At 36.1% G+C, this 72,089-nt stretch overlaps 1 protein-coding gene and 1 long non-coding RNA gene across 3 annotated transcripts; one reads left to right on the top strand and one right to left on the bottom strand.

Moving 5' to 3' along the window:
• Positions 1-32,050: 32,050 nt before the first annotated feature.
• LOC128290648 (uncharacterized) lies at positions 32,051-33,479 on the bottom strand. Its single transcript, XR_008280432.1, has 2 exons — positions 32,697-33,479; positions 32,051-32,372 (listed from the first exon to the last, which is right to left on the bottom strand). It is a non-coding gene; the product is annotated as an uncharacterized LOC128290648 (long non-coding RNA).
• Positions 33,480-34,023: 544 nt separating this feature from the next.
• LOC108465018 (uncharacterized) lies at positions 34,024-39,746 on the top strand. 2 transcript variants are annotated; one of them, XM_017765319.2, is made up of 7 exons: positions 34,024-34,514; positions 35,463-35,597; positions 35,745-35,832; positions 36,794-36,888; positions 38,753-38,920; positions 39,272-39,451; positions 39,621-39,746. In XM_017765319.2, the coding sequence occupies exons 1-6, from the start codon at positions 34,175-34,177 to the stop codon at positions 39,430-39,432; spliced, it is 987 nt and encodes a 328-aa protein (XP_017620808.1). In that variant the 5' UTR covers positions 34,024-34,174; the 3' UTR covers positions 39,433-39,451; positions 39,621-39,746. The 2 variants fall into 2 exon arrangements, with proteins under 2 accessions (XP_017620808.1, XP_017620807.1); XM_017765318.2 differs by having other exon boundaries at positions 34,025-34,514; positions 39,272-39,746.
• The last annotated feature ends 32,343 nt before the right edge of the window (positions 39,747-72,089 follow it).

Consider the following 72,089-nt stretch of genomic DNA (forward strand, 5'->3'; position numbering starts at 1 on the left):
TTAGCTCTTGAGCTAATTCAAACAAATTCAATTTATCAAAACCTCATTGTGCTAGCTTATGGCGAATATGACAAGGAATTTAAATGGTCATATGGCCACCCTTTAGCTTGAATACACAATGGTCATGCACATTTTATACTACATCAAGCAATTCAATACAATTTATTCGAGCATCAAGGAAAAGCTAAGGCCTTCAATAGGCTACCCAAGGCCGAATATACTTGTCCATGTTGAGGCCAATTATGCACTTAATACCACACAAAAACAGCATGTATTTTACTAGTTAATGCTTTGCATATTGTAGCTCAAAACTTACAATATAGCATCAAGCACTCATATGTGTGCTAGGCGAATGTGCTTACAATTTCACAATTATTCTTCAACATCTTCTTCTTTAAACAAACTTATTCATCACTTCCTTCATAACCAAAACATCATGTGCAAACATATATATACATATATGAGCATGGCGAATTTCAAGGTGTCCATAGCCATCCAAAACACAAATTTTAACTAACATGCAAGAAGCATGAACCATGCTCATGAATGCATCATGGCGAATATGACAATCATGCTCCTTTTCAACTTCAATCATGATAAAACAAAAGAAAGCTCAAAATCTTACTCAAGAGTAGACAATCCATCATTGCATGCATCATCATCAAGCTTCACACTTAGCATGCAATGGCTTTATCACCATAACAACTTTGGCCAAATACCATTTCCATGGCTTAACAAAGATTTGAGCCATGGCTAACATGCACATCAAGTTAGCAACCAAAACATGCATGAAACTCCTAACACAACCTCATACATACCTTAATCTTGATGCAAACTTAGCCAAATCTCCTTCTAGATCTCTTCCAAACCAAGCATGAAGCAAAAATCCTCCTTCTTCCTTAGTTTTGGCTCAAAGAAAGGATGAACAAAATTTTTTCTTTCCTTCTCTACAACTCACGGCAATGGGGGATTACCACACTCACACACATTTTTTTTCATTTTTTATCACCCATACACCTTTGTTTATTATTTCACCCTAATGCACCAACAAAACATGTTTCATGACATGTTTAGCCCATCCTCCCTTGTCATGGCGGCCACCACCTATAAAGGGGAATTTGACATGCAAGTCCATTATTTTGCATGCATGCTTTAATTAGTCATCACACATTTCCTATCATACTTTCAAAGTTCATTACTAAGTCCTTTCTTGTGGAATTCACCCTTATAACACTAAATCAATCATCATAAAATGTCATACATGAGCACACACATATTATAGGCATCAAAATAAATTTTTAATTATTTTTATGCCTCGGTTTTGTGGTCCCGAGACCACCTTCCGACTAGGGTCAATTTTGGGCTGTCACATCCATCATAACCGAAAAATAGCTATAACTACAATGTTAGAGACTTACTGTAACACCCCGAACCCGAGACCGTCGCTGGAGTCAAACACGAGGTGTTAACAGACTTCAAACCACTTATTAGAAATTTCCCAGACAAGCTGCCAATCTGCATACGAGTCGCATTAAAAATCATATCTTGAGTTCTGAAACTCGAAATCCATTTCCATAATTTTTTCCCAAAACTAGACTCATATAAGCATCTAAAAATTTTTTTCTAGAATTTTTGGTCGGGCCAATTAGTACAGTTTATTAGTTAAAGTCCCCCATGTTACAGGGATCGACTACACTGACCTTTGCGTATTACGACTTAGATATCTCCCTGTACAGGGCTTCAATACTGATGCTGTTTGTTTCTACAGAAACTAGACTCGAAAAGGAATCTTTACATATATGGCATGGCTTCTAATTATCTCTGGTCCATTCACGATGAATTTCCAAAGTCAGGACAGGGACTCCAGTAACTGTTCTGGCCCTGTCTCACGAAAACTTAAATATCTCTTAACATACGGCTCACATGGTCTCTTCGTTTCTTCTATATGAAAATAGACTCATCGAGCTTCGATTACATAATTTATTCATTATTTAATTCCATTCCCACTATTTTTAGTGATTTTTCAATCTCACATCACTGCTGCTGCCAGCATCTGTTACTAAAGCAACTATGCCTATTTCGTGATTTCCCCTTGATCTAACTAGTAATTCATCATACATATCGCAAATTATGATCATGACTAGCCATACCAAAGGCTAATCATTGTCAAATATCTCCCTACTACACTATTGCCATAACATGAATTTTAACACCAAAAATAATCAACCATAACATATGGCATAAAAATCGAATTACCAAGACTTGCGACCTAACAGTATAGAACCAAATCCAACCGAACATTTATGCCATTTTCGCATGGCTAAAAGTTTACATACCAAATTTCAACAAAACATATTAGCCTATACATGCCGAAATGTTCTCCTAGACCGACTAAAAAGAAGATACCAAAAGTTGCTAGCCGGTGTGATGACTTCGATGACAATCCCGAGCACGCAAAAAGACGAGTCCAAGAAACCTAAAGTAGGTGACAAGTAAACACCGAGTGAGTATATAACTCAGTAAGTCATAAGCATTACATTGCCGTTCAGTAATAATATATCATAAGAGAAAATAAATAATGCGGGATTAAAATCCTCCATCCACACCCAAACTGTGCTATAATTCCTTAGGCATTTCGGTTTAATCTCATACCAAGCCCTACTTTGATATTTCATACATTACACCATATGACATTGGATGCATTTATCTTCAAGTATAATCACCACATAGGTTCAAGACTTACCAAGCTCAATCCCAAATATAAATAAAATGTCTATTCCTCATGAGCTCAAGGTGTTTACTCGTACCGCTGTCCATGATTGACTCGATGAGGCCGCACACTTAGAGCATGTATATTTATTAGAGAATGTATAATAAGCCCGCACACTTAGTGCTTAATAGTCGAACTCGCACACTTAGTGCTATATAATCAAACTCGCACACTTAGTGCTATACAATTTGAACCCGTACACTTAGTGCCAATTCATGATCATAAATGTTTACACCCGCACACTTAGTGCCGAAACCAATAACTCAATACATCTCACCTCTTTTCTTTTTCATTCAATACTTTCATCACCCCATGCATACATGTATATATATATATATATTTATCATTCCATTCAGCATCATTACATAGATGTTATGACCATTTAAATTAATACAAAATATATGCTTAATGACTTACCTTATATTGGATGAAATGATTCCCAATCGACTACTTGATTATCTTTGCTTTGCCTTTGTTTGATTCTCTCTCTTTGATGTCTTGATCTAAAATAAATACATTTAGTAGTTTAATTTTCTTGCTGGATACTTATGTGTATAATTTAATGGTTTTCACCCCATTTCACAACTATCCTTGTTCAAAATATCAAAACCTCAACCATTATTCGATTAATGCTTCAAGGTCGAATGTATTATCACTATTAAGTTAACCTAGTCTCAAGTATTTTTAATCCTAATATACAACATCATGAATCAACTCAACCTTATAAGCCAATATTACTCCTTCAATCGATTGTAAAGGGTTAACAAAGAAAATATATTTTCACAAACATATACACCTATATGGCCGATTATACCAAATTAAATTTAACCTTACTTATTCAAAATCTTCATTCCATACTATCATTCCCTTCTAACCCAAACAACATGCAAGTGACCTCCAATGTTAGCACTTAGATTCACGGCATGATGCCCAAACCACCATAAAAGCTCCAACTTTCTTAACATTACTAAGAGTGCCTCCAATTACTAACTTAACCTATCATAAAACTAAATCAACAATTCAAAACTTACCTCTTACTAGCTAAAGAAGAATGCCGAATTTCTTTTGGTAAGTTCCCCTTATTTCTTCCTCTTCATTCAGCCAAGAAGATGAGAGAAAGATGGACACTTTTTTTTTTTGTTTTCCTTCTTACATTCACGGCAATGGGGAGGGAAACAACTACTCACACTTTTTTTTTTTCATTTCTTTATTACCCATTCTCATTAATTTATTTTTCCACCCATGATGCACCAACAAAACATGTCTATGACATGTTTTGCCCATAATTCATTGTCATGGCCGGCCATTAGCAAATTAAAGGGGAAATTGACATGCAAACCCCTCATTTTTGCATGCATGATCAACTAGTCTTCACACATTTCCCCATCATACTTTCAAAGTTTTCTACTAGGTCCTTTCTAGTGAAATTCACATTTATAACTCTAAATCAAAACATCAAAAATGTCACACATGAGTTAACACATATTATAGGCATCAAAATAAATATTAAATTATTTTTATGCCTCGGTTTTGTGGTCCCGAAACCACATTTCGACTAGGGTCGTTTTAAGGCTGTCACAACTCTCCCCCACTTAAGAAATTTTTGTCCCCGAAAATCTTACCGGTAAATAGGTTTGGGTATCGCTCTTTCATAGAGTTCTCGGGTTCCCAAGTAGCTTCTTCGATTCCGTGTCTGAGCCATAACACTTTTACTAACGGAACCCTTTTGTTTCGCAGCTCTTTCTCTTCACGAGCTAGGATGCGAATCGGTTCTTCTTCGTAACTTATATCAGGTTGAATTTCAACCTCTGATGGATTAATCACGTGTGATGGATCAGATCTATAACGTCGAAGCATCGAAACGTGAAAGACGTCGTGAATCTTTTCAAGTTCAGGGGGCAAAATCAATCTATACGCGACTGGACCAACTCGTTCGGAGATTTCGTACGGCCCAATGAACCTCGGGCTCAACTTGCCCTTACGGCCAAATCTAAGTATCTTTCTCCAAGGCGATACCTTAAGAAACACTTTGTCTCCCACCTGATACTCAACATCTCTTCGTTTTAAATCCGCGTACGACTTTTGACGATCTGATGTCGCCTTCGACTCTCACGAATTATTCTTACTTTCATTCAAACATCTTTAATCAAATCCACTCGAAAATTTTACTTTCACCGAGCTCGGTCCAAAACAATGGTGTACGGCATTTACGCCCGTACAAGGCTTCGTAAGGTGCCATCTTAATACTTGATTGAAAACTATTATTGTAGGCGAATTCAATCAAAGGTAAATACCGTTCCCATGAACCACTGAACTCGAGGATGCAACATCTCAACATATCCTCAAGTATCTGAATTATCTGTTCGGATTGACCATCGGTTTGCGGATGAAAAGCGATGCTAAAATGCAGCTTGGTACCCAAGGCTTCTTGCAATTTCTTCCAAAATCGCGAGGTGAATCTCGGATCTCTGTCCGACACGATAGAAATAGGTACCCCGTGTAATCTCACAATCTGAGAAACATACAATTCAGCTAGCTTATCCAATGAAAAATCCGTACGTATGGGGATAAAGTGAGCCGACTTAGTCAGTCTATCGACAACAACCCAAATCGCATCTTTCTTACTTGTCGACTTTGGTAACCCAGATACAAAGTCCATCGTGACTCGTTCCCATTTCCATTCAGGTATCATGATCGGCTGAAGCAAACCCGTAGGCACTTGATGTTCCGCCTTCACTTGCTGACATACTAAGCACTTCGAAACAAAGTCGGAAATGTCTCGTTTCATACCATGCCACCAAAACTGGCGTCTCAAGTCGTTGTACATTTTCATACTCTCCAGGTGAATTGACATTCGGCTACAATGAGCTTCGTTCAGAATCATCGAAATGAGTTCTAAATTTCTTGGGACACACAAATGATTTCTGAACCTCAAACAATCGTCATCATCAACTTGAAACTCTGATTCCACAATCGGAACACATTCAGCCCGTTTTGCAACCAATTCATCATCGACTTTCTGAGCTTCACGAATTTGAGGAATCAATAATGGTTTGGCCTTTAATTCCGCCACTAACACATTGTCGGATAGAACAGACAAGTGTACATTCATCGCTCGTAAGGCAAACAGTGATTTACGACTTAAGGCATCCGCAACCACATTAGTCTTTCCCGGGTGATAGTCAATGACAAGCTCATAATCTTTCAACAACTCGAGCCAACGTCTTTGTCGCAGATTCAAGTCTCTTTGAGTCATCAAATATTTGAGACTTTTGTGATCCGAATACACATGGCACTTCTCACCAAATAAGTAATGTCGCCATATTTTCAAGGCGAATACGATGGCAGCTAATTCGAGATCATGGGTCGGATAATTTTTCTCATGTGGCTTTAATTGTCTCGACGCATAGGCCACAACTCGACCTCCTTGCATCAATACGCAACCCAACCCAAGTAGGGATGCGTCACTATAAATGACAAACTCTTTGCCTGATTCGGGTTGCACTAAAACTGGAGCTTCAGTCAAATAAGTTTTCAGTTGATCGAAACTTTTCTGACATTTTTCCGTCCATTCGAACTTAACATCTTTTTGAAGTAGCTTCGTCATGGGTGTGGCTATCATCGAGAAACCTTTTACAAACCGTCGGTAATGTAAGCAAGTCCCAAAAAGCTTGAACCTCGTTAATATTTCTGAGGCTTCCGGTCAAGTATGGCGAAATTTTGCTTGGGTCAACTCGAATACCGATGCAGATACCACATGACCCAAGAAGCTAACCTCTCTTAACTAGAACTCACACTTACTGAACTTAGCATAAAGCTGCTTATCTCGTAAAATTTGCAACACTAACCTCAGGTGCTTAGCATGTTCGGTCTCATCTCTTGAATAGACCAAGATGTCATCAATGAACACAACTACGAATCGGTCCAAATACTGTCTGAAGATCCGATTCATCAAATCCATAAATACCGCAGGGGCATTAGTGAGCTCGAACGGCATCACTAAGAACTCGTAGTGACTGTACCTTGTTCTGAAAGCAGTTTTGGGTACATCCGAATCTCGAATCCGCAACTGATAATAACCCGACCTCAAATCTACCTTTGAAAACACTGAGGCTCCCTTTAGTTGATCAAACAAATCATCAATACGCGGTAACGGATATTTATTCTTTATCGTCACTTTATTCGGTGACGATAGTCAATGCACAACCTCATGGTTCCGTCCTTCTTTTCACAAACAATCTGGTGCACCCCAAGGTGAGAAACTTGGTCGAGCGAAACCTCTATCCGTCAACTCTTGCAACCGAGCTTTCAACTCCTTCAACTCGGTTGGTGCCATACGACACGGAGCTATCGAAATTGGCGTAGTCCTGTACAAGCTCAATACCAAACTCTACTTCCCAAACAGTGGTAAACCCGGTAATTCTTCAGAAAAACATCCGGTATTCACAAACCACCAAGCATGATTCGGTTTCTTTTCCAATTCCTTGTCATCAAGTACATACGCAAGGTATGCTTCGCACCCCTTTCTTACATATTTCGGGCCAACATTGCCGATATTACGGTGGCAACCCTTTAAGTCCGTAGACTCAACTCGGATTATCTCGTTATTTATGCACCTCAAATCAATAGTCTTGCTTTTGCAATTCACAACCGCATCATACACGGTCAACCAATCCAAACCAAGAATAACATCAAATTCATCAAACGGCAAAAGCATCAGGTCCGCCGGAAAGCAGGACCCTCGGATTATTAGGGGACATTTCTTGCACACATTGTCGACAAGCATGTAACGACCCAAGGGATTTGACACCCGAATTACGAACTCAGTAGACTCAATAGGTAGAGTCTTACTGGATGCTAAAGTCTCACATACATAAGAATGAGTAGAGCCAGGGTCGATTAATGCAATTACATTAGTATCAAAAAGAGTGAAAGTACCAGTGATAACATCAGGGGAGGATGCTTCCTCTCGTGCACGGATGGCATATGCCCTAGCAGGAGTACGAGTCTCCGATCGAATGTACCGTATTAGTGGCCCTCTCGACTACCACCCCTACCTCCTGAAATTCTTGGTGGTCTACCTCTAGCTGTCATTCCACTAGGTCTTGCACCTTGCATCCTATTCTTCTCATCAAGCTCCATGCAATCTCTAATGAAGTGGTCCTTCGAACCGCATCCGTAACAGGCCCTGCTAGTAGACTTACCCCTACATTCACCTATGTGTCGTCTTCCACATTGTGGGCATTCAGGTTTCTCTTGGCGATTATTGCCCACACTAGCTACCAAGTAGCTTTCGGAGTCCGTCGATGACCGTGTCTCAATGGAAACTCCACAATGTCTTCGATTTATTAGTGTCCTCCCCGAACTTCTTTACTACCGAGAACGGAGCTTTACCCGTCGATCTTTTACGATAGTCTCTAGCTTCAAATTCAGCCTTCTTCTTCTCCTTTCCAAGTTCTTCCGCCTTGCAGGCTCGTTCATCGGGTGTGCATGACAGTTCATCAAACACCCGAATGGTGTTATCAAGCCAGAACTCGGCCCTTTCGGCATCATCAGTAACTATGGCCTTGAACTCCTTAGCCCCGCGCTTCCTAATCAAGCCTACAGGTGGCTTACTCAGCCTCACAGGATCAGTAACTGATGGCATTACGGGCTCTTGGGGTGGATTATTCAAATTCGGGAAGTGTTGGACAGCCGGATTGGTTCGGGCATATTGCGCGACCCACTCATTCACCATGGTAAAGAAGGCTTGTTTAGCCCCCTCACCTTGATTATTCGCAGATGACCGAGGTTCAACAGGTGGCGTCCCTTGTGCAGGAGCAGCCGCTACACTTTCAACGTCATCCGCCAAGGTTCTCTCTACACTGGGATCCATTTACTAATCAAAGCAAAAGTTTTAACCGTCAGAAGTCATCACACATTTAAACATTAACATTAAGGCATGTATAGCTAGACTCATACGTGCTATGGTAGTCCTAGAACCGACTAAACCATAGCTCTAATACCAATTTAAATTGTAACACCCCGAACCCGAGACCGTCGCCGGAGTCGAACACGAGGTGTTAACAGACTTCAAACCACTTATTAGAAATTTCCGGACAAAGCGCCAATCTGCATATGAGTAGCATTAAAATCATATCTTGAGTTCGAAACTCAAAATCCATTTCCGTAATTTTTCCCGAAACTAGACTCATATAAGCATCTACAAATTTTTTCTAGAATTTTTGTCGGGCCAATTAGTACAGTTTATTAGTTAAAGTCCCCATGTTACGTGGATCGACTACACCGACCTTTGCGTATTACGACTTGGATATCTCCCTGCATGGGCTTCAATACTAATGTTGTTTGTTTCTACAAAACTAGACTAAAAGGAATCTGTACATATATAGCATGGCTTCTAATTATCTCTGGTCCATTCACGATGAATTTCCAAAGTCGGGCGGGGACTCCAAGAACTGTTCTGGCCCTGTCTCACTAAAACTTAAATATCTCTTAACATACGGCTCACATGGTCGCCGTTTCTTCTATATGAAAATAGACTCATCGAGCTTCGATTACATAATTTATTCATTATCCAATTCCATTCCCACTATTTTTAGTGATTTTCAATCTCACGTCACTTCGCTGCTACCAGATCATCATTACTAAAGCAACTATGCCTATTTCGTGATTTCCCTTGATCTAACTAGTAATTCATCATACATATCAAAACTATGATCATGACTAGCCATACCAAAGGCTAATCATTGTCAAATATCTCCCTACTACACTATTGCCATAACATGAATTTTAACACCAAAATAATCAACCATAACATATGGCATAAAAATCGAATTACCAAGACTTGCGACCTAACATTATAGAACCAAATCCAACCGAACATTTATGCCATTTTCGCATGGCTAAAAGTTTACATACCAAATTTCAACAAAACATATTAGCCTATACATGCCGAAATGTTCTCCTAGACCGACTAAAAAGAAGATACCAAAAGTTGCTAGCCGGTGTGATGACTTCGATGACAATCCCGAGCACGCAAAAAGACGAGTCCAAGAAACCTAAAGTAGGTGACAAGTAAACACCGAGTGAGTATATAACTCAAGAAGTCATAAGCATTACATTGCCATTCAGTAATAATATATCATAAGAGAAAATAAATAATGCGGATTAAAATCCTCCATCCACACCCAAAGCGTGCTATAATTCCTTGACATTTCGGTTTAATCTCATACCAAGCCCTACTTTGATATTTCATACATTACACCATATGACATTGGATGCATTTATCTTCAAGTATAATCACCACATAGGTTCAAGACTTACCAAGCTCAATCCCAAATATAAATAAAATGTCTATTCCTCATGAGCTCAAGGTGTTTACTCGCATCTGCTGTCCATGATTGACTCGATGAGGCCGCACACTTAGAGCATGTATATTTATTAGAGAATGTATAATAAGCCCGCACACTTAGTGCTTAATAGTCGAACTCGCACACTTAGTGCTATATAATCAAACTCGCACACTTAGTGCTATACAATTTGAACCCGCACACTTAGTGCCAATTCATGATCATAAATGTTTACACCCGCACACTTAGTGCCGAAACCAATAACTCAATACATCTCACCTCTTTTCTTTTCATTCAATACTTTCATCACCCCATGCATACATGTATATATATATATATATATTTATGATTCCATTCAACATCATTACATAGACGTTATGACCATTTAAATTAATACAAAATATATGCTTAATGACTTACCTTATATTGGATGAAATGATTCCCAATCGACTACTCGATTATCTTTGCTTTGCCTTTGTTTGATTCTCCTCTTTGATGTCTTGATCTAAAATAAATACATTTAGTAGTTTAATTTTCTTGCTGGATACTTATGTGTATAATTTAATGGTTTTCACCCCATTTCACAACTATCCTTGTTCAAAATATCAAAACCTCAACCATTATTCGATTAATGCTTCAAGGTCGAATGTATTATCACTATTAAGTTAACCTAGTCTCAAGTATTTTTAATCCTAATATACAACATCATGAATCAACTCAACCTTATAAGCCAATATTACTCCTTCAATCGATTGTAAAGAGTTAACAAAGAAAAATATATTTTCACAAACATATACACCTATATGGCCGATTATACCAAATTAAATTTAACCTTACTTATTCAAAAATCTTCATTCCATACTATCATTCCCCTTCTAACCCAAACAACATGCAAGTGACCTCCAATGTTAGCACTTAGATTCATGGCATGATGCCCAAACCACCATAAAAGCTCCAACTTTCTTAACATTACTAAGAGTGCCTCCAATTACTAACTTAACCTATCATAAAACTAAATCAACAATTCAAAACTTACCTCTTACTAGCTAAAGAAGAATGCCGAATTTCTTTTGGTAAGTTCCCCTTATTTCTTCCTCTTCATTCAGCCAAGAAGATGAGAGAAAGATGGACACTTTTTTTTTTGTTTTCCTTCTTACATTCACGGCAATGGGGAGGGAAACAACTACTCACACTTTTTTTTTCATTTCTTTATTACCCATTCTCATTAATTTATTTTTCCACCCATGATGCACCAACAAAACATGTCTATGACATGTTTTGCCCATAATTCATTGTCATGGCCGGCCATTAGCAAATTAAAGGGGAAATTGACATGCAAACCCCTTATTTTTGCATGCATGATCAACTAGTCATCACACATTTCCCCATCATACTTTCAAAGTTTTCTACTAGGTCCTTTCTAGTGAAATTCACATTTATAACCTAAATCAAAACATCAAAAATGTCACACATGAGTTAACACATATTATAGGCATCAAAATAAATATTAAATTATTTTTATGCCTCAGTTTTGTGGTCCCAAAACCACATTCCGACTAGGGTCGTTTTAAGGCTGTCACACTTACCACCACGTAGAAACTGAGAATAGTTGAGAGGAGTAATCATCCTACCCACACAAGAGCTGAACATATATAATAACTGAGGCAAAACGAAAGGGTCACACCTTTATCAAGAAACCGTAAAAGAGGGAGGTGACAGATTATACTATGAATGTAACTGAGAGAGGAGAAGAATCAACACTTACCTACACTGGTCAAAACCAGTAGTCCAGAACCGCCAAAAAGAAGAAGTATTTGACTGAGCCACTAGATTCGAAGAAAGAGAAGTCATGAGGGAAAAAAGAAGGCAAGATATTCAGCCTAGGGAACAAAAGCCAATCGGAAGAGAAAAAGAGAAGAGAATCGACCCAACACAAGAGCCAACAATTGAAAGAAAAGAAGAGAACAGAGTAAAGATTAGCCAAAAATGAAAGAGCCAAATGAAGGGGAAAAGAAAGGGAGTTTGGCTAGGCAACCCAATTGAAGGAAAAGAGAAGGTATTCGGCCAATGTCTTGAGGGAAATAAGAGAAGAATAAAAAATGACAGCACAAGAGGCTAAAAAGAAAAAAATAAAATCGAGAACTCAAAATGAACCTGAACTGCACGCCAAAAACAACTAAATGAACAATGTTATACCCTTTCTAATGCAAACGGCTTCAAAGGAGAAAATGAGCAAAGACCACAGTCAAAACCGATCACTAGAAGGTCCTCTACCCCAATCAAAATTCCTTAGCAATTCACATGCCAATTCGACAATGACTCTCCCTTCCAACTTCAAATCCCACATTTTTCTCCCCCAATCTCTCCTAAAATCTCTCCTCCACTATCTCCTCATCCAAACAATTTGAACTCTACTCAAGTAAGCAAAGTTTCAGTCAACAACAACTTCCTACATGACAACGGTAACAAAAAGAAACATCTCTGAGCACAACAAACCTCAAACCCAAGACCTACAAGAAGCAACATCACACCTCTATCCCCTGCCCCTTCCAACTATTTTTAACACATCCTTCCCACAATTATTTAAGAACCCCATTAACAGAAGACAGGGTTAACACAAGCAAAAATCAAAATTTCGCATAAGTCCAAGCTTGAACTTAGGACCTCTCCAACACTCTTCAGGACAGTCAACCACTGAGGCAAGCATACATTTATGCGACATAACACACACAAAAAAATAAATACCCAAATTTTTAGGGCGTTACAACTCTAACCCCTAAAAGAAAATTTCGGCCTCAAAATTTACCTGATCAAAATAGATGAGGGTATTGTCGTTGCATTGCTTCCTCGGGTTCCCACATAGCTTCCTTAGAATTGTGATTACGCCATAGCACCTTAACTAGTGGAACTGACTTCCTACTCAAAACCTTCACATCACGATCTAAAATTTGAATTGACTCTTCCTAAAAAGTCAGATCTGGTCTAACCTCAATCTCCTCAATCGAAATGATGTGTGAAGGATCAAAGCAATATCGCCTCAACATGGAGAATTGAAACACATCATGAATTCAGTCCAACTCTGGAGGTAACTCAAGTTGATAGGCGACCGTTCCCACGCGCTTTAATACACTGTAAGGCCCAATAAACCTAGGGCTTAGCTTGCCCTTCCGACCAAACCTCAGTAGCTTTTTCCATGGCGAGACCTTAAGAAACACCAAGTCCCCCACCGAAAACTCAATCCCCTTACGCTTCAGATCTTCATAAGAGTTCTATCTGTCTGATGCTGCCTTTAATCGATCCTGAATCAATCTGACCTTATCCTCGGTATCAGATACTAGCTCAAGGCCCAAAACACGCCGCTCACCTGACTTTGTCCAACACGAAGGAGTACGACACCTACGACCATACAATGCCTCGTAAGGTGCCATATGTATGCTAGTCTGATAACTTTTATTGTATGCAAACTCTGCCGATGGTCAATAGTCCTCCCAACTGCCTCGGTAGTCAATTACACAACTCCTTAAAATGTCCTCCAGTATCTGTATTATGCTCTTTGACTGATCATCTGTTTGAGGATGGAACGCAGTACTGAAGTCCAACCTTGTACCCAACGCTTCATGCAACTTCTTCCAAAACCGAGACGTAAAGCGAGGATCTCTATCAAATATAATAGAAACCGGGGCAGTCTCACAATTTTGGATACATACAACTTAGCTAGCTTTTGTAACGAGTAACCAATACGAACAGGTATAAAGTGGGCAGACGTGGTCAATCGATCCACTATAACACCCTTCACCAGTACCCGACGCCAGGATAAGGTTCGAGGCATTACTAGGACTTTACATTTTGAAACGTACCAAATTGGGTCACCAAGTTTTACTCAAATTTTAAGCTTTTCATCCATGAACAACTCGTCCATTATATAGGCCTTCGAGGCCTATAACATACCTAGAGGCAGTGCAGGACAAATTCGAGTACATTCGATAAACCTTGGGCTCCTTAGGAAATTTTTCCTTATCATAAAGTGTCACAAGCCCGTGCCGGTGGGCCGTGTGGACTCACACGCTCGTGTGACTTGGGGTACGCCCATGCCCTTCAGCTGTGGGCAACACTAATTTATCAACACGGCCATGGCACACACCCGTGCTACCTGTCTATGGACGACACTGTCTTTTTAACACGGCCATGGTGCACGTCCGTGTGGCCTACCCATGTACAACTTTGAGCTAAAATTTTAAGTGTAGGGGACACACGGCCATAGCACATGCCCATGGGAGGGAACCGTGTGTCACACACGGACTAGACACATGCACGTGTGTCTAACCATGTGGACTCTAATAGGCTATTCTCCAAGCCTTTAATCACCCCTTTCTACTACTTGTGCTTAGTGGTAACCAAATTCAAAGTAAAACACAATTATACACTTGTAAATAATCTTGATTAAACTAAATGTATGGGAACCTCATATCATTGGTTTCATACATGATAGGTCATTTCCCATTTAGTGTTTACGGGTTCCCATGTCACTTTAATTCATCCGAAATTGGCTCGTTCATATGACTCATTGCCAATTGGTAACGACCCATCACTTGTAAATAAAACCATGCATAAATTCGTAGGTCATAACCTACTTTAATTAAGCCAATTTTCGTGGCCATATACAAAGAGATAAATATATTTTTATATGCCTTCATTGGGCAAATCAAATGATATATATAACAAAATACTAAAAAATACTATACATGCCATTGAACAAAACAAACAAAGTCTTTATACCAAAGCTTGTCTAGTTAATAGTGTGTTGACTCTCCAATCGTCTTCCAATCCTTTCGAGTCCTCGAGCTCTGTGAGATAGGGAAAAAGAGAGGGGTAAGCATTTACATGCTTAGTAAGCTCGAATAACCAAAAAGTAGACTTACCGAGTAATTAGCATACATCCATATTTAAATCCTGAAATCATCAATTATGAAATGATTCCCTATCACATGCACTCAATCAATGAGTTAGTTACATAACAAAGCATCATGTAATTTATGTAGATGAGCTCATCATTCATCATCTTATTGACATACATCATATTAATCCCGTTGAGTTTCTAAGAAATCTCGATGGAATACCCATTATCCATCAATTCTTACGAATGATCATTTCACATATATGCACTCCCGCGAACCTCCCATCTCATGGCAAGATTACCAGTCTAGGCTAAATCCCCCATATCATGAACTCATAAAGTGATATCGGGATTACCAGTCCAGGCTAAATCCCTTATAACGACAAACACCCTTAATGAGCTCGGATCTAAATTACCAGTCCAGGTTAAATTCAGACCCTAATCGGATTACCCATCCAGGCTAAATCCATAATGCACACATATTCTTCAGAAGGCTTGATCATTCAAGGAACACCCGTCTGGGCTAGATCCTTTTCATACTTGAGATCACGGATTACTCGTCCGAGCTAAATCCTTACTGCAACACATACAGGATCTCTTTACACATATCAATGAGGGTTTATCCATCGAATTCCCTTTGTCAACTTCAACCGAGATATTTTTCACATGTCATCATCAATATGTATTTCTATGATATTTCATACCAATAACAAATGCAATCATCTAGCATTCATAAATCATACAATTATGCATATTAGGGGTTTACTTTAAGTTATCCGAACCTGGTATTCGTTTTGGAGTTATGTTTTGGTTATTCCGAAACCTTGCGTTTACCACAATCGACCTCCGAAATTTGTTCCTCGGGGTCTATATCAACAAAATTAACTCATTAATAAACTACATTATGCATTTCAAGTTTAATATCTACCCCTGGTCCAAATGACCGTTTTGCCCCTAACCTTTCACATTTTTACAATTTAGTCCCTAGGCTCGTATAATGAAACACATGCACTTTCTATCTTACCCAAGCCTAGCCGAACACTTTTTCTTCTTATGGTAGCCCACATTTTCCATTATTTTCTCATTTCTACCATACATTTACATATTTTGCAAAATAGTCCCTATAAGGGTTTTTCATGAAAATCACCTAGAAAAAGATGTTAAACACACATAAAACTTTCATATTCCTCCATAAAACATCAAATAATAAACATGTCACACATGGGTCACTTTACAAACATGAACCCTAACTCAAAATATGGGTAGAAATGGAGAGAGTAAGCTACCGGGATTTCAAAAATACAAAGAGCATAAAAACGGGGCTTAGGAGTACTTACTATTGAGCTTAGAAAGCTTTAAAACCCTAGCTATGTAAACCCTTGAAGTTTCAACTGGACAAGGAAGAGAATGGGATGATTTTGGTTCATTTTTCCCATTTTATTTCATTAAAATACCAAATGACCAAAATGCCCTTAATCCCTTTCCTTAAAATTCCGTCCGTAAGCCCATTTTTGTCCAAAAACTAAGAATTTGGGCAAATTGCTCTCCAAGACCTTATAATTCATAACCCAAAGCAATTTCATACAAATTACTTCTAGAATTCAAGTTTTGCAATTTATTCAATTTAGTCCCTAATTTCCAATTGAACACCTTACTCAAAGAATTTCTTCATGAAACTTAAACACATGCATATACTCATATTCTAGGCCTCATAATAATCATAAAGTAAAAATTTTGATGTCAGATTTGTGGTCCCAAAACCACCATTCTGACTACTCCCTATTTCAGGATGTTACATCCACGATGACCCACACCGAATCTTTCTTAGAAGGCGTTAGGGGTAGCCCACTAACAAAGTCCATAGTTACTCTCTCCCATTTCCAAAGTGGAATCTTAACTGGCTGAAGCAACCTTGAAGGCAACTAGTGCTCTACCTTAACCTGTTGGCAAGTTAGACACTTACTCTCAAAATCAATAACTTCCCGCTTAAGTCCTGGCTACCAATATAACTCTCTAAGGTCCCAGTACATTTTATTCCCACCAGGATGCATAGTGTAAGGACTACTATGCACCTATTACAGTATAGACTACCTCAAATCAGCATCTTTCGGTACACAGACTCTCCCACGGAAACACAGTACCCCTTCGCTATTCAGCCCAAAATTTGAGGTCTCCCCATTCTCTATCTGTCAGAATCGAGAACGCAGTGACTTATCCTCCAACTGCTTAATTTTAATCTGCTCAATCCATCTTGGTTTAACTTAGAGTTCGGCCAGTAAACTACCATCATCGAATAAACTGAGACGAGAAAACATCACCTCAAATTGGTAACAGCCCTACGGCTCAGTGCATCGGCTACCACATTAGCCTTTCCAGGATGGTATTCAATCGAGCAATCGTAATCTTTTAGCAGCTCAACCCATCTACGTCGCCTAAGGTTTAACTCCCTCTGAGTGAGGAGATACTTGAAGCTCTTGTGATCCGTGTAAATAATACACTTCTCACTATACAGGTAATGCCTCCAAATTTTTAATGCGATTACCACTGTAGCCACCTCCAAGTCATGAGTCGGATAGTTCGCTTCATGCGTTTTAGGCTGACGAGATGCATACGCTACTACCTTACCCTATTGCATCAACACGTACCCCAAACTAACATGTGATGTATTGCTGTAAACCGTGAATTCCTTCCCAAGTTCTGGCTGTATCAAGACAAAGGCCTCAGTCAAAACTTTTTTAAGCTTCCTAAAACTTTTTTGCTGCTTATCAATCTAGTTAAACGGTACCCCTTTACGGAACAACTTAGTCAGAGGTGCAAAAATCAACGAAAACCCCTCAACAAACCGTCTGTAATACCCTACAAAACCCAAGAAACTTCGAATTTCTAACACCGACTTAGGTTGCTTCCAATCTAGAACCACTTCAATTTTTCAAGGATCAACCCTAATCCCCTCTACAGATACCACATGACCCAAGAAAGTTACTTTACGTAACCAACATTCACACTTGCTGAATTTAGCATATCTCCCTCAAAATCTACAAAACAACCCGAAGATGTGCATCATGCTCCTCCTCAGTCTTCGAATACAACAGAATGTCATCTATAAACACCACTACGAACCGATCTAGATAGGGCTGGAACACTTGGTTCATCAGATCCATAAAAGCCGTTGGTGCATTCGTTAGTCCAAACGGCATCACTAGAAACTTGTAATGACCGTAACGAGTCCTAAACGTCGTCTTGTATACATCAGTCTCCTTGACCCTTAATTGATGGTACCCCGATCGGAGATCAATCTTAAAGAAAACTAAAGCTCCACGAAATTGGTCGAACAGATCATCAATCCTCGGTAGGTGGTACTTATTTTTTATAGTCAATTTGTTCAGTTGTCGATAGTCAATGCACGTCTGCATGGTTCCATCCTTCTTCTTTATGAATAAAACTGGTACTCTCCACGGAGACACACTAGGGCGGATGAACCCTCGATCCAATAACTCTTGAATCTGAGCCTTAAGCTCTGCCAACTCCTTCAATGCCATTCTATAAGGGGCGATAGACACCAGAGCTATACCAGGCAAGAGCTCTATCCCAAAGTCAACTTCACTGTTAGGAGGTAACCATGGTAACTCTTCGGGAAAGACATCTAGAAACTCCTTAATCGTTCTAATATCTTTAACAGACAAAACCTCAGAACCAGAAGCACTGATGTAGGCTACATACACCTCACAACCCTTACGCACCAACTTCTCATCCCTATGTATAGAAATCACATTTGACAGATAATTTTGCTGCTCTTCAACCATAATTACCTCATTTCCCTTTTCAGTTCTCAGAATCGTCCACTTTGTAGCTCAGTCTGGGTTTGCCTGATGCTTAACCAACCAGTCTATGCCCAATATTACGTCAAATTCCCTAAAAGAAAGTTCTATCAAATCAGCTAAAAAGGTCTTTCCTTGAACCTCCAAAGATACATCCTTAAACAATTTGTTCACTTTCACTGATTGCCCTAATGGACTTAACACAGTAACCTCGCTCGTAGTGTTTTCACGCATTACATCCAAAGTTTCAGACATAGTGCACGATATATAAGAGTGCGTAAACCTAATAACAATCAATACAGTGTAAGGTACATGATGAATAAAGAACATACCTGTAATAACATCTGAGGCGACTCCGTCCTCTCGGCGACGTGCAGCATAAACCAGTGTCGGTTGCCTTGCCTCAGTATGACTAGCACCTCTACCCGGTGCTTCACGATCACAGCCCACACCATTTTCACCTCTGGCCTGACCACGACCTCTTGGTGGCTACTGAAAACCTCTCTGCGACTGAACAGTACCCCTACCAGTAGCTTGCATCTGATTGGGCTTCTATGAGTAATCCCTGATACGGTACTCCATAGATTCGCACCTGAAACATGCCCCCATCTATACCCAACACTCGCCCTGATGGTGTTTCCCATAAACAATACAAGGCTGTAACCCAAAAGTAGCAACAGGGGCCCCAACTCTAGCTAGCCCATTAACTCTGACCTTTTTTATAACCTCCATAGCTGAACTTGAGGGTTCCCAAACCCTCTTGTTCCTTCCCTTATCCTTCTCACGATTCTGGAGCTCAATGCGCTTCATATCCTCAACGATCTTTGCCTTTTTCTACTAACACTGTAAAATCTCGCTCCCTCTGTGGAGCTATCAAAACTCGCAGATTATCTCTGAGACCATCCTCAAAACAAACACAGCGTTCATACTCAGTGTCCACTATGCCTCGCGCATAACGACTCAATCATAAAAATTTCACCGCATATTCAGCTACGGACTTATCCCCCTGGGTCAGATTCAAAAATTCCCTTCTACGGGCATCCACAAAGCTAGCACCTACATATTTCCCTTGGAACGCATTCTTGAAAAACTCTCAAGTTAATTGATCGGGCTGAGTACCCTCTTTTACACTAAGCCACAACTGATAGGCTTCATCTCTCAATAATGAAACTGCACCTTTTAGTTTCTGCACTAGGGTGCAATCGAGGTTATCCATGATCCTCTCTGTAGCCTCCATCTAATATTCAGCTACATTACGGGCAACTCCAGCAATACCTCTAAAGATTTTGGCCTCATTAAACCTAAGTCATTTTGTTACCGACCCACGGCCCACAGTTCTAGAATTGGGCCCAACGACTCTTTCCAAAATTTACAGCATAGCTTAAGACAGTGCGTCGTCCTCAGCTGCACGATCATGTGACCCAGTCTCAGTCACCAATGAAACCGATGTCTCCCTTGCCTTAATGTTAGGTATATGACCCGATGCCGAAGATCCAGCCCAAGCACCTCCACGGCCTCCGTCGCAGCCTCTAGTAACCCTTCCACGAGTACCCCTAGTGCTTGTAGTCGATTTGCGTATTATCCATATTAACAGTTTTATGCATCAATTTTATATTTTCAGTTTTTTTTAACAAATGTTTTATGAAAAATAGCATCAACAATTCCGAGTTGTTTGATCTCGCAGATCGAAGTCTTACTACAGTTTTAGGTTACCCTAATAAAGGTTTCAATATAGTTTATTATCTATGACAATCTCAGTGTTTCAGTTAAATCAAACAGTAGTTTTAGAGGACTTACAGAATCAGCGCCGGAGACTCGGTAGACCACACCTTCTAAAACAACACCTCAAGAAATTTTCCACTAGTTGAAACAATTCTTTTAAAATTTACATTTTTAGAAAACCCAAATCCATAGTCGAGTTTTGTAACTTGACTCTGATATCAGAAAATGTAACACCCCAAACCTGGCCTAGACGTTAGGGTCGCATCTGTGGTGTCACATTGGAGTGAGTTTTAAAAATTGCAGACTTAATAGAAAAGCTCGTTTGTGTTAAGGCTTTGTTTGAAACTCTTTTGAAAAACTAACTTGTTTGTTCCGTTTGCCAAATTATAAGCTCATTTAGTAAAACAAGTTTAGTACTAGGTTGTTAGTATACTTTAAACATTACCGTTGAGGAAGCTTTTATATCAGGTTACAATGCGTGATAGTTGGAAACCCAGATAAAGCTACTTTTACCAAAATCAAAACAAACTTATAAATAGTAGTGTGGCCGCCTCCGAGTCCCTCACAACACCGACTCGCCTAAAGGTTACCTACACAGTTAAGCAAAAAAAGTGAGTTATGAAACTCAGTGTGTAATTCTTATTTAATAAACAGACAAACATACAATATTTGAACAGTCTGGGCTTAAGCCCATGTCCACATATCAGTATGGGCCTTAGCCCATTACAGTAGCAGTAACAGTGTAGGCCTTAGCCCAATTCAGTACAGTATCAATAATGCATAAAGAGATCCTACCCAACCATTCTTTACACTCTACTTCGTTTAGCCCTACACTTCATATGGGGAAATAAATCAACCCACCCATCCCTACACTCTAGAATAAAGTAACGGTTTCGGCACTAATAGTATTTGCAGCTGAGCTGCCAGTAATAGGCTTATAGCCTCTCAGTACACTTCCTCCAATAATATATATCCCACCCATGCAATGCAATATAATATAAATTTACATACGATAAGAATGGCATGCTGAAACAATCATACATCACATAGGGGTATTTTCATTATTTACCTCATAGGGGTAAAACAATCATTTCACAAATTAGGGTTTAGGTACTCTTACTATCCCAACAGTAGGTCCACAGTTGTCTCGAACGACCCGTGCAACCTTTAACAGTTAAACAACACAAATGGGCCAAAGCCCACCATACAACCCATGTGGGCCCATACGCTCGCGTAGCCCATTAAGCCCAAATAATGGCCTTGGCCTTGTTCACAACACAGCCGGCCCAACAGATCCCATACATTCGAGTGGTTTGCCAGTGCAGGGCCCACAAGCCCGTAGGCCCACACAGTCCATTTCGACACAATGTGCCCCAAGCTACCTATACTCACGAGATTGCTCGTGGTGGTCTCTATAGTCATATGCTCGCATTTATGCATCTAAATGACCACACGGGTGAGCGTACCTCATGTGGTAACGGTGGTATCCGTTTTCTGGCTTTTTCCGTTTAACGATAGATGCAGTGTGTTTACACACCTATTTACGAGTACAGCGTAATCCCTATGAACACCAAACTAGATTCAAACATGCTCAAAAGTTAGTCCTGAATCATTAGGGTTAAACACCCTCTCATAAGCACTTTATCTCCAATAGGATACACATTACCAACCTTGCTTGATCAAGTACGATTTACTACTCCCTTTAACTGGTGATCGCGATGGACTTTCAAATCCTTGGCAAAACTGCATCACATTCCAATACTCTTACTTTCCATCATAACCAAAAAATAGCTAAAACTACAATGTTAGAGACTTACCACTATGTAGAAACTGAGAATAGTTAAAAGGAGTAATTGGCCTACCCACACAAGAGCCGAACACACATAATATCTGAGGCAAAATGAAAGGGTCACACCTTTATCAGGAAATCGCAAAAGAGGGAGGTGATAGATTAAACTATAAATGTAACTGAGAGAGAAGAAAAATCAACACTTACCTACACTAGTAAAAATTAGTAGTCCAAAATCGCCAAGAAGAAGAAGTATTTGACTAAGCCATTAGATTCAAAGAAGGAGAAGTCGTGAGGGATAAAAAAGGCAAGATATTCGGCCTAGGGAACAAAAGCCAATTGGAAGAGAAAAGGAGAAGAGAATCGATCCAACATAAGAGCTAGCAACCGAAAGAAACGAAGAGAACAGAGTGAAGATTAGCCAAAAACGAAAGAGCCAAATGAGGGCGAAAAGAAAGGGAGTTCGGCTAGGCAACCCGATTGAAGGGAAAGAGAAGGTATTCGACCAAGGTCTTGAGGGAAAGAAGAGAAGAATTAAAAACGACAACACAAGAGGCTAAAAGGAAAAAATAAAATCAAGAACCCAAAATGAACCTCAACTGTACGCCAAAAACAACCAAACGGACAATGTTATACCCTTCTTAATACAAACGGCTTCAAAGGAGAAAATGAGCAAAAACCACAGTCAAAATCGATCACTAGAGGGTCCTCTACCCCAATTGAAATTCCTTAGCAATTCACTTGCCAATTCGGCAATGATTCTCCCTCTCAACTTCAAATCCCACCTTTCTCTCCCCTAATCTCTCCTAAAACCGTTCCTCCACTAGCTCCTGATCCAACCAATTTAAACTCTACTCAAGTAAGCAGAGTTTCGGTCAACAACAACTTCCTACACGGCAAGGGTAACAAAAAGAAACATCTCTGAGCACAACAACCCTCGAACCCAAGACCCACAAGCAGCAACATCACACCTCTATCCCCTGCACCTCTCAGCTATTTTTAACAGATCCTTCCCACAATTATTTAAGAACCCCATTAACAGAAGACAGGGTTATCATAAGAAAAAATCAAAATTTGGCATAAGCCCAAGCTTGAACTCAAGACCTCTCCAACACTCTTCAGGACACTTAACCACTGAGGCAAGCATACATTTATGCGATTTAACACACACAAAAAATAAATACCCAAATTTTTGGGGCGTTATAGTTTTTCTTTCTTTTAGGGAAATATTTTTTTACACTGCCTTTGCTAAATAATCTTATGAAACTTCATCAAATTTTTAGACATAGAAGATTGTTGAGAATTGAAGTACAAAATGCTTTCTTAATGGTCTCACAATGCAAAGGTGATTATGTTGCTATGACAACTCTTACATTCATAAGTTTATGCATATATTGCTTGAAGACAAGCAATAACTCAAGTTTGAGGGTGTGATAACTCTTGAAAAGAGTTATAATTCATGCCTTTAGATTGGGTCAATTATATGTACTTAAGTGAACTTAGTTGCATTTTAGGAAATTATTTTAACATTTTTAGTACATTGCATAAAAAGCTTGGATGGTGCTTAAATATTATTATTTGTTACTTTTAATTGCTTTTGGTAGGGTTGTGTTTGGTGGTTTGATAGATGTAGGTTGAGGCACAAGAAATAAAGAAGTGAAGGTTTGTCAGGGCAAAAGGTTGGACATTTTGTCAGCACGAATGTCGTGGCAATATCGGGAAGACCGAATCAACACTCAACAAATACCAATTTTAGCCCAACTGTACTTGTACTAGAAAATCTGCCTAAAAAAAGGAGAAAATAATATTGGGTTTTTTGTTTTATCTTAAAAAAAATTTTAAAAAGGAGAAGATAATCTTGGGTTGTTGAAAAAAGAATTTAAAAAGAGGAAAAGATAAACATGGGTTGTTGGATTTACCCTAGGAAAAAAGCTATAAAAAGTCAAAGGAGGAAACCCTAAATGCCGAACAAGGGGAAGAGATCATTAGGCAAAGATAGAGGGTAGCGACTGAGTAAAGACAGAAAGAAGAAGACGAAAGCAGTCCTTCTCAGCCATCACAGGACACTGTATTTGTAACAGCCCGATTTAGGGCCTAGTTGGAACAGTGGTCTCGGGACTACAAATCTGAAGTTGGGAAAATTGTTTTTATTATTATGAGGTTATAGTACGATTATAATAATGCACAACAAATATGGGGAGCTAATTTTAATGTTTTTGAGCCCAATTGCGAGAAAGAACTAACTCGCATAAAAGACAAAAGTTGCATTTTAGTACCCAAATATGTCAATTAGTTAGAGAACTAAAATTTGGGGCTTTAAAAGAGTAATTAGACCCTTTTTAAAGGAGCATAGCAGGCCATAGGGTCAAGAGGAGACAAAAATTTTAAAATTAGGTGGGTTAGGTGACTTATTTTGACTAAAATAGAGATAGATGAAAGGAGGATGATATCATCCCTTTCCATCTTCTTCCTCCACCAAAATTTTTAGCAAAGAATGGGGTTTTGAAAGTTTCAAAAATTTCAGTAACATTAATCCTCTCAAGTAAGTGATTTTGAAAGTTTCTATTAATAATTTTTACATTTTTGGACTCCTTGAAGCATAGGCTTCCTAATGAGAGGTTTATTTTGCAAAAGGGTTGAAAGTGTAGGGTTTTACCATGGAAATATTTGTGATGTTTTCTGAGTTTTATGGAAGAAAATGAGTCTTAGTTGTGTAATAGACAACTTTTGTGAAAGAACTTCTCATGAAAACCCTTATAGGACCATTTTGTAAAGTTTGTGAAATTAGGTGATAAGGGTGTGAAACAGTGAGAATTTGGTGATCCTATAAGAGTAAAAAGGGGCCAGCTAGGCCTAAGATACAAAGAAATTCAATAAAAATTAAATTTTGAGCATAACGGTAAAATGGTCATTTTGCCAAGATCTATGTGCAAAATAGTCATTTTACTTGAGATGTGAATTTTAAATTGCCTAATTGTGTTTAGTGACTAAATGATGCATTTTTTTTTTATCATAGATCAAGAATTGCCAAATTCGAACCTAGACTAGGGGAAAGCCAAGCAAATCGACTAAACCAACTAGTCGAGTACATTTTGTAACTTGAGGTAAGTTGTATGTAAATAATACAACTACATTGTTAATGTATGTATTTGAATTGTCTTTGAATTGATATAGTATGAATTGCTAGATTGGGAACTGAGAATGCATATTAATGATTGAGATAGTAGAAAGATCTAGTTGGGACCCTAGGAAACAAACCGGATATTCATGCCATAACATTCGGATTTCTTGTGTGCCAGTGTAAGACATGTCTGGGACATACATCGGGCACATTATGAGTGCCAGTGTAAGACCATGTCTGGGACATGGCATCAGCGTAGAGATGAGTGCCAGTGTAAGACATGTCTGGGACATGCATCGGCTAAGAGTCGTGCTAGTGTAAGGCATGTCCGGGACATGCATCAGCACGTATATACTAGAGTTAGTATAAGACCATGCCTGGGACATGGCATCGGCCTTGATGATGATAGCCTATGTGAGACCATGTCTGGGACATGGCATCGGCAACTTATCCCATGTTTGAGGCTTATAGAATATCCGATAGTATTCCGAAAGGTTCGACTTTAAGATTACGAAAGTGATTTAATAAGGAAAGTATAATAATGTTGTGAGTGGTACAGGTACCTATTTGGTATGCATGAGTAATGAGCTCAAATTAGAAAATGTGATTTGAGTAGACGGTAATGAGTAAGTCAAGTTTATGCTTACCTTTGAGCTATGAGTATGATGACTAATGGTGAAATTGTTGTTGTATATTTATTTATATGCAACTTAATTACTAAGCTTTACGCTTACTCTCTTTCCTTTCCCTTTTCTTTCAGTGCCGTTTAATTAGCTCAAAGATCCCTTGAAGTCGAAGATATCGATCACACTATCAATCGAAGCACTTGGTATAGTATAAATTTCTTTTGAGTATGGCATGTATAGGGCTAGACTAGGATGTTTGTTTTAATGAGAAATTGATTATGTACTTTGGCTTAAGTCAAAAGCCCTTCATTTTGTATCAAGCCTAGAATAATATTATTCATTTTGGCAAATGTAGATAATGTTCTTTCTATGGATAAATTGGTGTCTATTGTGGTGAAATTAGTATATTGAAATGATCTTGTGTAGGTTGTGTAAAATGGGTGACAAAATGGCTTGGAAGAATGGCCTCCTTTTGTCCACATGGACAAGGCACACGGGCGTGTGTCTAGACCGTGTGTGACACACGACTCACTCCCATGGGTGTGTGTTATGGCCGTGCGTCCCCTGCACTTAAAATTTTAAGTCAGTTTAGTACACGGGTAGGCCACACGGGCGTGTGTCATGGCCGTGTTTTAAAGTCAGTGTTGTACACGGGCGTGTGTCATGGTCGTGTTTTAAAGTCAGTGTTGCACACGGGCTAAAGGCACGGGCGTGTCCCAAGCCACACGGACGTATGGAGCTTTAAAACATGAATTTTTCAAGTTTTTCTCAAGTTCTCGGTTTAGTCCCAAACCGTCTCTAATGTATGTTTTAGGCCTCGTGAGCCTGTTTAAAGGACATAATGCATGTGAACGGGAAGTTTTAAGTTAAAAGAAATTTTATGGCCCAGTTTTATATGCGTGTGCTTGAGTTAAGTCCGGTAGCACCTCGAATCCTATCCCGGCGTCGGATACGGGCGAGGGGTGTTACAGTATTGCTGGAGTGTAAACTAGACACGCAAAAGTTGTCTTCCCGAAGTCTTCCATATTTCTTACTTTTTTCTTCTGTGAATTGAATGATGAAAATGGTGTTGGATGTTATTTTGGTTTTGAATTTTATGTGCCAACCCATGAGCTGTAATATCCCGAAATTTTTTACAGTAAAATATTATCCATGATATAATAAAATATGGAAATAAAGTGACAAAAAGGGAAATTTTGAGTTATGTCAATATTGGGAAGTATATTATGATATATTAATTCAAGAAAGGATTAAATTGTAAAAGTGAAAAAAGTTTGTTGCAAAGAGTAAATACTCAAAATTTGAAGGGTTAAAGTGTAAATATGAAAAATTTGAAGGACCAATAGTGTAAATATTTTAAGGGTGGAATGATCTAGAAACTAAGGAAAATGGATGAATTAGGACCAAATTGAATAGATAAAGAACTCTGAGGGACTAAATTGCAATTTTACCAAATTAAATGATGACTCAAGGATGGAATTTTAAAAGATAATGAAGGGCAAAATGGTTAATTGGAAGAGAGAGAAATCTAGAAAGTAATAACGATGCTAGAGATATTTTGATATTTTATAATTATTTAATTAGATAAATATTATTTTATTAATATTTTAATAAGATATTTTATTATTATTTTATTAGTATATAAAGAAAGAAAGATGAGAAATTCTCATCCATATTTCCCATACAACGTGAGAGAAAGAGAGAAAGAAAGAAAATTTTACTTTCTTTACAATTTGGTCCTTTTACCAAAAATTTACCATTTTCACCCAAAAATAAAAAGAATTTCCATAGCTACCAAGAGAGAAAAATGTTAAGGAGACTATGAGAAGTTAGAATATCAAGTTGGATTCAAGAAATGGAAGCTGAAGGAGAGAGAAAATCAAGATGAAGATTGAAATCAATAGAACAAGGTAAGAACATCATGATTTCAATATATTTTTTTAAGTTTGATATTATTGAAAAAGCATGGGATTAATGTTAATGTAGAGTTTCCTTACATATGGTCCTATGTTCTTGATATGTTAGTGAAGAGAAAATAAGAGAAAGTGATGAGAAATAGTGTAGAGAAAGAAAATAAGGGTGTTATAAATATGGTAAATAATATCTTGCATTAAAACAGTTCTGGACAGCTGCAGTAGTCTAATTTTGAAAAATCATAAAAAAATTTATCAATCAAATTATAGGATGAATAAAATATGAAATTAAAAATTATTGAGTCTAGTTTCTTATAGAAGAAATTATGTAAGCAATGGAATTGTAAATCATGAGATATAAAAAATTTTGTGAGACAAGGTCAGAATGATTTCGGGTTCCCCTGTTTTGACTTTGGAAAATCATAAAAAATTGGATAAAAATAATTATGAGCTTAAATTTATATTTTTAGAATCCTGAATTAGTCTATTTTTAATAGAAACAAACAATAACGTCATTTTAATTCTGTACGAGAAGATAATTAATTTTTAGTGAAGAAGGGTCAGAACTGTCAGACAGCAAAATAGGGGTAACTTTAAAGAATAAAATGTACTTATTGGCTAAACGAAAAATTCTGAAAATTTTATGGTAAGAAGATATATGAGTCTAATTTCAGGGAAAATTATCGGATCTTAATTTTGGAGTTCTATAGCTCCAGATATAAATAATTTAGTGAATATGACATAGATGGACAGCTTGAATATTCATAAAAGTGAATAATAAAAAAATATAGATAATGTTACTTACAAGTGTGTTATATACATTGAGGATGTGGAATGGAGAGGAGGAGAAGGAAAAAATTTATGAATATTCATTTAGCATGGCTAATTTGCATATTTTAGGCTCAGGAACTAAATTGAATAAAAGTAAAACTTCATGGGCAATTTTGTAAAAATATCAGAAATGACCAAATTGCATGAAATAGATTTATTTTATTATTTAAATTACAAAATTGAATGAAATTATCAATTTAGTTCAAGATAGGGGGAAAACATGTTTTAGGGATTAAATTAAAAAGTGTTGAAATTATGGAAAATTCTGATATTTTATAGAATTCATGGATTTTTATCAATATGTATGAGAATAATAGCTGGAAACAAGGATTAAATTGCAAGAATTTTATTTTCCTAACCCTAAGGATGAAATCGTCATTAATTAAAAGTTTAAGGGCAAAATGGTAATTTTTCCTAGAGCATTAATTAAATGCATTAGAATATGAAATGAATGAAAATAATGATCAAATTTATTTGTAAAGATCCGAACGAGTCAAATATGAGACTTGATCGTGGAAAAGAAAAGATATCGGATTAATGAAATTATAAACACAAACAAGCAATGAGGTAAGTTTGTGTAACTTGAATTGTATTTTAAATACTTGAACTATGTGGTTATGTGATGAAAATATGATTTGAATGTTCAATTCATGATAATTGATGAAATATTGTTAATACTCGATATAAATTGAAAATAAATCCCGGTTGAATGAAAGGAAAATTTTATGGATCTCTGAAAAGGAATTGACGGTAAAAAGGATCTAGCCCAGACAGGTGATCCTATCCTGATATAGCCCTCCCGAAGAATATGTGGAAAATGGATTTAGCCCGGACGGGTAATCCGAATTAGGGTCTGAACTTAGCCTGGACTGGTAATTCAGATCCAAGCTCATTAGAGTAATTGTCATTGCAGGGGATTTAGCCTGGACTGGTAATCCCACTGTAAGGATAAAGTTCGCGAGAGTGTGCTCTCTGATATGAAATGTGTAAGACCATGGTTGAAAGATATCATGGCAACCTGATATGAAACGTGTAAGACAATGGTTGAAAGATACCATGACAGCCTGATATGAAATGTGTAAGACCATGGTTGAAAGATACCATGGCAACCTGATATGAAATGTGTAAGACCATGGTTGAAAAATACCATGGCAACATGACATGAAAAGAATAAGACCATGGTTGAAAGATACCATGGCAACATGACAGAAAATGAGTAAGACCATAGTTTAAAGACACTATGGCATCATGTCAAAGATAAATAAGATCGTGGATAGGAGACGCTATGACATCTATTGAACAATTGATATTCAGGTAATACGTATCAGATGACGAATGGTTATATGAAATAGTTGTGTGAAATGTTTACAAGAACTGGTCATATGGAAATATATGTACAAAATAGTTGTATAAAATAATTATGAAGATAGATAAACAAAATAAGTATAAGTACATGGAATATAATTTATGTTAAGTTTGATATAAACTATTACCTAATAAATATACATAAAATATATGGAAATGATGGAGCATGAAATATTGATATAATGAAATGAATGATATATGCTTATGAAGAAACGGTAAGAGCATGATATGTTTCATGACATGTACATAAATGATTATCTTTGATATGTTGATACAAGGAAATTATGTAAGTTGAGACTATTATTAAACCCAAGTGCGATATGTCGAGAAAATAAGTATATCAATGTTGAATTTAGATGAAATATGTGCAATATACTAAGAATGATGTTATTTGACGCTTAGACAAGTGCCAAGCTATTGATTGAATGGTAACATGTTTAATTATAAGGAGCATTGAAATAGTAAGTACTTAGATAAAAATAAAATTTAAGATTTTGCGAAATTTTTTTCTATGATCCTGATTTAATTCCGGTTGGTTTCTAATGTATGTTTGGGGCTTCGAGGGCCCAATATACAGACGTTATCATTATTTTCAAAATATGAATAATAAATGACTCAGAATTATCTGAAAATGTTCAGTAAACTCCGGTAATGCCTCGTACCCTATTCCGGCAATGGATATAGGTAGGGCGTATTATATAATCTAAATCTCATAGGGTTGGGATTGCATGATGAAACTTTTATTTTCTTTAATAGTTGAAGCATAGATCCAAATCAATTTACTATTTCATTCAATTGTTTTATTTCTAAGTTGTATGCGTATAATCCTTAGACATAAATGATTGTTCAGCATGTCCATAAACTAAGTCTAATTCTGAAAAAAGGTTGGATTAATTGGATCAATAGTGAATGATATGGGCAAGTACTTGACCGATACTTGAAGTGGACTTTAGAAATAGAGCAATGTTCATACAGAAGGAAAATAATACAAGGTACCATATTAAGGCTTATAGACACGGGTAAAGGTAACTTGAGGTTTTTGCTCTTCAAAGAAGCAGACCATTTTAGAACTCTTCTAAACAGTAAACTGGGTATGATTTTGCTGAAGCATTATTAACAGTAAGGGTAGATTATTAGTAATCCTAGCCTTCCAAATCAACATCATATATCCTTTATTCTTTGTCGTTGTTCTTAGTTATTTATTTGTTCATTTACATAATATTCACATAGTAATTCTCATAATTGCCATTGCATTTCTACTATCATTTTGCCATAGCATTTCTAAGTAATCATTAATTCCACATATTGCATGCATCACTATCCCATTAATTGTCATTGCATACTTACCATAGCTTTACCATAGAATTAATTACATTTTATTATAATATCTTGACCACTTTTGTGCCTCAATCTGATCTTCGAGGGAACTATACTCACTCATCACTTTATTACTTAGTTTGATGTGTATACTTGCACAAATCACATATTATTTCACACATGAAAGCAATCATAGGAAGAATGAAAAGCCATGGAAAAAATTTAATGCCTTGTCTAGCTCTAACAAATTGCTTAAGTTTGACCTCATATGTAGGTGCTCACGTTTGACTTTATAATTATTTGTTAGATCTTTGTTTGCTCCCTTATTAGTTTCAACTATAGCTAAAATGACTGAAGAGACATGAGTAGTTAATAAAGACATAGCCTTGTCACCTTTGGAGTGACATCTACTAGAAATGGATGAAGTTGAGGGAAAGTTATGAGATCCATAGCAAGACCCTTGGGATCAAATTTGGTTGGTGATCAAAGATTTGTAAAATCGCATGTAGCTCCAAACATCATTGCAAATATTAAATGAAGCAGATGAAAATATGAAGTACGATGAGCTTAAGTGTACCTAAACAAGTGTTATACAGGGCTATATTAGAAGATGGGTGAACAATAAAACCCAATCTGAATTTGTTCTAGTAAACAAACAACAAAAGTTCCAAAGACCAAATACTTTAAAGATAACATTGAGAACAATAATAAGTTGTAGCCTCTCTTCTCATGGTTTGATTCATATTCAATTCAACCTCCCCATTTTTAGAAGGCATGCCTCTGTTTGCCACAAAATTTTCTTCAACCTTTTCCATTGAAAAAGATTGCATGCCTTTCAACATTATTTCCCACTATTGCTGCAAATCCGTACCAATCCATAATATTTGTGTAATGCACAAACAATCCTTTATCATTAAAATATAAATAGAATCTATTTTATTAATTAGAACAATTTGCATTAGACCATTGCACTTTTCCTTTACCAAAAGTCTAGATTTATAAAGGTCATAAATTTCAACAAGTTAATTCGCCTATATCACCAGTTGCATAAACATTTTCTAATTTAGCTCTAGCATCAACAAGCATTAACTAATAAAACCCAATAGAGATTCCTTCATATGTGTCCTGAGAAAAAAATTTGGTAACATAAGATTGGACATGTAATTTTGAAGAATTCATACCTGATTGCTTAACTAATTTCTCATTGTCATTTGATGATATGAAATTAGAGATAGGTTTAGTTGATGAAGGCAGCCCCTTCTCATAACTTGACAATGATGGCCTTGATTCCATATGTGGTTTCGTACTGTGTTGAATGCATCACTAACATACATATCACAGACTATCTCATCCATTCTCACAAGCATTTGATCGAGCACCAAAGGTGCTTTTGGGCAAAAGGTCTTATGATCATTTTGTATTTTGCTTTGCAACCACTCCAAATAATTATTGGTTTTGGACTCCAAATGTACAAGTAATTGATCAATGACCTCATTTGATAGATTTATTCCATAACCAATCGTAGCAAACATTGACGGCTCTAATACTTATTCATACGAGCCAAAATGTAGAGAGTAAAATTCACAGAGGAAAAAAGTAGAGGAAAGGAGAAGAGGGATTAAGAAAAAAAAAGAGAAACAGAGAAAAGAAAGAATTAAGAAAATGGATCTATTTATTTCATATATTGATGTTTATACACGTGATTGACTTTTACTTTTTATACAGGTAATGATCATATTACATGATTTTTTCAATATTGCCCATAGTAGTTACTACAAATACAATCTAGTTTACACAAATAACAAAACTTATCTATTTTTTAAATTAGCCCATATCATAGTGTAGGCAAATAACTACTATATTTACTTTTGGCCTTTTAAAAAAATTGCCAAAGATGATGTTTTAGAAAGAGGATGGAAAAATGTGGTTGGGGTGAAAAACGAGAAATTAATGAAAAATTATTTTTTTGTATTTAGGATTTGGTTTTAGGTTATGTTTTTGGCCTAATCAATTAGTCTTCCTTACATACGTTGGACATCAAAGTTTTAGTCTTTTCAAAAGTTGTATGTATTTTAGGTGATAAATATATAAATATGTGATATACTAATTAACAAATATGGTTAGGTTCAGTTGAGTTTAGGCTTGGAAAATTTTGTCTGAGGCTAGGTCTAAATTAAATACGGACTTTTTTTGTTGCTTAAACTCATTTTTTAAGTCTAATTTTTTGTCTAAACCCATCTAAATTCAAATACATTCAAATAAGTCTAACTATGTATCATCTTAACTAAAAACAAACAAATAAAAAAAAATAGAAATAAACTTTTTTTTCTTAAACATTTGAATTAAGTTTAAATCTTGGTGTCACTCTACCGTCCCGGCACAAACAAGATGGACAATAATGGTAATAAAAAAAATCTTAACTAAAAACATTTATTAAAAAAGAAAAGGCTTTTATTTTTTACCATAAAAAAAACTTCACTGAAAAAATAATTAAAAAAGAACTATAGCTTTTGCCCTTTACATTTTTACCCTTTACATTTCCAAATGCACAAAGCCATAAACCCCTCTTATTTATTTTGGGGGAAAACGTCACCTGAATGGAAACTTTCCTCAACAAATCACAAAGCGCCGAGATCTGCCCTCTGCTATAGGATCGCCAATGAGAAGGGCCTCCTTCACCTCCTCCATCCTTTCTAGGACCCTCTCCACCGTTCACGACGGAGGAACAGTCAACCTCCACCCTCGTCTCCTCCGGGTGGCGCTCTTTAGCAGCAGCAGAGCCGACAATTCCAATTCTCGCCGCCATTGGTTCTTTCCTCTTCTCAATTCCTTTTCGAAAAGCTCTGGTCAAGCCGTCTCTCTCGGCCTTGTCGGCGTTGTCGCCTCAGTGGCCACTGCTGCTTCGGTCTACGCCAAGGAGCCGCCACCAGCTGAAATCATCCCAAAGGACGTTGTTCTTTATCAGTATGAGGCCTGCCCATTTTGTAATAAAGTTAAAGGTAGTATATATTCGTTTTTCTTCTTTCCGTTGCATTCGTACCAAATAAAATTGACAGAACCAATCAAATTTGAACTCAGAACTTCATTTTTAAGCAAAAAGTAAATCCAAAAAATTATTTGGATAAGTAATTCTCACCTGTTTTGAATGATTAAATAGTTAGTTTTAGTGAGTTCTAAAGGAAACGATAATATGCTTACATTTTAACTATTCGCTATATATTACATTTTTAAATCAGACATGTTTTGGTAACTACCATGGTGATGGAGAGAAGGATTCTTTTGAAGAACTGAAAACTAAAAACATAACAAATGCATTATTTTTCTTTGATGAAACAATTATATTAGAATCTGTTTTGCATTGTAATCACTTTTTCCTTTTTAATCAGCTACACTTTTCTTTCTAGAATTTGCATTATTCTTAGCAACTTTAGGAAGTTGAAAGACAATAACATAAGGCTTTGCTTAATAGTGTGAAAAGAAAATTGGAAAGGTGGAAAATTGACGGAGTAGAAAAATAAAAAGATAGATGATATATATTTCCTTCAATTGATTTGCTTGGTACAAAAGATGGAAAAATTGAAAGAAAAAGTAAGTTTTTCCCTTCATTGCTTGATAGAGTTGAAAAATGAGGAGAAGAAAATAAAGCTTCTGAAAAATGCATAATTTTTAACTAACATACATCCCTTTCTCATTTTCTCTCCTCTTATCATTCCGAATTGGAATAATTGTTTTTAAGCATTAAGATTGAAAATGGTTCTCTCTTGTTTTCTTTCTTCCCACTTATCTCTTTCCTATCAAGTACACTTAGAGTTTACTTTCTTCTCATTTTTCCACCCATTCTTTCTGTTCTTCCATTTTTCTACTCAACCAAGCACTTTCTTAGTAACAAGACAACTAATTAAAATCTTAGTAACTTCATGATTCCCATAATGTTTATCGTCTCTCAGCATTCTTGGACTACTATGATATACCATACAAGGTGGTGGAAGTCAATCCCATTAGTAAGAAAGAGATCAAGTGGTCGGATTACAAGAAGGTGCCTATTCTGATGGTTGATGGTCAACAGCTGGTGGACTCATCAGGTTCTTGTTGTCAAAACTGTTTATAATTTAAGTTCTCATTGAATATTTTATATTACCCCTAAAGACCTAACAAGCTGTTTAAGTTATTGACTTTATTTAAGCTCATTAGTTGCAATGATGGACTGAACGTGCATGTGGAACATGCAGCTATTATTGACCAATTGAGTGAAAAGATCCTTCCTGGGAAAGCAATTATTTCAGTTGCTGATGAAGATGAAGAAACAAAGTGGCGTAGGTACGGACTGTCTTGTTTCCTATAGTAATTAAAATTTTATTTTTACTATATCACTACAATATTATTAGTTCTTAAGAACTCAATCTTGATATAACATTTGTTACCTTCTTAAGGAGGATTCAGGTCTTCGGTTTAACCCCAGTTACTTGTACCAGAAAACTACCTATATCTTATTAAAATTTTATCTTGCTAAGCAAAAGGTATTAAAAGAAACTATATGGGTGCACTAAATAGTTATTTTTTTAATTTATCTTATACTTTGAAACTAATTGAGATGACGCTTACCATGAAGTATACTAAGTTCAAAATAGTGCCAAAACATGGTATACTCTCGGAATAACAACCTGTCAACCACGTTTTTCTAGTAGTGTATAAAGGACTTTGTAGTCTTTTCAAATATCTTTTTACAGATACGAGCCAAACCAAACTTTGGCTTTTACTGTGCAGCAAACGAGAAATTTACTGGAATTTTCGGTAACTAGTTTAAGGTCTAAAATGTGAGATACGTGCCTTTCAACTGTAGAGTATTTGGGTGATTGCTCCTAGCATTCCCCTCAATTTTTTATTACCTGGTCTTGAAAGGTCAGAATTTTGACCTCAGTTATTGACCCTCTGATAAAAGTGAATAATTTGTATAACTATTTATATTAATTGTCTTTTTAATTGAACCTCATGCATGAAAACATGAACTCTATGCTTAGCAAAGATGTTATGTTTCAGGATATATAAATGAGCATGTATGAAAATACTTTTGGTAGTAGATAGAGTTATGTGTGTACAAAACTATACATAGGTTATTTTTCTTGTTTCTGAGTAGCTATGAGTTAATGATCTTGTACTGTAGAACTTTGGTTAATACATATTGCTGTATTAATGCAATTCAAAGTCTTCCTTTTTGCTTTAGCTGCTTTTAGAATAAGTATTTCATCTTTGGAACACTAATAATGATGTCCTTGTGTAGGTGGGTTGACAACCACTTGGTGCATGTCTTATCTCCAAACATATACCGCAACACGTCTGAGGCTCTTGAATCTTTTGACTACATCACTAGCAATGGTAAATTAATGCATAATTTTGTATTATACATATGTAGCTGCCTTCCCTCCATTTAAAAACCTTGTCACTTTTATATTATTTTAGTCAATGATTGATCCATTTACCCCTAAAGTTGGGAATAAATACGTCATCCACTATGTTTTCCACCAAGTCCTTTAATAAGTAGTGAGAAAGTAATTTTATCTATTAATGGATCATAGAGTTATTTGCATGTTTCGTTACTTGCATTATTTTTAAAATGCCTATGAATTCTTTTGTACTTCGCCAAGCAAATTGGAACATTTTAAAGGTCAATAGGCTTTGGAAACAGTATTGTTTCATTTTTAATAATTAGGAAATGTTATTTTCCTGTCTCATTACTTCAAGTAACATACCATTTCCAATAATGAATTTCAAATAAAGTTTTACAGTCAGTTTTTAGGAATAGGGAATTGAAGATGTGAAACAGTACAAAATATACTTGGATGGAACACATTGGAATTAGTTATGTCTAGTTTCTTTATGCAAACTTGAATTGCTATGCTGTCTTCTCCTCTAAGTTTACAATGGATTGAAAAGAGTATAAGGTGAATTAAACCTCTGTAAATAGTGCTAGGTTTCGTACGCTGTTTACATGATACGGGTAATATGAGAGGAGTAACGAGTAATATAATGTTTTGAGTATTGATCACACTAGAAATTGTACTAAATTTGTTAATTACTAAATTAAAATAACCCAGTCTTATCCAAACAAAAGATTAAAACATGTAAACTAATACTAAAACTAAATAAAAGAAAATAACAAAATAAAGATTTGAGTTTAAATTAATTAATAGATGAAAGCCTACAAGACCTGCATACTAATAATTCTGAATTGAATTAGTTGGAAAGGATGTTACAAATATATACAAGGAAGGAATATCGGAAAAGAGAAAATTAAATTTAATCATAAAGGATAAATAAAATGAAAAACCAACTATAAAATTATAAAATCTTGATCAAAACTTCAAGGACTTAGATAACCGAATAACTCTATTGCTTAGAGTTATCAATTGACCAAATGTCCAATCTTTTAATTTTGTAATCATTGAACTTGTTTGAAGAAGGGTGGTAAATTGATCTGTTGCTTTAATTAAGTATTAAAATTGGACCGTATCCATAACTGCAGACGAAGGTGAGCTTAAGTAACTCCTTTATTTCTAATTTAGCTTGAGGCCCTGAGTACAAAATAAATGCTGAATCAAGCCTGAGCCTGAGCTTTCTGCTTGATGTACCCAACTTAGGGTACCAAGAGCCTAATGTGATATCTATAAGCATGCTTATGCATAATTCCCTTCTAATTATTCGTTCTCTGAAATTCCTTTTTAGTAATCTATTTGCAATAATTGTGTTTGGAAGTCTTCATCATGAGCACGTAAGATACTTTCTTTTCTACAGAATTGTTAGTTGAATTATGAATTACCTAACATCAATTATCACAGCTACCCTTCCTATTACACTCCCAGTGATGCTATTCTGATTACGGGGACCAGTAGCATGAAAGTTTTACTTGATGATCTCTATAGTCTAATTGTCATTACATTGGTCTCCATAGGCAAAGTTTGGTTATGGCATTTTCTGTCCATTTGATGCTATCATAATTTCCTCAATTTGTTACTACGACTTTTTTTTCCTTAAAATTTCTAATTTGTTTTAACTTTTGTTGTTTTATTTTTGATGTAGCCCTCTTATATAATTTAGAATTATTTCTTCGAGGATTTTGGCTGTTCTTTTACCATAGTGATTGTGTTTCATGCTTGAGTTTGTTTTGCTATTCAGTCAGCACCAGCATCAGATTCCACCTAATAATCTTCACGTTCCTGTTGTTTTTTTCTCTTAACTGCAGGTAACTTCAGTTTCACTGAGAAGATAACAGTGAAATATGCTGGAGCTGCAGCTATGTATTTTGTGTCCAAGAATCTAAAGAAGAAATATAACATCACTGATGAGCGTGCTGCCTTGTATGAAGCAACAGAAACATGGGTGGATGCTCTAAATGGGCGAAATTTTCTTGGTATGATTTCTAAGTGAATATAGTTTTCAGAGATCAGATCAAGTTACATATGCAACAGTTACTGACTGATCAGTTTCTTTTAATTATTTTTTTTGGGGGGAGTTATTGACCGGTCATTATGACATGCATTCGTTCATTACATCTTTTCTCTTATTTTCATGAAGAAAAATTTAAGGTTCCTAAGTGGTCTTGGTGGGGTTACAATTTAATTGAATTAGTACATTATAGTTAAGCTTCCACCTTGACCTGAGTCTGGCAGAGTTAACCTATCGTAACGATTTTCATATTGCTTTTCTTATAATGTTTTTGAAGGGCAATTGTAAGTTTTTCTCCTGAAATCTCATTGTGTAGGGGGATCCAAGCCTAATCTAGCTGACCTTGCTGTCTTTGGGGTGCTAAGACCGATACGTTACCTGAGATCTGGTAGAGATATGGTGGAACACACTCGAATTGGAGAGTGGTACTCTAGAATGGAGAAAGTAGTTGGGGAGCCATCAAGGATCAAGGCTTAAACCATATGCTCTTGGCAAGGTCTGTTCCCAGCATCAATTGCCAACACCTACATCTTAAATAGAAAACAAAATGGTTTCCTAATAACAGTTTTGGTTTATTAAACAATTTTTTTCCATACCATAAGTTGACGGGCAATTCTGTTATTGTAATTCATATTTGAATGTTGAAAATGGAATTATTTCTGTAGGTACGTTTCGTAAGCAATTCTAGGGAATGAGGATGCTTCACAGATGGATTGTATTATTTTGACATGATTTTATACCTTGCAACGGTCTCGTAATAAATTCATCAAATTAGGTCTGTTTCATGGTCACTTGACGGACGGGCTTCAACTATTTAACATTTTCTGGCTGGTCTTTTTAATCTTTTGGCAAATTCTTGGCGTTTCTTCTCCCTCTAATTTTGATTTTGTTTTGTTAGCTTTGCATGATAGGAGGGCAGAAAAGTGAAAATATGTAAGAATGGAAGTGAGAGAAAGATACAAAGTTGGATAAAAAGATATGAGAAATTCATTACTAATATGTCAAAAGTTCGAAATTGGTACAAAATTTGCTAAACTATCATGGAGGCCTTTGTAGTTTGAGTTAGATTGTATTTTGTTCTCTTAATTAAAAAAGGGGCAATTCAGTTGTATGTTAGATCAAAAAGTAAATTGATCTTTCTATTAAAAATTTCATCCATTTCTATGGTTAAAAATCTGTTTTTGTACATCAACATGACGCACACGTGGCACATCATTTCTCATTATTTGGTTTTTTTTGTTAGGCACGTCAGTTTTTAATACTACAAATAAATAAAATTTTTAATAGAAATGATCAATTTGCTTTTTGATCTATGTATAAGGATTAATTTATCATTTTTTGAGTAAAGGGACAAAATGTAGTCTAATTCTTAGTACAAGGGCTTTTATGGTACTTTCACAAAGAAAATCTAGTAAACAAGTCAAAGGATGTTTTATAGTATGGGATAAATATCAAAACTATAAACTTTGATTTTGGTTCAAACGTATACATATAATTTTGATTTTAATTCAACTTTTCACATTTAAAGAAATGAATATATCAAATTTATTTTTATATTAGATAAATATAATTATTTGCATATGAAATATCTAAATATAAAATGATGTTATATCGATAATTATGTCAATTGTTTATGAAATTTGAATCAAATCAAAATTTCATATATAAAATTGCACAAAATCAAAGTTTATGACTAAAATAATGTTGCATTATTGTGTCTTTCCACTGTTAATATCACATTAAAAAAATGTTTTTGACCAAAACCTACCTACTAAATGAAAAGTTTTTGAGCCAAACATGTAATTTTATGATTAAAATCTTACATTTTATTTGATGATGTGTACAAGGTGGCAAAGTGGAAGGTTGAAGCAAATCTTGCAAAATTGAGTGTGGTAATAGGTGATGATTAGTAATGCGGAGAAACGGTGAAATAAGCTAACCAACAACGATTGGGGTAGGTGATGGTTAGGAAGGTGGAAGATGGATAAATAAGCTAAACAAGAATGATGATTTCAGCAAAGAAATAAATTTGAGTTCTAGAAAATGTGTCCGCGAATAAAAATTTTCAAAATGCAAAAAAGTCATTTAATAAGTGTAGACATGTGTTCTGGTGATTAACGATCCCCGCAACAATACTGCAAAGTAGTAGCATTCTTGGCATGGGTACTTCTTAGCACGTCATTCTTGGGCAGTTTTGTTGACATTACTACTTGGGATCGACATTCCATATTAGGCAGGTTATGGAACAAGTTGTGGAGTTAACCTTAACCTTGAGTTTGTTTTACTATTGAAATATTTTGGAGAGTATAACTTGAAAGCTCATATATGTATTTTATTAATAAGTTGACTTTGTGCTTTCTTTCCCTCCCTCTCCTTATTGAACAAGCAACACAGTTGCACTTCAGTGTGTAAGTAACACTATCCTCACCAAAATGAATTGAGAGAGTAACTTTCATATAACTATGATTATACCGACAATTTTTATATCTTCTTTTACATTACTCACTACTAGCAGCCCTTTTATGTGAATGTGATTTCATTCACTCTCACTATCCATCACTTGTATCACGTGTTGGATTAATTGATTTAGAAAATGATTATTTTAGGTATAGCAAAAGTTTAACTTTTTTTTTTTAAATTGAGCTCTTTTTGTGATATTTATAATAATAAAATTTAATCAGAATTATATCTGTGCTTTGTACAAGACAAACTAAAGTTAATCTTGACTTTCAATTGAATGACCTTTTCTATTATTCTCGAACCACGAATTGTCTCGAATGTGGGCTCCAACAACATGAACCAAATCACAGAATAAAAATGATTTATTTACTTTTAGTAGAAAAGTAATTTCTCTCTATATATGTCGATAATTATTCGATATTCCCAGAAAATAAAATTTATTCTTTGAGAATAAATTATCCCTACTTTCTGACAGAATAACAATGTATGAAAGATGTGTAAATAGCTTAATCGATAGTTTTTATTTATAGAGAAGTACAAGAGTTCAACTTGAATAACACCTAATTAAAGAAATATTATTTTAATAGAAAATACAATCCTAGTCTAACTAGACTAGAGGGAGGCGACGACATCCTTGTATTATTACTAGGGTTGTTGGCCCTTGTAGTATATACAATGCTCCATTTTAGGCCTATCATGTATTGAATTCAATTATATGTGTTTCTTAAATTTTTATCAAACACTTATAATTTTATCCAACCCAATATTTATTTTCTATTACTCAAAATAAATATTATTTAATCAATTAATTTAATTAACTAAATTAATTTCTTAATTAAATAATTTTCTGAATCCAATTCTAATTCCATTAAAATCATAGCAACTTTACTATAATAGAATTTATGAGAAAATATATTTAATTTTCTTATTCAATAAATTTAGAAAGACTTAATTAATTTTATTCAATCTTCAAACTTCAATTAACTAAATAATAATTCAAAGAACTTAAGTTAATTTCCAAATCACTTCTTGTATTTAGAGAGAAAACACATTCACCGTGGATAGTGATACATGTGACACATTTCTCTTACTTTACCATTTTCATTCATTTCTATTCATTGGTTCTATGTGCAATTTGTTTCTGGTTATCTCGAGCTAGTGGAGGGACTTATTGAACATATATAATTAGGGCTTAAATAATTTATAGTTAAGTTTTAGATTTTTTTTCATATTAATTATAACATTATTTAGTAAAGAAGTCATTCCACTAAAGTATTGTGACTGGAGAAAAGTAGATTCTTAAGGGATGAACCACTTGGTGGGGAAGCCAAATCCACCATTAATCTTTCTCCTTACTTGGATGAATTTTTGGCTATTCAAGTGGAGATTTGAAGCCCGATTATGGAAAATGGGCTCGTGGCCCATGCAAGTACAAAAATGGACCATTCCAATCGAGGCCCATTGGATGATGTGTAACATCCCGAAATAGGGCCTAGTCAGAATAGTGGTTTCGGGACCACAAATACGACATCGAAATATTTATTTTATGATTATTATGAGGCCTAGAATATGAGTATAAGCATGTGTTAAAGTTTCATGAAAGAATTCTTTGAGCAAGGTGTTCAATTGGAAATTAGGGACTAAATTGAATAAATTGCAAAACTTGATTTCTAGAAGAAATTTGTATGAAATTGCTTTGGGTTATGAATTAGAAGGTCTTTGAGAGAAATTTACCCAAATTCTAAATTTTTGAACAAAAATGGGCTTGCATGGATGAAATTTTAAAGAAAAGACATGAGGGCATTTTGGTCATTTGGCTTTTTAATGAAATAAAATGGGAAAAATGAACCAAAATCAGCTTATTTCCTGCTTCATCCAGCCAAAATTCCCAAGGCACCATAGCTAGGGTTTTCAAGCTTTCCAAGCTTAATAGTAAGTGCTCCCAAGCCCCATTTTTCATGCTCTTCGTATTTTTAAAATCCCGGTAGCTTGCTCTCTCCATTTCTACCCATATTTCATGCTAGGGGTTATGTTTAAAAATTTACCCATGCATGAGTTTCTTGTATTTTGATGGATTATGGAGGAATATGAAAGATGAATGTGTATTAAACATCTTTTCCTAGTTGATTTTCATGAAAAACCCTTATAGGGACTATTTTGCAAAAGATGTAAATGTGTGGTAGAAATGAGAAAATAATGGATAATGTGGGCTACCATAAGAAGGAAAAGTGTTCGGCTAGGCTTGGGTAAGATAGAAAGTGTATGTGTTTCATTATACGAGCCTAAGGACTAAATCGTAAAAATGTGAAAGGTTAGGGGCAAAACGGTCATATGGACTGGGGTAGATATTAAACTTGAAATGCATAATGTAGTGAATTAATGAGTTAATTTTGTTGATATAGACCCCGAGGAACAAATTCTGGAGGTCGATCGTGGTAAACGCAAGGTTTTGGAATAACCAAAACACAACTCCGAAAAGAATACCAGGTAAGTTTGGATAACTTAAAGTAAACCTCTAATATGCATAATTGTATGAATTATGAATGCATGATGATTTCATTTATTATTGGTATGAAATATCATAGAAATGCATATTTGATGGTGACATGTGAAAAATGTCTTGGTTGAGGTTAAAAAGGGAATTCGATGGATAAACCATGATTTACAAGTGAATTGAGATCCTGTATGTGTTGCAGAAAGGATTTAGCCCGGACGAGTAATCCGTGATCTCAAGTATGAAAAGGATCTAGCCCGGACCGGTGTTCTTTGAATGATCAAGCCTTCCGAAGAATATGTGTGCATTATGGATTTACCCCGGTCGGGTAACCTGATTAGGGTCTGAATTTAGCCTGGACTGTTAATTCAGATCCGAGCTCATTAAAGGTGTTTGTCGCTATAAGGGATTTAGCTTAGACTGGTAATCTCGACATCATCTTATGAATTCATGATATGGTGGATTTAGCCTGGACTGGTAATCCTGCCATGAGATGTGAGGTTCGCGGGAGTGCATATATGTGAAATGATCATTCGTAAGAATTGACAGATAATGGGTATTCCATCGAGATTTCCTAAAAACTCAACGGGATTAATATGATATATGTCAATAAGATGATGAATGATGAGCTTATCTACATAAATCACATGATGCTTTGTTATGTGACTAACTCATTGATTGAGTGCATGTGATAGGGAATCATTTCATAATTGATGATTTCATGATTTAAATATGGATGTATGCTAATTACCCGGTAAGTTTACTTTCTGGTTATTCGAGCTTACTAAGTATGAAAATGCTTACCCCTCTCTTTTTCCCTATTCCACAGAGCTCGAGGACTCGAAAGGATTGGAAGACAATTGGAGAGTCAACACATTATCAACTAGACAAGCTTTGGTATAAAGACGTTGTTTGTTTTTTTCAATGGCATGTATAGTATTTTTTAGTATTTTGTTATATGTGTCATTTGATTTGCCAAATGAAGGCATGTAAAATATGTTTCTCTCTTTGTATATGGCCACGAAAATTGGCTTAAATGAAGTAGGCTATGACCTACAAATTTATGCATGGTTTTATTTACAAGTGATGGGTCGTTGCCAATTGGCAATGAGTCATATGAATGAGCCAATTTTGGATGTATTAAAGTGACATGGTAACCCATAAACACTAAATGAGAAATAACATATCATGTATGAAACAAATGATATGAGGTTTCCATACATCTAGTCTTATTAAGATTATTTACAAGTGTATAATCATGTTTTCCTTCAAATTTGGTAACCACTAAGCACAAGTAGTAGAAAGAGGTAACTAAAGGCTTGGAAAATAGCCTATTAGAGTCCACATGGTTAAACACATGGGCATGTGTCTAGGCCGTGTGTGACACACGGTTCCCTCCTATGGGCGTGTGCTATGGCCTTGTGACCCCTGCACTTAAAATTTTAGCTCAAAGTTGTACACAGGTAGGCCACACGGGCGTGCACCATGGTCGTGTTAAAATGACAGTGTCATCCACGGGCAGGCAGCATGGGTGTGTGCCGTGACCGTGTTGATAAGTCAGTGTTGCCCACGGTTGAAGGGCATGGGCGTGCCCCAACCCATACAGGCGTGTGAGTCCACACGGTCTACCTACACGGGCGTGTGACACTTTATGATAAGGAAGGATTTCTTAAGGAGCCTAAGGTTTATCGAACGTACCCGAATTTGTCCCGCACTGCCTCTAGGTACGTTATAGGCCTCGAAGGCCTGTTTAAGGGACGAGTTATTCATGGATGAAAAGCTTAAAATTTGAGTAAAACTTGGTGACCCAATTTGGTACGTTTCAAAATATAAAGTCTTGGTAATGCCTCGAGCCCTGTCCTGGCGTCGGGTACAGGTGAAGGGTGTTACATGATGAACTTTAGCTTATAAATGTATTGGAATATTCCAATGAATGGTGGCTCATATTACTTGCTGCAATTGATGAAGTAGGCCACTAATGTCCACCAAGAGAGGCTAGTAAGTTGCCCCGGTGCAATTCCATAGTCGTTCAGCACCACACAGAAGAAAGGATGTAGAGGAAGATAGAAGCCTACCTCTAGTAGATATTGTGAGAGAATAAACCGATCATTTGAGTCACTCAATGAACACTCCCCTTTAACGATTTCGAAATCATAGGCAAAGTTGGGCAAACTGATTCCTATAGTTGCCAAGTGCTTAACCATTTCCTCTTCAATGGTTGTACATCTATAAAACGGAGTTACTATCAACGTACTGGATTCGCGATTTCATTGCTCATCGCCACCTTATACAGTCGACGCACCCCTATAACCCTTTTAATTTTGGCTACCTCAACCACTGACCCTATCCCTTGTGTTTATTCTAACTCTAGCCATTGAAGAAAAATGAAGCAAATGAGGATGGAGAATGAAATATTACCTATGGAATTGGTTATGTTCTGGAGGGAACAACTGTAATGCTCCAATAACGAGATGCCAAAGAACAAAAGAAGAAGTTGGATCAAAAGAAAGGAGATTAGGGCTTAGAAGAATCTTTTGGGATGATGAAATTTTGGGGGAAAACAAATTGAGAAAGTAATGATTTCCTTTTCTCTGTGATTGGTTATTTAAGATAATCGTTCCTTGGAAGTTTCAAGTTTAAAATGGTAATAAACTGTTCAGATCCTCCAATCTGTGCTCGATAGCTATTGGTAACTCACAAGGGTTTTTTTAAAACCCTTGGTATTAAGAGATGTAAGAATATCCGCCAATTTAGATCATGTAGGCAAGTGACTGCTAAATTGGGTTCGCCTATCATGTATCTACCAAAATGAATATCGCAAGGAAGCCATTCATTAAGGACTTGAACTTTGGCACTTCATAGGACTACATCTTAAGTCCTCACAACAGGATTATTTCTAACAGTATCTACCCGCAGAGTTTATTCATAGTGCAAATGTTCACATAACTGGTGAAAAAGCACTTTGTGCAAAGACTATGCGAAGTGAAAGGCCCATCGTATTATGTATAGATTAATTCACCAAGTAAGAAATTTTGGGGACAAAATTCACTTTTAGGGTGGGAGAGTTGTCACACCCAAAAATATCAAATCCTAAGATGTATGGAGACTTGCATATTAAATTGAAAAGCTTCCTAATCGGATAAGCTTTTTTTTTTTAAATAAAAAAAAATGACAAAATGGTTGAGAAAAGGTTGGGTTTCAACCTTAGTCCGGGTACTTTCAAACTAGAAAGTTTTTAGTAGGAGACATGATGATTAAGGATATTCTAGGTGGCTGTTGAATTAGTGTTGGTGAAGGAAGTATATGAGGACTATATATTAGAGGCGTTATTCTCTGAGATTAATTTTCTTTCATTTTTTTCTTTCTTCATCTTTTTCTCTGATTTGTTGTGGAAGAGAAAAGGGTTAAGGAGCGTTATGCATAGAGGTTCAAGCTTTAGAAATTAGAAAATTTGTAAGCAGTTGGATCAAGTGGCAAAGGAAAAAGCTCAGTAGAGGGTTTGGTGTCAAATATTAGGTGATTTCCATATCTCAAGTCTTAAATGAATGATTTCTATTTTAGAATCGTGTGCAAAGTATGTGTGATTTAGTGTTCTACCAATGGTTAAGTTTTGGAGTATTGTGTTGCATGTTATATGTGTTTAGTTCTACAAATGATGAATCAATATAAGATTGAATGTTGATGGGTCGTGATGAATGTTACGCAATGATATGAAATTACATGGCTGAGTGTAAGTTGACTATATAAGTAGATGAAATAATTGATGTGATATATGTCATGCTTTAAATAGTAGTATTGCTTCCATGCTGATGTGTGAAATGCATACATGTCATTTATATGAAAGATATGACAGTCTATCATGACTATCTCATATTTATGACTTCGAAAATAGGGGATTCAATCTTAAGAATTAACCTACATGTTATCTGTTCCAAAGAGAAGACCAATAAGAATGAGATATCTGTTATTGTCAAATAGAGGCAGGATGAGAAAGACCGTCATATTTGTCTACTTGATTGAGATGAGTAGACTTTCTTTATTAAATTGTAATGGGGTCTTCTTTATGAATCCACTGGTATGTTTTGAAAAGCATGAATTCACATACTTAGGTCTGAAACATGAATCCATGAGGATCGTAATACAAATTTGAGGCTATTAGGACAAGTTGTTTATAATAGTCCACAGTAGGGACTATTCGCCAAGATTAGTCTTATGTGATTATCTACAATAATTGGTGCAAAGCGTGTTATGGAAATTATTTATGGGTTATCTTTCACAAGTTCCCGAGTAAGAATCCTCAAAGATTCCCTCTCAAGGAAATAGATGCATAAGGGACTGCAAAGGCAACTAGTGAAGATAGAATTCGTAGGGATAATCCACTAAGAGATCAATCGCTATTAAATATGTATTTTAGTAGTGCACCTATGAAATCTCTCTAGTAGAAGCTTTATGTGTGCAAGGCTTTGTATAGCCGTACATGAAATCTTCTATTTTCAAGTTGTTAGTAGTAGTTCAAATGCAATCAAGTAAGATGTATTGTTCTCTAGGATGCATGAGTAAGTAAGTAATGGTATCATTGAAGGTGATGTGCCAAGTACAAGTGAGTCAATTCGTGCAATGTAAATACTACACCAAAGAGATCAACGTATTTTCATAATACTGATGAGTCAAATGTGAATGTCAAGTGTGATCACGTTGTGTTAATAAAGTATGAAAACTCATTAAGTTCTTTAGAACTTAGGTAGGTGTTATTTTGTATTGCAAGTAATAAGGAAAACTTGAGAGTTTGAGAAGGGACTAGGCTAGAATCCATCGTGCTCTGTCAGATTGCCTCTTGGAGTAATATACAAACAGCGGGGTGACCCAGAGGCGGAGTCTCAAAGTTAGACATAAGTTGTAATTATATAGGGTCGCAGGATACATGTTCTTTAAACTATATAAAGTTGTCTATATGTTAAAGTTACTTTGTAAGTTTTTACATCTTAAAAATAATTGTATTAAATTCATGAATTTTTTAGGTTAATTAGATAATTTTGTTTTCATAATACTTTATTTACATGATTGTGAATTTCAAATTGTCATAAGAATTAGTTAGTTATTTATAGATCTAGAGTGTTACACCTTGTAGTCTAGACCTGACGGTCAGGCCGGGTGTGGAATGTTATAATTAATGTAACAGATAGATATTTTATTAAACCAGTTTGTTCAAAAAATAAAGTATATAGAGACAAAAATACTACACTAAGGGTAGCACATCCCAACATCACATTCTTATGAACTAACCTACCTTTTTCCCATATCTTATAAAATATGTCACTTCTTTCGTATCTGCCTTTTTGGTAATTACCTTATAAAGGTTATGATGTTGTTTCAAAGGTTCCATTCAGGATTTTTTAATCTTTGGATAAAGTCAAACACAGTAAAATTCTTGCTATAATCACTACAACTACCATAACATTCACCATCCTTAGCCACTTACCACCTTTATCAGTACCACTTGCCACTGTGTTTGTTTTCTAAAATTTGCTCTAACTTTCCACTCCATCATCTTTCCACAGTATCTTGTTTTGTTAGTTTATAACATCTCCTCACCTTAACAAAAAGAACCTTCTACAATAAGTTATGAAAGCTCCTATTTATATGTTCTAAATAGGAGATACAATATTTGGTATTGAAAAAAAAATTCCGATTATAAAAGGAATTAATAATGTGTTCATAAGATTTATTATTTGGTAATAGAGAGCAGTCAATGGGAGTTCAATACAATTTTAAAGAAACAGAAAACCCAATCTCTTGACTACGTGATGCGATCCCAGCCACATCATGTCTCGATACAATTCCACGACACCGGGAATGGCTTAGGCACGAGGGGCCCAAGTATAAAATGAAGCTGTTAATTTGTTTGCAAGTTTTAATTGATCGAGTGTCGGGATAAAATATTGCTGGGATAATCGAACGATCGTGGACAAGTCACCCGAGTAACCCTCACAACCTGATTCGAGCTCATCTAGCTCGTACCTAGCTTATTGAGCTCATTTCAAGGCGTTTTAGTTTATGCATAGCTTGCTGGAAATAAACATTTAATTTGGTTTTAGTTAAATTAGTTTATTTAGCTAAAATAATTAATGTTGAGATTAAATATGTCAAAATCTGGACATTGTAATTAAGGTTTAATGTGTCTTAGTTTAATACATGTTTAATAGTTGTTTTAATGTGTCTAAGTTTAAGACAAATTAATTTCATGTTTCAATTAACTTGTCCAGCCGAATTTAATATGTCTTGGCCAAATTAACTAGCTGAATTTATTTGTTTCAGGTACATGCATGGACGGCTTAAATGTGGTGTGCTGCTGATTTCTCTTCTCTAAGCGACAGGGGAGCTACTGTTCTCTCTCCTCCAAGCTGCCACTTCATGGACACCAACAACCCAAGAGCTTTCACATTGCTGGAAATTCCTTTCACATTAGTTGTCCATTCGGTTTGGGGCATTCACACACAAAGGCTTCTCAATTCCATTTGTTCACACTCAAAAACCGTTGAAGACCCCAAGCTAACTTTAATAAGCTCAAAACCATTCAGTTGATCAAAGCAACACATTAAAGCAAGTGCACACCTCTTGGCCGAACCCAAGCAAGTCCGTTCAGCTCAACATTTATTTCAACTAGCTTGGAAGCTTCAAAGGACGTTCTAGGAAGCTTCATGGAAGTTTCATCTCCATGAAGCTGATACTTGCTGTCCATTCAGCTCTCCAAAGTGCCTATTCGACTAGCCTTGTACTTGAGCTATAAATATGAAGCCGTTAAGATGTATTTCAGACTTTTGATACTTTATGAACATTTTATATCTTTGTGAGTTTAATTCAACTCTCATTGTTCTTCTAAGACTTAGCTTGACTTATCTAGCTTCCTAGTGGCATCAATACTGTCTCTTTGTGAACTTATCACTCAACTAAGTGTGGCGTTCAACCCTTTATACCTCTGGTTCCTATCTCTTCATAGATAGTGGGTCAATGTCTTTTCTATCAACCTTCTATCACCTTAAGTGTCTTATAAGTCTCGGGTCAATACTCCTTCATAGTATTGGTTTATTCTTTACCTTAAGCTTTCTTGTCCATTCTAACTATCATCTTGGTCTTGCTTTGTTTCATTATCTTAGCCGAACCACTATCCATCTTATTCCTAAGCCCCTTTTAGAATCCATTGCTTACACCTATACTTAGCCGAATTTCCTTAAACTCAAACTAAGAACTATACTTCTCCATTTTACGATCAGGCACAACTACGACTCAAATACTTTCGCAAACTCAAGATCGTATCATTCCACAATATAGGGAAAGGTTAAGAGAAACATTTTAACTATCTCTATATTTGATTCACCAAGCCAAACTCTTAAGAATATCAAATAGTAAAGATAACTAAAAAATTCTTCCAAATTAAAAGGTTTTCTCCATTTTTTTCATTAATGAAATAATGTGTGCAACTTTTTGTTAGTGTTGATTTTCAAATGTTTTGATATAAAAAACTTAGTTATGAATTCCTTAAATAAAATTTGCAAAAATTACTTTGATAAATTTCAAATATATTTCCAAGTGTTACAAACTCAAAAATAAAGTTTCTAAATAACTTAAACTTTCTATAGAATTTTTTGAGTACCCCCAAGTCCTTTATAAATGCTTCTATGCCTTATTCTCAAGTTTCCCCAACAATGTCTTGAGGCACAAGGCCATATGTCTCAAGACACACAAACTTCGAATGTAAAATTACTCAAGGGGAGCTTTGTCTCAAGACGTAGGCTATGTCTTTAGACATAAGCCTGTTTATCTCAAGACAAACCAACATCGGCTAAGGGTATGCTACAAGTGAACCTTAACTTGAGAAAAAGCCCATTTGTCTCACGACAAGCAAACATCAAACCTAACGTTTGCTTTAAAGGATCCCTGTCTTTAGATAATCATGTAGTTTTCTTAAGACATACTTGTTGTGTCTCAAAACATCATGTAACACCCCTAAACCGTATCCGTCGCTGAAATAAGGTTACGAAGCATTACCAAAATAAACAGATCAAATACATACATTTCATATTATTTAACATTCATGTTAGATATTATTCATAAATGAGCCCTCAGGGCCCAAAACATACATTAGAAATAAGTCGGGACTAAATCGGGTATTCAAAAAATTTTTCGTGAAATTTCAAAATTTTTCCTAGGTGCAGGGTACACACGCCTGTGGTCAAGCCTTATGGCTCACATGGCCAAGAGACATGCCCGTGTCTCAGGCCATGTGGGCATTTGAAATGGGGCACACAATTGTGTCCCAGCCCGTGGCTGTACCCTTGTAACTCTCTGACTTGGGTCACATGGCCAAGTCACACGCCTATGTGCTAGGTTGTGTGTAAGTACATGGGTCACATGGCATGTGCCAGGCCGTGTGATCAATTCTAAGCATTCTGTTTTGAAATTTTAAAGATGCAGAGGACACACGGCCAAAACACATGGCCATATGCTAGGCCGTTTGTCCCACACGGTTGAGACACACGCCTATGTCTTTGCCCGTGTGGAAAAAATAAGGTCATTCGGAGCCTTATTTCTCACCCAAACATGTCTTCCACCTACATTAACACTTAAACACATTTCCAAACCAATATAAAACATTTGAATCAATCCATAGCTAAGTCTTATGCATATCATATCATCTTATGTAATTAAGTATCCATGATTAACAATTTGATCACTTATATGTATATATTCATATCTATATCAACTATACCAACTCAATCCATGTTACAATTTTCTTATTAATTAACCATCAATCAATTATACCAAAACACATATCAACCATGATAAGGCATATACTTATATATATATATCAAAATGTATCAAACATAAACCATTCAAATGGCTAATCACAATAAAACATTTACATGTCATCAATGGCCAAATTAACCTATACATGCCATTATACCAAAGTAGATTTAATAAATATACCAAAAAAGGGCGATTGATAATTTGATGTGGCTCCGACCAGCTTCAAACCGTAACGAGCTTCCGGAATACTATAAAATAGAGGAAATAAAACAAAGTAAGTATTTAATGCTTAGTAAGTTCATATAACAGGAAATTAACTTACCAATTAATTTACATTTAAGGTAAGCAAATAAACGTGCTCAAACCAATTTGCCAAATTGCCTAAACATATATCCTCATCAAGCTTGTTAGTCATGTACTTCACATAAATACCAAGAAACATGAATAAGCTCATCAATATTCAATTTCCACATACATGTATTCATTACTTCAAGTGTCCATGAACATGTACATATTATATATTTGTATTTCAAGTATTTCTCATAATAATTCATCTTGAATTGATATCATCTCATATCGAAAATCATTTAAATATCGATGGATATAAGGGTAGTACACATGAAGTGTACAAAGCTGTAAATTGTCAATTCATATTCAGGAATGCTCATAAGAGCACATAAACAAGAAGCTCTCTCTCGAGCCATATAAAGGGAAGCTCATGTGAGCCATGTAACGGGAAGCTTATTTGGGCTGTATAACGAGAAGCTCCTAAGAGCCATAATCAGGAAGCTCATGCGAGCCAATAACGGGTAGCTTCGAAGAGCCATTAATTGGGAAGCTCCGAATAGCCATATATCAAGAGGTTCAAGCGAGCCAATATCGGGAAGCTCTAAATAGCCATTAATTAGGAAACTCACAAAGAGCTTGTAACAGCCCGCTTTTGGATCAAATCGGAACAGTGGTTTTGAGACCACAAATTCAAATTAGAAATATTTATTTTATTGTATGAAATTTTCATTAAGAAATTTTATCGATTGAGTACTCAATTTGACTAGAAGGACTGAATTGCAATAGCTGCAAAACTTGAATTTTATAAGTTAAAGGTGTCCAATTGCTATGAAATTTTAATTAGAAGTCCTTAAATGGCAATTAAACTAATATGCCTTAGGATGGACAAAAATAGACATGGTTAGGTGAAATTTCAAAGTTATGCATTAAGGGTATTTTAGTAATTTGGTTAATAAGGACCAAATTAACTAAATAAAAGATGTCCATCTTCTCAATTTCATCCCCCCATAAACAAAATTTGCAAGGAGTCCATAGCCAGGGTTTTGGCCACTTTCAAGCTCGATTGTAAGTCCGTTCTTGCCCCGTTTTTAATTATTTCTATGTTTTTAAAGTTGTCTTAACCTAATCTAGCCTTTCCAAGGACTAATGTGAAGAAGGATTAAAGTTTAAAATTTGACCCATGATGAATATGTGTGTATTTTGATGTTTGATGATAAAAAATGCATGTTTGTTGTTTGTTAAATGACTTTTGTAGAGTGATTTTCGGTAAAAAAGTAAAATAGGGACTTATTTGTAAAAGTCTATAAAATGTGTAGAAAAGTGTGAATAAATGAAAAACGTGGGCTGTTATGAGTACAAACAACATCCGGCTAGGCTTGGGTTGTAAAGAAATTGAAAGAAATTCATTTTACGAGCCTAGGGACTAAATTATAAAATGTTGAAAAGTTAGGGGCAAATATGTAAATTTTGCCATAATATGTTTTTTGGCTGAATTGAATAATTTAATGATTAAATAAGTTAAATGTGGTTATATAGATCAAGAAAAACAAATTTCGGGTCTAGATCGGGGAAAACCACAGTAATTGACGAATAAATCTCTTTAGCCGTTTTTGTAACCAAGGTAAGTTCGTATGTTAAATAAGCTTTACTTTAAATGTGTTTTAAATGCTTTAATTTGTGCATGAATTGTGTAATCGACCTTACGGAAACATTTGGAAACGATTTGGCAAGCGAGAAATCCCAATCGAACTGTAGGAATAGATTAGGATACAAGCGACATGTCCTAGGGTTTTATGTTATGTGATCCGGGTGCCGGTCCTGTACGTCTTACCTGTGGCTGAGTATACCAGCATATGTTGCGGTTACTTGATAGCTTGTGTGAGCAGCACCGAGTAGCTACGTCTTGACTGACAGCTTGTGTGAGCAGGCCTTTTGTTGGCTCGAGAGCGAGCATATTTGTGATATGAGATAGAGGTAGCAATGGCTACATACGTGGCACCTTGTGTGCAAGGTTTCCTGAGTATCTGAATTTGTTATTCCTATGGGTTCATTGGGCATGCCAATGATGAGAATAAATATGAAGCTATTACAAGATGGTACAGGTTTGCACGCAAAGCTTATGTTTAAAAAATTTGTAAAATGATGATTTCAAGGCAAGTTGTGATGGAATGAATTATGGTCATGAGATTTTGGTAAATTGCATTACCTTATGTTATATTACTTGCTTGTTAATGTATGGTAAGGTTAGCTTATTTCTTTCATACGAGCTTACTAAGCTATATAGCTTCCTGTAACAACTCGATTTTAGCTAAGTCGAAATAGTCATTTCAAAACCACAAATCTAATGTCAAAAAATTTATTTTATTATTATTTTAATATTTACAGCATGATATTAGAGTTGTGTGAAAATTTCGTGAAGAAATTTTACCGTTTAAATGCTTAATTTGGTAAAAATGACTAAATCGCATAAGGCGTAAAATATGAGTCCTATTAGTTAAATGAACCAAATAGTTATAGAAATTTAATGTGGAAGCCCTTATGTAACATCCCTTACCCGTATCTGATGCCAGAACAGGGTACGAGGTATTACCAGACTTGAGTACTTTTAATCATTTAAAACCGAGACATAAAATTTCATCATTTTTAGACTTTTCAAACATATATAATTTGTCCCTTAAAAGGGCCTACGAGTCCTAAAACAATCATTGAAATTGGTTCGGGAACAAACCGAAATCTTTCAGACACTTAGAAATAGGTTTACATAACTTTAACTATTATGAGCCAAAGCTTATGGCTATATACAATGAAGCAAAAATGAGCCTATACATTTGCCTAAATCATAATATTATTTAATATCAATAACTAATTATCTATACATGCCACTTATTTGACAATAAATAAGAATTACCATTATTCCAATTTGATAAACTAATAGTGTGATGATACTTCCGACGATCTCCAAACCCGAGCCAACCTGACAACACTAAGAGAAATGGGAAAATGGTGTAAGCTTAAAAGCTTAGTAAGTTGGCATATTAATAATAATAAGAAATTTAATTAACAATAATATTCCACTCTTCAATAAATATGCTAAAAAAAAAAGAATCATTAATCACATGATTTCATCTTTTTACAAAAGATCAGCTAAGGCTGTTTTCCTGAATCATAGTCACTAATTTAATTATTTCTTAAGATACAGAACTCAAAATTAAGTTTTGTAAATTTTTCTTGAAAATAGACTCATATAAATTTCTACCATAAAATTTTCAGAAATTTTGGTTTTTCCAATCAATACCAGATTTTTCTTAAAGTTTCCTCTATTTCACTGTCTGACAATTCTGACCTCTCTATATAAAAACTAAGTTATCTCATTGTACAGAATTAAAATAATGTTTTTGATTAGTAAAATAAAAATAGACTCATTAAGGTTTCTAAGCATATAAACCATGCCCCATAATTATTTTTTTACAATTTATGATGATTTTACCAAGTTAGAACAGGGGATCACATAATCATTCTGAACCAGTCTCAAAAAAATATAAATATCTCAAAATATAGAATTCCTTTGCTTTCTCTGTTTCTTTTATATGAAAATAGACTCATTAAGATTTAATTTCATATCTTATTTAGCCTCTAATTAATTTCCTAATATTTTTGGTGATTTTTCAAAGTCACATCACTGCTACTGTCCAAAACAGTTTTATTGCTAATTCACTCTTTCACACTCTCTTTGTATTAACCTCATTTTAACATACATGTCACAAATCATTATCACCACATTTCATACATCACAAGTATAGGCCCATGATTACAAGGTCACCATAAAATCATCCTCATGTATAACTTACTTGTTTATAACCTTACCACATCTCGGTCACTTAATGAACACATCATTCACAAAACCAAGTTCCTGCACTTATTAATCACAAAACTCACAAAGCAGTACATAGTAAGTCTCCCGTTGAACACTTCGGATCAATCCTCGATACTTGGTGGTTTCAGCACATAACTCCACCTATCATATAGTTCAGCTCTCTTGTACACATGGTGGACACTTAGTACCACCCATGTGACCTAGCCAGTTTATCTCATAGCTCTCTTGTCTACATGGTGTCCTTCACCTGGAACCACACATGCGACCTAGCTACATATATCCCGTAGCTCTCTTGTCTACATGGTGTACACATAGTATCACCCATGCGACCTAGCTACATCATAATGTCTCGTAGCTCTCTTGTACACATGATGTGCACTCAGCACCATACATGTGACCTAGCTACATATCATCAGATCATCCAATCTTTTCAAGGTTCAACAGGATTTCTCTCTTTTCCAACAATTTCACCAATTAAGTAATTATCAACAAACATATTTCCAATATTATTATAAAATATCATAATACAAGTAAAATTGATGTATTACTTACATATAAACTTATATCTCATTTAATATCAAGGCAATAACATTAAATTACACATTGCATTATTAAAAATCATATGAACTTACAATTGCTCATAATATCCATAACCATAGAAATCACATTTATGTATGATAATTCAATGCACTTCATGTACTATAGACATATTTTTAAATCAATTCATAAACTTGGCACCATATCATTTAATTTAACATAATTCAATTAATTCACTAAATTTAACTTTCAAATATAAATTACAACATTATTGCAGTATTATTATCATACCAACTTACCTTAAATGCCGAAACGGCTAACTTTCTTGACTTAGCACACAACTTTGTTCTTCCCCGATCTTAATCCAAAATTTCATGTTTTCTTGATCTAACATGTCAAATAACACTTATTTAACACATTTTATCAGCACACTAACCAATTCAATTCATATATCAAAATTTGGAAAATTTATAATTATGCCCCCTAACTTTTCAAAAATTACACTTTTACCCCTAGGCTCGTAAAATAATTTTTATTCAATTTCTATAAGGTTTAAGACATGCTGAACATTTTTCTCTTCTATGACAACTCTAAATTTTCACTAATTCACATACTTATGACCAATTTATAACTTTTACAATTTAACCCCTTTTGACATTTTTACCGAAATTCATCGAATAAAACTCGTATTTAACACATTAAACATTCATTATCTACTATAAATCATAAAAACACAACCATATCATGAATGGGTAAATTTTTAAACTCTAAGTTCTCTTCAATCAATTGGTAGAAATAGAAAATTTAAGCTTCGGGGATCTCAAAAATATGAAAATCATTAAAAACAGGACAAAAATCGTACCTATATAAGCCATAGAAGCTTGGCCGAATGGAGCTCATCCATGGATGCCATTTTTGGTTCTTTCCCACGGTTGAAGAAGAAAGAATGAAAAAAAAAAGATGATAGCTTTTATCATTTTTGTCTTATTAGGTTATTTTAATTAATTTACAAAATTACCCTTTTTATTTCAACCAAATTTCAAAAATACCAAACAAATATCCATCCACTAACTTTTTAAAGGAATAATTATCACATAAGAACTTTTAATTTAAAACTCATAACAATTAGGCACCTCATATATAAAGAACTCAACTTTTACACTTTTTACAATTTAGTCCTTTTGACTAAATTGAGTGCCTAAACGTCAAAATTTTCAAATGAAATTTTTACGAAATATTTCCATAAATTTATAGACTATAAAAATATAATAAAATATAATAAAAATAAAATTTTTCTCGTCAGGTTTGTGGTCCCGAAACCACTGTTCTAACTAGACCCAATTTTGGGCTGTTACACCTTATTTGGTAAATGGCCCATTAAAGAGATAGTGGATTTTGATGGCTTGGCATTAGTGTAATTATTAAATTTTTTAAAGGTTATTTTGGTAAATAAATGATAAAAGATAAAATAAATAAAACTAAAGTAATTTCTCATCTTTATTTCTCTCCTCCACTGAAATTTCAAACAAAAAGGGCAGCCATGGATGAAGCTTCATTTGGCCATGGTTTTTTTGTATGCATGTAGGTATTTTATACTCGGTTTTTAATAATTTTTATGTTTTCGGAATCGTTGTTGCTTAATCTATCTAATAAGGGGAATAATTTGCAAAACTATTGAATAGTTTGAGATTTGCCATTGATGATAATGGTAGGGTTTTAAAATTTTATGGTAGAAAGATATATAAGTCTAGTTTGAAGGAAAAATTAACGGATCATAATTTAGAAATCTTTAGCTCAAGTTATAAATATTTTAGTAACCGTTACTCGAGTAGATAACTTGACTGAATTATGTGCAATTATGATTGTGCTACCTTGAAAACATGTTGTTAGAATTTGGAAAAAGCATGTTAATAAGTTGCTTATTATTTTCATATGGACTTACTAAGCTATATAGCTTACTCCCCTTCCTTTCCCATCTCTTATAGGTTTATTCAGCTAACTCAGGTTGGAGATTGCGGGAGATTCAATCACACTATCAAGCTACGATTTGGGGTATAAGTATTCAAGCACTTGAGTTTATGACATGTATAGGGGCTTAGTCAATTGTGTATGTGTCATTTTATTTGGCCAAATGTATTGGCTTATGATGATAAATTGATTCATTTTGTATATATAGCTATGAGATGTGGCTTATATTGACTATTTGGGTTGTAATGCCTAATTATATGTACTTGCATATGCCAAAGGTCATGTGCTGTGATAATGTTGTTTAATGTGGATGGGTGTGTGGATATGGTTTAGGTGCTTGATAATTAGTTGATGACATAATTGGCATAAGTATGAAATAAGAGAATGGGTTAATGATAGTCATGGCATGAAAGTTTGAGAAGTTTAAACTAGGAAAAGTATGGTACGTTATGCATGAATAAATTGATATGAAATCACCATGATCATGACTTGTTTGATGATGTTTAAATACTCAATTATGCCTGAAAACTGCCATTAGAATTATGTTTAAGTATGTGCAAATAAGGGTGCCAAATGGCTTGGTAAATAGCCACTTTCTTGGCGTCTCAGTCGTGTGCAGGGCACGGCCTAGCACCTGGCCGTGTGACTTGGCCGTGAGACTCTATTTTGTTGTTGACGTCATAAATAGAGAGTTACACGGGCTAAGGACACGGGCGTGTGTGACCACACGGCCTACCCACACGGACGTGTGACCCTGTTTCATGATGAAATTTTCTAAGTTTTCTCAAAAGTTTTCAAAGTTTTTGGTTTAATCCCGAATCATCTCCGATGCATGTTTAGGGCCTCGTAAGCCCGTTTAAGGGACATTATACATATGTATGAATGTTTTTTATTTGAATAAAATATTATGGCCCGATTTTATGTGATTGTGTAAGTTTAAGTCCGGTAATGCCTCATATCCTGTTCCGACCTCAGACACTGGTAAGGGGTGTTACATTTAATGGTATCAGAGCTATTGTTTAGTTGATTCTCGGGCTAACCTAGCATATGTGAGTCTATCTATACATGCCATATTATTACTCGTGATAGTGTGATATCTCCTGGCTCTAACGAAAATGTTTTGTTAAGACAGAGATTACTTCAGACCGAGCTATTTTCCGATAATGCTGCAAATGATATTGAGATGATTGAAATGTGTCTATGATGTGTCAAAATTTGGAAAAGTATGAATAGAAGCTCATCATATGTATGTGTTAATATACAAAATGAGATAACTATAAGTTGAGAAATGTGGAAATGTGGAATGAAATGAAAGTTTATGTTGTGATGAGCTGATCCATGTGTGTTGGTATTTGTATGATGTTGTGACAGCCCTAATGTGACCCTAGTCGGAAAGTGGTTTCGGGACCATAAAACCGAGTCATAAAAATAATTAATTGCTATATTCTATGCTTATTATGTGTGTACATGAGTATGTGGAAGTTTCATTCTCTAATTTTGCCAATTGCATGAGAAATTATTAAATAGGGATCATTATGAGACATGGTGAAATATGATAGGCTAATTTTAAATGGCTTGTTAATGCATGATGACACAAGGGTGGACTTGCATGTCAAATTCCCCAATTCCTTTGTAGTGGCCGGCCAAGATGGATTGTTGATGGGCAATATATATGTTAATTAGATATTATAATAAGAAATTGGGTTATTGGAGATAAAATATTGTTAGTAAAAGAAGGTAAAAATGAAAAAAAAAATGAAGGAATGCTCATCTTTCTTCTCCATTGCCGTGACTTGAGGGAGGAAGAAGAAAGGAATTCTTTTGTTCATGATTCGGCTTGGATGATGCTTAGGAAGAGGTAAGCACTTTGAAATTCTTGGAAATTTAGGTATAAATAAGGTGATTAGTTCAAGTTCTACTCATTCCATGGATTAAGTTTGGTTGTTTGGAGGTTTGATATTCGGCCAAGTAGTTTGAAGCTCTTGGTACATATACTTTTTCTTGAAGGTTGAAATTGGTTTGTTCATAAGGGGGGGTACCAAATGTGGTCATTGAAGGGTCTTAATGAACAAAATGTGTGGCTTGGGTTTATGACATTCGGTTAAGGAATATTGTGTGCTAGCAAGGTTGGTTTAATATATATATGTAAATCACTTTGTATTTGATGATTAGAAAAAAAATAGTGAAGGGAAAATTAAAATGATGTTGGATAAATTTTTAGTATAGTTGTGCTTAAGCATTCGGTCATTGATGGGCATTGTTGTAACCTAATTGTAGTTGCAACTCTTAATTTTGAGATGGAATTTGTACATATAAGTTAAGTGAATGGTTAGGGCCGAATGAGGTGTATAAAATATTAAAGCATGCTAGAATTATACATTAGTAAGAATGTGTAATTGTACTAAATTCTCTATTTGAATTCGGTTAGGTATAGTCATGGTATGAGCTCATTAAGGGTGCTATCTTATAAGTGAATGTAGCTTTAGTTAACCTTATGTGCCATGCATGTGCTAAAATAATTAATGAATTAGATGTTATTATAGGTGTATGGTTGGTCTTATTATTAAAAATAAGGGTTGAGTACCTTGAATTTCTCTTTGATATTCAAAATGATTAAATCAATTTAATTGTTAAATTAGCTCAAGAGCAAAGGGGAACTAAATCGGATAAAGGAAAGGAGAAAGCAATCGAATAGCCGTGTTGGAACCGTTCTACCCAACACAAGGTAAGTCATTAAGCATATATTTGGTATTGATTTAAACGATCGTAATACCTATGCAATTGTGTTTAATGAGGTGAAATGTATACAAATGTAGAGATGAAATTGTCGAATGTAAAAAAAAAGAAGAAGTGAAGCGTATAGAGTGGCTGGTTTTCGGCAATAAGTGTTCACGGTTGAGAGATTGGCACTGAGTGTGCGAGCTTGAAATGCATGGCACTAAGTGTGCGAGCTTGAAATGCATGACACTAAGTGTGCGAGTTTAAAGTATATGACACTAAGTGTGCGCGGCTGATTATTAAGCACTATGTGTGCGAACCCACTATGTATTTTCTATAGATTATTTACATTAAGGGTGCGACCTTACCGAGTCGATTTTGGACAGCGGAAAGGGTAAGTACCTTGAGTTCATGGCTAATAGGTGCTATGTTTATATTTGGAGTTGAGCGTGGTAAGTTTTGAACCTATGTGATGATTATAATTTAAGTCACGTACATAAGGTTCATCGTGGAATAGGTGAAAGTTCGTTTAGTTGTATGATTGTAACGAAAATAAAATGATGTATGGAAATGCCTCAATTACTCTATTGAATAGCGTATGAAATGTCAATGTAGGACTTGGAATGAGATTGAATCGTAAGGTCTAAGAAACTATGGCATAGTTCGGTATGGATGGAGTACTTAGCCTCATTTTGTTGTTTCCTCTTGTGAAAATTTTATTAATGGATGGTAGTGTAAAGCTTATGACTTCTTGAGTTATATACTCATTCGGTGTTTGCTTGTCACCTATTTTAGGTTTCTTGGACTCGACTTTTTGCGTACTCGGGACCGTCATCGAAGTCATCACACCGGCTAGCAACTTTTGGTATCTTCTTTTAGTTGGTCTAGGAGAACATTTCGGCATGTATAGGCTATTATGTTTTGTTGAAATTTGGTATGTAAACTTTAGCCATGCGAAAATGGCATAATGTTCGGTTGGATTTGGTTCTATGATGTTTGGACACAAGTCTTGGTAATTCGGTTTTGGTTGAGTATTGGTTGAGGCCTACTCGATTATTATGCCATATGTCATGGCTGATTATTTTCGGTGTTAAATTCATGATTTGGTAGGGAGATGCTCGGTGATGATTAACCTTTGGCATGGCTAGTCATGGTCATAATTTGTAATATGTATGATGAATTATTAGTTAGATCAAGGAAAAATCATGAAATAGGCATAGTTTGCTTTAGTAACAGATGCTGACAGCAGCAGTGATGTGATATTGAAAAATCACTAAAAATAGTAGAAATGGAATTAAATAATGAATAAATTATGTAATCAAATCTTGATGAGTCTATTTCCATATGGAAGAAACGAAACTACCATATGAGTTGTATGTTAGGAGATAATTAAATTCTTGTGAAACAGGGCCAGAGCGATTTCTGGATCCCCTGTTTCGACTTAGAAAATTCACCGTAGATTTTATCGAGATAATTAGAGGCCGTGCCTTATATGTACAGATTTTTTATCGAGTCTAGTTTCATTAGAGACAAACGGCATAGGCATTGAAGCCCTTTACAGGGAGATATTTAAATCGTCAGGTACAGAGTTCAGTGTAGTTGAACCTTGAAATAGGGGAGGCTTTAATGAATAAACTGTACTAATTGGCCCAACAAAAAATTCTAAAAAAATTCCCCCATATAGATATATGAGTCTAGTTTCGGAGAAAATTTACGGAATTGGATTTCGAGTTCCAGAACTCAAGATATGATTTTTAAAGCGACTACGATACAGTTAGCCAGCTTGCCCGGAACAAAAAAAATAAATAAATAGGGGAAATAAATGAAGTAAGCTCGGTAACACCTCGTGTTCGATGTCCGGTAACGGTCACGGGATTGGGGTGTTACATTTGATTGGTATTAGAGCTATGGTTTAGTCGGTTCTAGGACTACCATAGCACGTATGAGTTTAGCTATACATGCCTTAATGTTAATGTTTAAATCTGTGATGACTTCTGACGGTTAAAATTTTTGTTTTGATTAGTAAATGGATCCCGGTGTAGTGAGAACCTTGGCGGATGACGTTGAAAGTGTAGCGGCTGCTCCTGCACAAGGGACGCCGCCTGTTGAACCTCGTCATCTGCGAATAATCAAGGTGAGGGGGCTAAACAAGCCTTCTTTACCATGATGAATGAGTGGGTCGCGCAATATGCCCGAACCAATCCGGCTGTCCAACAATTCCCGAATTTGAATAATCCACCCCAAGAGCCCATAATGCCATCGATTCATCGATCCTGTGAGGCTGAGTAAGCCACTGTAGACTTGATTAGGAAGCGCGGGCTGAGGAGTTCAGGGCCATAGTTACTGATGATGCCGAAAGGGCCAAGTTTTGGCTTGATAACACCATTCGGTGTTTGATGAAATCATGCACACCGATGAATGTCTAAAGTGTGCTATATCCTTGTTGCGGGACTCAGCCTACTATTGGTGGAGGACCTTGATTTCCATAGTCCCAAACGAACGAGTTACTTGGGATTTCTTTCAAACGGAATTTTGAAAGAAGTATATTAGTCAACGGTTCATCGATCAAAAACGTAAGGAATTCTTGGAACTCAAGCAAGGCCGTATGACAGTATCTGAATACGAACATGAGTTCGTAAGACTCAGTCGGTATGCCCGGGAGTGTGTGGCCGATGAAGTTGCTATGTGCAAAAGATTTGAAGAAGGATTGAATGAAGATTTAAAGCTACTAGTGGGTATTTTGGAGATAAAGGAGTTCGTAACACTAGTCGAACGAGCCTGCAAGGCGGAAGAACTTGGAAAAGAGAAGAAGAAGGCTGAATTTGAAGCTAGAGACTATCGTAAAAGATCGACGGGTAAAGCTCCGTTCTCGGCTGTAAAGAAGTTCAGGGAGGACACTAGTAAGTCGAGGACGACTGCGGGAATTTCCATCAGAGCACGACCATCGACGGACTCCCGAGCTACTTCGGTAGCTAGTGTGGGCAATAATCGTCAAGAGAAACCTGAATGCCCCCAATGTGGAAGACGACACCTAGGTGAATGTTGGGGTAAGTCTACTAACAGGGCTCATTACGGATGCGGTTCAAGGACCACTTCATTAGAGATTGCAGAGCTTGATGAGAAGGATAAGATGCAAGGTGCAAGACCTAGTGGAGTGTGACTAGAGGTAGACCACCGAGAATTTTAGGAGGTAGGGGTGGTAGTCGAGAGGGGCCTCGATACAATTTGTTCGAGCCGAGACCGTACTCTGCTAGAGCATATGCCATTTATGCACGAGAGGAGGCATCCTCCCCGACGTCATCACCGGTACTTTCACTCTCTTTGATACTAATGTGATTGCATTGATTGACCACGCTCTACTCATTCATATGTATGTAAAACCTTAGCATCCAAGAAGACTCTACCGTTGAGTCTCTGAGTTCGTAATTCGAGTGTCAAACCCTTTGGGTCAATACGTACTTGTTGATAAAGTGTGTAAGAGATGCCTCTAATAATCCGAGAATCTGTTTTCCGCCGATTTGATGCTTTTACCGTTTGACGAATTTGATATCATTCTTGGTATGGATTGGTTGATCGTACATGATGCGTTGGTGAACGCAAAAGAAAAACCATCGATTTGAGGAGTGCACATGATGAGGTAGTCCGAGTTGAGTCTACCGATTTGAAGGGGTGCAGCGATAATATCTTCAATGACCGCCGAGATATGTGAAAGGGGTGTGAAACATACCTTGCGTATGTATATGATAGCAAAGAGATGGAAAGGAAACTTGAATCAGTACCAGTGGTTTGTGAGTATTCAGATGTTTTTCCTGAGGAGTTACCGGGGTTGCCACCGGTTCGAGAGGTGGAATTCGGCATCAAGATTGTACCTGGTACCACGCCAATCTCAATAGCCCCGTATCATATGGCATAAATCGAATTAAAGGAATTGAAAGTTCAATTGCAAGAATTGATGGATAGAGGTTTCGCTTGACCGAGTTTTTCTCCATGGGGCGCACCCGTATTGTTTGTGAAAAAGAAGGATGGAACCATGAGATTGTGCATCGACTATCGTCAGTTGAATAAAGTGACCATAAAGAATAAATACCCGTTGCCACATATTGATGATTTGTTTGATCAATTAAAGGGAGCCTCAGTATTTTCCAAGATAGATTTGAGATCTGGTTATTATCAGTTGAGGGTTCGAGAATCGGACATACCCAAAACCGCTTTTAGAACGAGGTACGGTCACTACGGAATTCTTAGTGATGCCGTTTGGGCTCACTAATGCCCTGCGGTATTTATGGATTTAATGAATCGAGTATTCAGGCCATACTTGGATCGATTTGTGGTTGTGTTTATTGATGATATTTTAGTTTATTCACAAGGTGAAGCCGAACACGCCGAGCATTTGAGGTTAGTATTACGATTTTATGAGACAAGCGACTATACGCAAAATTCAAAATGTGAATTTTGGTTGAAAGAGGTTAGCTTTTGGGGCACGTGGTGTTCGATCGGTGTTAGAGTGGATCCGAACAAAATTTCGACCATACTCGATTGGAAACCTCCGAGGAATGTTCTTGAAGTTAGGAGCTTTTGGGACTTGCGGATACTACCGACGGTTTGTAAGGGGTTTCTCGATGATAGCTGCACTGCTGATGAAACTACTCCAAAAGATGTTGAGTTTGAATGGATGAAAACCGTCGAAGAGTTTCGATCGACTAAAGACTGCTTAACCGAAGCTCCGGTGTTAGTACAACCGAGTCCCGCAAAGAGTTTGTCATTTATAGTGATGCATCCTTACTTGGGCTAGGTTGTGTGTTGATGCAAGAAGGTCGAGTTGTGGCTTACGCGTCGAGACAATTAAAGCCGCATGAGAGAAACTATCCGACCCATGATCTTGAATTGGCGGCCATAGTGTTCGCCCTGAAAATATGGGGGCATTACTTGTTTGGGGAAAGGTGTCATATTTATTCGGACCACAAAAGTCTTAAATATTTGATGACTCAAAGAGATCTAAATCTGCGACAAAGACGTTGGCTTGAGTTGTTGAAAGACTATGAACTTGTCATTGATTATCACCCGGGGAAGGCTAACGTGGTGGCCGATGCTTTGAGTGGTAAAGCACTGTTTGCTTTGAGAGCGATGGATGCTCACCTATCCGTTTCGCCCGATGAGGTGCTAGTAGTTGAATTAAAGGCCAAACCATTATTGATTCATCAAATACTTGAATCCCGTAAAGTCGATTTGAATTGGTCGCTAAACGAAATGAATGTGCCTCGAATGAGGAATCGGAGTTTCGGATTGACAACAATGATTGCTTGACGTTCAAGGGTCGATTATGTGTTCCAAGAAATTGAACTTATTTCGATGATTTTGAATGAGGCTCATAGTGGCGAATGTCTATCCACCGGGTAGTACTAAAATGTACAACGATCCAAACGTCAATTTTGGTGGCGGGTATGAAACGAGACATTTCAATTTGTTTCAAGGTGTTTGATATGTCAACAAGTAAAAGCGGAACATCAAGTGCCATCGGGATTACTTCAGCCAATCATGATACCCGAATGGAAATGGGATCGAGTGACAATGGACTTTGTATCTGGGTTACCTTTGACTCAGAGGAAGAAAGACTCGATGCAGGTTATTGTTGATAGATTGACCAAGTCCGCTCATTTTATCCCCGTCTGCATGATTTTTCGCTCGATAAATTGGCAAAATTATACATCTCCCAAATTGTTCGATTGCATGGGGTACCTATTTCTATCGTGTCGGATAGAGACCCAAGATTTACATCGCGATTTTGGAAAAAGGTACAAGAAGCGTTGGGTACTAAGAGGCATTTTAGCACCGCATTTCATCCCAGATGATGGCCAATCTGAGCGAATAATTCGGATACTCGAGGATATGTTGAGATGTTGCGTCTTAGAGTTTTATGGTTCATGGGAAAGATATTTGCCTTTGATTGAATTCGCTTACAACAATAGCTTTCAATCAAGCATTAAGATGGCACCTTACGAGGCCTTATACGGTCGTAAATGCCGTACCCATTATTTTGGACCGAACTTAGTGAAAGTAAAATTTTGGGGTTGATTTGATTAAGGATCCGAGCGAAAGTTCGAGTAATTCGTGAAAGTTTGAAAGCCGCGGATCGTCAAAAGTCGATACGGATTCGAAAAGAAAAGACATTGAATATCGGGTTGGAGACAAAGTATTTCTCAAAGTTTCACCACGGAAGAAGGTGCTTAGATTTGGTCGTAAGGGCAAACTAAGTCCGAGGTTCATCGGTCCGTATGAAGTATCCGAACGAGTTGGGCCGACCACATACCGGTTAATTTTACCCCGAGCTTGAAAAGATTCACAACATTTTCCATGTCTCGATGCTTGACGATATAGGTCGACCCGTCGACGTAATCACTCCATCCGAGATCGAGATTCACCTAACTTGAGTTATGAAGAAGAACCGATTCGCATTTTGATGCGTGAAGTAAAAGAGTTGCGAAATAAGAAAATCCCATTAGTGAAGGTGTTGTGGCATAAACACGTAATTGAAGAAGCCACTTGGGAACTTGAGGACTCTATGAAGGATCGATATCCAAAATTGTTCACCGGTAAGATTTTCGGGACGAAAATTTCTTATGTGGGGAGAGTTGTGACACCCTAATGTGACCCTAGTCGGAAAGTGGTTTGGGACCACAAAACCGAGTCATAAAAATAATTAATTGCTATATTCTATGCTTATTATGTGTACATGAGTATGTGGAAGTTTCATTCTCTAATTTTGCCAATTGCATGAGAAATTATTAAATAGGGATCATTATGAGACATGGTGAAATATGATAGGCTAATTTTAAATGGCTTATTAATGCATGATGACACAAGGGTGGACTTGCATGTCAAATTCCCCAATTCCTTTGTAGTGGCCGGCCAAGATGGATTGTTGATGGGCAATATATATGTTAATTAGATATTATAATAAGAAATTGGGTTATTGGAGATAAAATATTGTTAGTAAAAGAAGGTAAAAAAAAATGAAAAAAAATGAAGGAATGCTCATCTTTCTTCTCCATTGCCGTGACTTGAGGGAGGAAGAAGAAAGGAATTCTTTTGTTCATGATTCGGCTTGGATGATGCTTAGGAAGAGGTAAGCACTTTGAAATTCTTGGAAATTTAGGTATAAATAAGGTGATTAGTTCAAGTTCTACTCATTCCATGGATTAAGTTTGGTTGTTTGGAGGTTTGATATTCGGCCAAGTAGTTTGAAGCTCTTGGTACATATACTTTTCTTGAAGGTTGAAATTGGTTTGTTCATAAGGGGGTGCGAATGTGGTCATTGAAGGGTCTTAATGAACAAAATGTGTGGCTTGGGTTTATGACATTCGGTTAAGGAATATTGTGTGCTAGCAAGGTTGGTTTAATATATATATGTAAATCACTTTGTATTTGATGATTAGAAAAAAATAGTGAAGGGAAAATTAAAATGATGTTGGATAAATTTTAGTATAGTTGTGCTTAAGCATTCGGTCATTGATGGGCATTGTTGTAACCTAATTGTAGTTGCAACTCTTAATTTTGAGATGGAATTTGTACATATAAGTTAAGTGAATGGTTAGGGCGAATGAGGTGTATAAAATATTAAAGCATGCTAGAATTATACATTAGTAAGAATGTGTAATTGTACTAAATTCTCTATTTGAATTCGGTTAGGTATAGTCATGGTATGAGCTCATTAAGGGTGCTATCTTATAAGTGAATGTAGCTTTAGTTAACCTTATGTGCCATGCGTGTGCTAAAATAATTAATGAATTGGATGTTATTATAGGTGTATGGTTGGTCTTATTATTAAAAATAAGGGTTGAGTACCTTGAATTTCTCTTTGATATTCAAAATGATTAAATCAATTTAATTGTTAAATTAAGCTCAAGAGCAAAGGGGAACTAAATCGGATAAAGGAAAGGAGAAAGCAATCGAATAGCCGTGTTGGAACCGTTCTACCCAACACAAGGTAAGTCATTAAGCATATATTTGGTATTGATTTAAACGATCGTAATACCTATGCAATTGTGTTTAATGAGGTGAAATGTATACAAATGTAGAGATGAAATTGTCGAATGTAAAAAAAAAGAAGAAGTGAAGCGTATAGAGTGGCTGGTTTTCGGCAATAAGTGTTCACGGTTGAGAGATTGGCACTGAGTGTGCGAGCTTGAAATGCATGGCACTAAGTGTGCGAGCTTGAAATGCATGGCACTAAGTGTGCGAGTTTAAAGTATATGGCACTAAGTGTGCGCGGCTGATTATTAAGCACTATGTGTGCGAACCCACTATGTATTTTCTATAGATTATTTACATTAAGGGTGCGACCTTACCGAGTCGATTTTGGACAGTGGAAAGGGTAAGTACCTTGAGTTCATGGCTAATAGGTGCTATGTTTATATTTGGAGTTGAGCGTGGTAAGTTTTGAACCTATGTGATGATTATAATTTAAGTCACGTACATAAGGTTCATCGTGGAATAGGTGAAAGTTCGTTTAGTTGTATGATTGTAACGAAAATAAAATGATGTATGGAAATGCCTCAATTACTCTATTGAATAGTGTATGAAATGTCAATGTAGGACTTGGAATGAGATTGAATCGTAAGGTCTAAGAAACTATGGCATAGTTCGGTATGGATGGAGTACATAGCCTCATTTCGTTGTTTCCTCTTGTGAAAATTTTATTAATGGATGGTAGTGTAAAGCTTATGACTTACTGAGTTATATACTCATTCGGTTTTTTCTTGTCACCTATTTTAGGTTTCTTGGACTCGAAGCTTGATGAGTCTATTTCCATATGGAAGAAACGAAACTACCATATGAGCTGTATGTTAGGAGATAATTAAATTCTTGTGAAACAGGGCCAGAGCGATTTCTGGATCCCCTATTTTGACTTAGAAAATTCACCGTAGATTTTATCGAGATAATTAGAGGTCGTGCCTTATATGTACAGATTCGTTATCGAGTCTAGTTTCATTAGAGACAAACGGCATAGGCATTGAAGCCCTTTACAGGGAGATATTTAAATCGTAAGGTACAGAGGTCACGTAGTCGAACCTTGAAGCAGGGAGACTTTAATGAATAAAGCAGTACTAATTGGCCCAACCAAAATTCTACAAAATTCCCCATATAGATATATGAGTCTAGTTTGGAGAAAATTTATGGATTGGATTTTGAGTTCCGAACTCAAGATATGATTTTTAAAGCGACTACGATACAGTTAGCCAGCTTGCCTGGAACAAAAAAAAAAGAAAAATAAATAGGGGGAAATAAATGAAGTAAGCTCGGTAACATCTCGTGTTCGATTTCCGGTAACGGTCACGGGATTGGGGTGTTACAGATGTTATGTTCCCAACCTATCTGATTAAGTGAATATGATAAGCTAATTTGCTCAAGTTGACAGAATGTGTGTTTATGTTGACTTATTAAATAATGTATAATCAGTATGCTCATATGGTTGGCTGTTATGTTTAAATTGCTAAATTAAAGGTATTATAATGTTATGTTTTGTGGTTTTGATATGGAATCATAAATAATATGATAATATGAAATTGAGTTGGAAAATCAAATTGAATAGAACGCAGGAAATGAGTACGATCGTTCGATGATGAATTGACGGATAAGACCATGGTTGGACCATGGCAATACATTTGAGTACGTGTAAGACCATAGCTGGGTTATGGCATCGTAATAGCGTGTAAGACCATAGTTGGGCTATGGCATCGTGAGGACATGTAAGACCATAGCTGGGCTATGGCATTGTGATACGTGTAAGACCATGTCTGGGACATGGCATTAATATGAGATCCTGTGTAAGACCATATCTGGGATATGGAATCGGCATCGATATGAGATTACGTGTAAGACCATATCTGGGATATGGCTTCGGTATGAGATTTCGTGTATGACCGTGTCTGGGATGCGGCATCGATATGTGATTTCGTATATGTGAGACTTCGTGTAAGACCATAGTTGGAC

The sequence above is a fragment of the Gossypium arboreum genome, chromosome 3, assembly GCF_025698485.1.
Source record: "Gossypium arboreum isolate Shixiya-1 chromosome 3, ASM2569848v2, whole genome shotgun sequence".
NCBI classification, from domain to species: domain Eukaryota; kingdom Viridiplantae; phylum Streptophyta; class Magnoliopsida; order Malvales; family Malvaceae; genus Gossypium; species Gossypium arboreum.

Bases quoted from the DNA above. Each gene is read 5' to 3' on its own strand.
- LOC108465018 (XM_017765319.2), top strand. From the start codon at position 34,175: ATGAGAAGGGCCTCCTTCACCTCCTCCATCCTTTCTAGGACCCTCTCC. The intron at 34,515-35,462 runs GTAGTATATATT...ATCGTCTCTCAG, and splicing joins ATTTTGTAATAAAGTTAAAG to CATTCTTGGACTACTATGAT. The intron at 35,833-36,793 runs GTACGGACTGTC...GTCCTTGTGTAG, and splicing joins GAAGAAACAAAGTGGCGTAG to GTGGGTTGACAACCACTTGG.